The 62,584-nt window shown below is 30.8% G+C and overlaps 2 protein-coding genes across 2 annotated transcripts; both read right to left on the reverse strand.

The window, feature by feature from the left end:
- Positions 1 to 450: 450 nt before the first annotated feature.
- LOC130935925 (GLABROUS1 enhancer-binding protein-like) lies at positions 451 to 3,412 on the reverse strand. The gene is made up of 2 exons (XM_057865852.1): positions 2,118 to 3,412; positions 451 to 1,156 (listed from the first exon to the last, which is right to left on the reverse strand). The coding sequence occupies exon 1, from the start codon at positions 3,330 to 3,332 to the stop codon at positions 2,118 to 2,120; it is 1,215 nt and encodes a 404-aa protein (XP_057721835.1). The 5' UTR covers positions 3,333 to 3,412; the 3' UTR covers positions 451 to 1,156.
- Positions 3,413 to 27,315: 23,903 nt separating this feature from the next.
- LOC130934549 (zinc finger protein 3-like) lies at positions 27,316 to 28,077 on the reverse strand. The gene has a single exon (XM_057864108.1). It carries the CDS (start codon positions 28,075 to 28,077, stop codon positions 27,316 to 27,318), a length of 762 nt encoding a protein of 253 aa, XP_057720091.1.
- Between the last annotated feature and the right edge of the window lie 34,507 nt (positions 28,078 to 62,584).

The raw sequence follows: 62,584 nt of genomic DNA on the forward strand, positions 1-62,584 counted from the left end.
ATTACTTTTACTTATTAAAATTTATTTTCATTTTAATTTATCAAATATAGATACTACAATTTAAAAAAATATCTTTTAATAACTAATTTTTATAAATTACTTTTAAAAATTAGAAGTTTTATTAAACCACGTCTAAATCAGCCTAAACTTTCATCATATGTTAAATTATTAATATTATTATATTATCATCAATTGCATTATTTAAACATAACATAATTAGAGGATTTAATACTATCAGATTTTTTTAACATCTTCAGTAATTAAATTTAGAATTAAAACCTTAATAAATAGGGCATTGCTATGTCAAATCTCTACAAAATAACAAAGTATTTTTCTTCCTGGTAAATGGTAATGAAGAATGAGAGCCTTTTTGTTTTGTTTTTTTAAAATGAAGAATCTGAGAGTTATATCTACGACTACCATCCACACAAAAAGGGCCCAAGTCGAAAATTTGGATGTCAAAGCAGCTAAATGTCCATGGACAGGAAAGCCCAACACCTTGATTATCATCATTGACAATATTCAAATAGTACATATCACAATTTGAAAACGTGAAATTTACAATGTGCTTAACATATAGAACCCCCCCAACCATCACACGTGAAATTAACAATATGCTTAACATATAAACCCCCAACCATCACACGAAGACACGAGATGGGTTGGTAGTAGAGGTGGTTTGTATAAGGGTAAGATTATCATTTTCATAGGATTGTTATTTGTATGTTATGACATATATTTAACTACCAAACAAATTATGTTTCATTACGCGCGCCGTAGGCGGCACGACGGACCAACAGCGTGCACAGGGAACAAAGGCGTAACTGCAACCTCAGTGTAACGCCGCTTTGGGACGTTGCCGTGTCGCACAGCTGCTGGCTACGGAAGAAGTAGAGCCAGACAAGGCTCGAGGCACGGCACCATGGTTTGACACACACACACACAAAGGGGGATAGGGTTTTATTTTAAGTTAAGTATAAATAGAGATATTTTGGTAACTTCAATCATTTCAATCTCTGCTTTTATCTCAAACCAAACAAGATACTAAGACATAACTAAACACAATACTTAAACTTAGTTCAATCTTTGTCTCCTAATCTCAGTCTCAGTCTCATTCCAAAGTCCAAACGCAGCCTTAGATCGTTCAGAGAAAAACCTACAGAACATCAAAGGAACTCAAACAAAAGCTCCAATATTCTCCTCACCAAAAGCCAATTAAGCAATTTTCTACTCATACAATATGCAATAAAATGACTTGTTTCTGAGTTTTTGTTTAAAGAAGTCCTCAACCATCTATTCCTTAAGAGAAATAGAAAGAATATAGAAAAGTGCAGAGTAATCTCCATCAAACAACCATTATTGAACAAAATAAAAGTGGCATATATAACACAAAATCAGGAGGCATATAACAAAATCGCGAGGCATATAACACAGCAACCAATTAGTTTAAATATGAAGTATACTAAAAATGCACTTCATCCCGTTTCAGACAATGTATCATTCTTAGCTATCTGAAAATAATATAGAAACGGTGAAACAAATATTCTTCGTATAAAAAATAATCTATCCATTTAACTATTTTCAGTCATAAAAGGATTATTAAAGTTTATTTGCTTTTAACTTCAAGAGAAACATAATTAGCAGATAATTGTTTGACTTTGCTTAGTATTCTCTTTCATTGTTTTGTTCTGTAATTCTCATAAGTGAGTTATGTTTCTTCTTGAAGTTAATGATCTGCCATGGAAGTACGCCAAATACTTGAAACTTAAAAGTTATATCTATATACAGAATTTTGTTAAAATTGCTCATAATCTTACTATGACAGAATAAGAACAAGCCAAACAAACAATAACGTTGAAACTAAGCTGCAGGGAAATCAAAATTGAAAGATTGTCAAATTGGTCTTTTGTGAACAAGCTCATAATCTTACTATAATCTTTTACTACAAGCCATCCATTTTGCTTCCCTTTCCTCCAACTCCCAAACACAAAATTCTTGAATCAATGGAGATAAATATATATCATAAAATACTAAACTGCCATGAACCTAAACATACCAAAATAAAATCAAAATGCCAGAATCCAAAAAAACAAAAAAGCAACCAAGATATATTATACCTAGGAGGACGACGAGCTATTTGCTTGACATAGTAACTTAGCCTGTTCCGCATAGAATTCAGCTATCTCCGCATACAATTTATTTTCAGCATCTTCGAACTTTCTCCACTTAGCCTCGATCTCTTCCCTCTTTGAGACTCCAAGCAACTCTATTCCCTTTCTAATATAGTCTTCCCCGTAAGGCTTACCAAAAGTCCCATCGTATTTCAACATTGAAGTCAAAGCTAAACTAGTCCCAGACAATTCACTCATCCTTGAATCCAAAGGTTCAGATTTCAGTTTGGACTTCTCATTTGAATGGGGCACTAACGCCTTCTTGGGGGTACTCTTCCCAGCCTTCTCATTATTAACCTTATCCTTTTTCGAAGCTTCGTTGCGCACTGTTTTACCGCCCTGGCCATCGTGGCCCCAAACATTCTTTCCCAACTGAAATGCTTCCAACTCGTGCGGCTTTAAAGTTGTCCCCTTGCCGTTCTTCTCTTTGGCTAGGTTGTTCTCAAACTTCTTCTTCAGCCGGTGGATCTTATCCTTCAATTGGTTGCATGATGCATTTGACCCAATCAAATTCGATCCCTTCAAAAAATCGTAAAATTCTTCAGCGCATTTATAGGGTTCCTTCCCTGTTTTTGCGATGAACTCAGCCAGGCCTTTCAAGATACCTATCTCATCTTTCTCGCTGAAAACCCTCTGAAAGAGGGATTTGGACTTGTCATGTGATTTCTTCGAATCCTCTTCATCAGAGGCCGCGCGATCCTCCTCTGCCTTCTTCCCACGTTTTGTTTGGTTCGATTGATCGATACTGTTCTTGGCTGCGCGCTTCGACCCGGATTTGGCTTGACTCACAGCAGACGAAGGTGGAGACTTCAACTTTGAAGAGGGTTTAGCGTTTTTCGATACAGCCTCGGGCTCAGGCTCAGACTCAGGCTCGGGCTCGGGCTCCGGCTCTGGCTCCGGCTCCGGCTCCGGCTCCGGTTCCGACTCCGAATCGTCTTCAGAAGAAGACGAGGGTTTGGAAACCACTTGCGATTGAGGCTTCCTGGGAAGCAGCACGTGCTTGTCACGTTCATCTTCACCTTCATCGGTGTCTTCGTCTTCCTCAGATGAAGTTGCTTCATCCTCTTCCTCGCTGCTATCTTCTTGTCCGGGTTGAGGCTTTGGAACCTGCAATTCGTCGTCAGAGTCTTCAGGAGGAGCGACATGCTTCGGCTTCCCCATGGAAACTCGGAAATTCAGGAGGGAAAATGTGAATTTGGATTAGGGTTTGTGTTAGGTTCACTCTGTGGACTGCGGCTCCCTGGCTTTATAAATATATAGACAGCATCTCGCGAATTTTAAAAGCATGGTTAGTAAAGTATAATTAAGTATTTTTTAATGTTCAAATAAAAAATTAAAAAAGACAGCAAAAAAAAAAAGAATAAATTATTAAAATAGTAGGTGAAAATTTATATCAATGATAAAAATAATTCAAAAAATATTAACGATAAATAAGTTTTTAAAATATTTAAAAATATGACAAAATGAACTATATATTAAATTTAAATATATATTTTTAAAAAATTAAAATAGGAGTATGATACAATTTTTTGTAAGTAGTACTAAAAGAATAAAATTTTATTCTTAAATTTTAGTAATTTTATGTGAAGTAAATTTTTTTTAAATATTTTATTGTAAATGATCACATTATTTTAAAAAATAAAAAATATATATAGAGATCGAATTTGGTTCCGAAATTTTTTTACATCTTTTAAATATTTACTAAAATTTTATTGAAAAATTTTGGATGAAATAAATAAGTTATTTGCTAAATAGAAATTTTTTTTGGTTATTTATTAAAAATAGAGTAAAGTATCATTTTTGACTTCAACGTTTGGGGTAAGTTTTAAAATTGTCCCTAATGTTTAAATCGTCCTATTTATGTCCACAGCATTTAAAAATTGATTCAATGTTATCCTCCTGTCATCTACACTGATGGAACACTAACAAAACTGCCTACATGGATAATGAACGTTACTAATCCCAAACGTGTGTATTGACACATATGTCCCTTCGCATCTATTATTACTTTTAGCATACGAAATACTCTCATTCAGATGAAAGAAAGAAAAATGTAACACTTCAACTTTTACATTCTTTAAACCTACCATTTTTTTCACTTTTCTTCGAGCTTGATCATAGTGGAAGACAACGGATTGAAAGTAGTTTGGGTTTTGATTTTTCATGCAAAGGAGAAGATTGCTTCGTCTTGGTCTTCACAACTTTTGAAACAGCACAGAGTGAAAAGGTATGTACAATCTATGTTTGAATAGTTCAATGAATAGGATTTTCGTGATTGCAATGTTATCATTGTTAGGGTTCGAGATTCTTGATGGTAGTAGAATATTTTTATTTTTACACTTTCTGTCTTGAACATCGATTACTTGTTTTTTATGATGTTTGAAGCTTGTAATAGGAAAAGTAGCAAAAGAGATTAGTGATTTTAGTGTAAAAATTTAACATCAAGGTAGGTTTCTTCCTAGAGTGGACCATAGATTTTGTGTCAGACATCTATATGCAAATTTCAAAAAGAAATTTTCAGGACTCCAATGGAAGCTAATGATGTGGAATGCTGGTGCGGAAAATCGAATTCCCGCAACTTCACTAGCAAGGGCATCGGGCCATTCAAATAATACCTCAGGTGAGTGAGGGTCGATTTCACGAGGATTGTCGAACTGAGCAAGTAATGGTTATCCTATTGGACTTAGTCAGGCGAATCAGGAAAGAGGTTTGGTGAGTTGTAAATGCATAAACAATAGCAAGGGAAATAAAGAAAGCAATAAATAGTTTGGTGTGAGAACAATGTGAAAAAACAGCTAAGGTTTTAGAGATGTTTACTTTTTCCGGATTAAAACGTCTTACCAACTATTTTAACAATGAATGATTCATTTTATGGTAAACCATAAGTGTCTGTTGTTAGACCTATTCTGATTGGTTCCACCCTGATTATTGTGGAAGCCCTGTTGGGGTCTTTTTGGTTGCTCCCTCTATGAAAAATTAGGGTGATTCCTCCATTCCTGATTGAAAGCATTAGTATAGGGATCATTGTTGGGGTTTCTAAATGAATTTCTCATGTAATTAACTTGCTCAGTACTGGGTTAAGCATAGCCACTAAGAGTGTTCGCGGTGCGGTTTGGTTCAATTTTTTAGAGAAAAGTAATCCGATCCAATTGTTTAATTAAACTGCGGTTCGGTTTGGTTCGCTATTTTAATCAAAACCATCTGAACCAAACCAAACGAATTGAAATCGGTTTGATTTGGTTTGGTTTGTTCAATTTTTTTAATCAATTCAAAGAAAAACCTGTCATACCATTTCACAAAGTCATAACAATAAAATCATAGAACACAAATCCGTAATAACTAACAAAAGTCTTGATCCAATGAAATTCAACGGCAAAAAATTAAAACACGACAATTAAAGAAGTTTAAAAATTCAACAGTCAACACAATAAAAATAAATTTTCAGCACCATTGAGACCCTCTTCCTCATCAGTATTGAATAAAGAATATAATACCTCTCTTCAATCCATGAGCCCTGAGAAATTCCACGAGCAAGTTCTAGTATGACACCTACACATGAACTACAATCTTTAGCCCCGCTTCCCTATAAAAACAATGCTATATATTTAGTGGCAAATGATAAGATTGGAAAAAATATTAAATATATCATATGTCATATACTCAAAACTGACCCTTCACATTATTATTTATTTATTAAAAAACCATATATATATATATATATATATATATATATATATATATATATATATATATATATATATATATATATATACCCCAGGCATAACAAGGTAATTTGTAGCACCAGATGAATTTTTTATGGCAACTACATCAGCATAACAAATACCGCAGTGTGTGATCTAAAAGAAAATGTAACAAATAAGTAATGAATCAGCACAGAGTTCATAAGAGCTAAAATGCTAAAATCAAATTTTAGTAAATCATCTCAACTAGAGAAAACAGCACATGGTTCATAAGGTATTAGTTAATGACAATATATAACACTAATAAGTAACGAAGAAGAACACATGGTTCATGAAATTAATAAACAAACATAGATTACAGCTGACGCAAGTTTGATAATCAAAACCAGAACATTCAATTTTATAGTACACAAATTTCAAATCCAGCATTTAATTATATATAAAAGGCAGTTAAATATACTTTCTCTAACAATCAGAATCTAGAACCCTAACAATCAGAAACATCCCTTCTCTAACAATCAGAACCTAGAACCCTAACAATCAGAAACAATACACATTCAGAAGCCAAAATCACCAAAATTAAAAACCATATAATCGCAGAACCTCCCCAATTCATAGAACCAAATTTAGGAAAAACAAAACATACCTTCTCTATCTCGTTTGGCCATTTTTGTTCATCATCATCATCATAGCCACACGCACCTTCTTCGACATTAAAACGAGAGAGGGAGTGAGGCAATCAACGAGAAAAGAGCAGATAGATAGTGAGCCAGAGAATGATTACCTAGTGAGTGCACGATGGTGGGCGACAACGGGAGGAAAGGGTTCGGCGATGTTGGGAGCCTAGGAGGGGTTTCTTTGAGCGCCATTAGGTTAGAGTTTCTTTGAGTGCATCTAATCTGGGGGTGGGGTAATGCAAAGGGGTTGGTGGTCTAATGGTTTTTTAGGATTTTTAGTTGACCGGTTCGGTTCGGTTTGGTTAAGGTTTCAGTGTCAAAACCAAAAATCGAACCGAACCACATAAAAAACAACAAAACATGAATTTTTTTATTTTTTCAATTTTTGATTTGTCTGATTTTTGGTTTTTTCAATTCGGTTAGTCGGTTTTGTTCGGTCCGGATCGATTTTGAACATCCCTAATAGCCACCAGCATCCCCTTGGATGTAGCTTCCAGTCATATCATAGAATGCATCTTGATGGTTGACTGCTAAAACTTGCATCCCAGTCAAGTGTTGAGAGATCATGCTAATCTGCTGGGATAGAATCTTTTTTAAGGCAAGATGACGTCCAGTGTATCCGCCTCCATGACTCCTCTCTTTTGAGTAGTCCCAATATTCACAGGGTTTCTCTCAAAAGTGTGCAGATACTGGTTGTTGGCAACCATCTCAATAAGCTCATCTGCCTCTTCAGGCGTCTTCTTCATATGTAGACAACCACCTGCAGAGTAATCCAATGACATCTTGGCCATCTTATAGAGGCTATCATAAAAGATTTGCAGCCTGGTCCAATCTAAAACCATGTCAGGAGGGCATCTCCTGATCATCTGCTTGTATCTCTCCCATGCCTCATAGAGAGACTCTCCATGTTTTTGTCTGAAGGTCTGGACATCCACCCTAAACTTAGTCAGCTTCTAGGGTGGAAAGAATTTGGTTAGAAATTCAGTGACCACCTTCTCCTATGTGTCCAAGCTCTCCTTGGACTAAGAATCAAGTCACTGCTTTGCTTTGTCCCTTACAGCAAAAGAGAAGAGCATGAGCTTGTAAACCTCAGGATTCACTCCGTTTGTCTTAACAGTGTCACAGATCTGTAGGAAGTCATATATGAATTTATAGGGGTCCTCCTGTGGGAGTCCATGAAACTGACAGTTCTGTTACACCAGAGTGACCAGTTGAGGTTTAAGCTCGAAATTGTTGGCACCAATGGCAGGTACAGCTATACTGCGCCCATAGAAGTCAGGTATGGGTGTAGTGTATGAGCCAAGCACCTTCCTTTCTTGCTCTTCAGCGTTCGGATTCCCTCCATTAACTGCCATGGTGGGTTCTTCAACTTCCTTCTCAAAAGTTTCCTGGAGATTCTCTTCGGCTTTGTAAGCTTTAGCTTGTTGCAAACACTGCTTCAAGGTTCTTTCAGGTTCAGAATCAAACTCGAAAAGGGGTTCTTTATCCCTGTTCCTACTCATAAACAACAAGAAACAAAGAAAAAATGGGAGTCTCTATGTCAAAGTATAGAGAGCTCCCAATGAAATATCCTATTAAAAAAAAAGAAATTAAGTAAAACAAAGTAAACAATTAACCAAAAAAATTTGAAACAACAAGTGAGAAAATAACTTAAAATTTTTCTAAAAAGACAATAACCCTAAAATTTTCAAAAATAAAAATAAAAGAAAAACCTTAACGAGGCACCAAATTTAAATTTAAAAATTATATGAAGATTAATAAGATAAAATTTGAAAATCAAGAAAAATAAGCAAAATATAAAATCGAAAATTAAGAAGAAATTAAATAAACAAAAACTAACAAAAATACCTAATCTAAACAATAAGAAAACTGGTAGTCGTCAGTTACAAACAATCCTCGACAACGGCGTCAAAAACTTGGTGCGGAAAATCGAATTCTCACAACTTAACCAGCAAGTGCACCGGGTCATCCAAGTAATGCCTCAGGTGAGTGAGGGTCGATCCCACGAGAATCGTCGGACTGAGCAAGCAATGGTTATCCTGTTGGACTTAGTCAGGCGAATCAGAAAAGAGGTTTGGTGAGTTGTAAACGCATAAACAATAGCAAGGGAAATAAAGAAAGCAATAAACAGCTTAGTGTGAGAACAATATGAGAAAATAGTTAAGGTTTTGGAGATGTTTAATTTTTCTGGATTAAAACATCTTACCAACTATTTTAACAATGAATGATTCATTCTATGGCAAACCATAAGTGTCTAATTGATCATGACCAGCCATAAAGTAGATTTGTGCTTCATATTCAGAATCTTTATCCTCATCCGAATCATTCTCTAAATCCTCCTATGAAGCCATAAGCATTTTCTTCTTTTCTTTCTTCGCCCTGTCTTTCTTTTTGAGCTTTGGACAGTTGTATTTGAAGTGACTTGCCTCTTTTCAATGATAACATATGACTTTTCTTAGATCCTTCTTTTGCTCCTTTGAATTTGATCTCTTAAACTTGTCTTTACTCTTCATTAGCCTTCTTAATCTCCTAGCAAAAAAGACAATTTCATCATCTGAAAAACTATAATTGGAGTCATCATTTAATGATTCAACTTTTGATTTTAGGGCCACTCCTTTCTTTTTCATGTCTTGGCTGGTGTGTGTGATTTCATATGCTAGATGTTTACCTCTCAACTTATCATAGGTTAAAAGATTTAGGTTGTTGCTCTCGGCTAGGACAATAGCTTTTGTTTTCCATTCTTCTGTAAGGCTTCTAAGGACTTTTTTCTCAAAATATTTCATGGAAAATATTTCATACTCTTTTCACAGCATATCAATCCTTGTTTCTTTGACTTATTTGATACCTTCAGGTGTAACTTGGAGTTTATCCCAAATCTCCTTTGCTGTCTTGTATCTAGATACCTTCCTATATTCCTCAAAGCTGATAGCACAGTGCATCAAGTTGATAGATTTGGCATTTAACTCGACTTTCTTCTTATCTTCATCATTCCATTCGCCTTCTTTCTTTGGAGTCACCACTCCATTAGCACTTGTCTTGGTTGGCACTTTAGGACCACTCACAATGATTTTTCATATGTTGTAGTCAATGGATTGAACAAAGATCCTTATTCTTTCTTTCCAATAAGCATAATTCTTCCCATTAAAGAAAGCAGGACTATTGTTTGACTGACCCTCTGTTAGAGTGTAGGCCACAGTGTTTGCACTTAAGTTGTTAGTCATTGGACTTTTTCTCCAAGCTGTGAAGCTTGGTTCTTGATATCTAGCTCTTGATACCAATTGAAAGTTCTTGTTGGCTTAGAGAAGGGGGTTGAATCTATGTCCTTCTTTTAAACTTGATTAATTTTGCCTTAAACCAGAAAATATAACTTAACTTCTGTTTTGTCTACGAGATGGATTATGCAGAGACAATTTCATTTTGTCTCATAAATCATGAAAAACAGAATCAGTGTAGGGAAGAAGAAGATGACACAACCATGTATCTTGGTTCAGTTGTCTCGTGTAATGCAACCTATATCTAGTCTTCACCACAACATTAGTGAAATTTTCACTATCATATCAAATATTACATACACCAATTCCCTAAAATTCAACCTGATTCTATCTGGGATAAATCAAGCTTATACCTAAACTTGACTTGACTAGAAAACTTCCTAGGCTCTTAACATTCTAAGTACTTACCCAACTTAGCAAAGGATACACCTCAGACATCAGAAACAAAACAGAGATACAATCAAAGGAGATTTGAAATAAATCTTGGCTTTTCTCTCCAAGTTCCTTTCTTTACCTTTTCTCTCAATGGCTGTTTTTTAATGCCTCTCTTTTATACCTTTTACCATTGAATAGAAACAAAGAAAGACATAACATACAAATAGAATACTTAAAGATAAATTATGAAGGAGATGATGATTTACAGCTCAAAATTTATATGTTGAACCCAAATTCTGAACTCTCAAATATAGCTATTCGTCTTGGCGGAATGTTCCCTTTAGTGTAGGTGTAATGCTTCCAAAACTTCAAACTTAGATTTGTGTGGTTTCTCTCTTCTCTTCTCTCTAGTTTTCTCTCCTTGAACAAAAGTGAAGATTATTTTTATTTTTGTATGAACTCTGTTTTCTCAACTAGGATTTGTTCATAAGGTCAACTTCTTAAATCTTGAGATGTTTAACATTTCTCTTTCTTTTTCTTCCATTAGTCCAAAAAATCAAGGATTTACAAATCAGTGTTAAGCACGATAGCAGAGGAAAGAGTAGCGGCAATTAATTTTCTCAGAGAGCTTGACAAAATCTAAGCCGTTAATCTTGTGCTTTGTCCTCAAATTTCATCATCAACCATTGAGTTACAACAGAGCAAGATAGCCACCACTTTCTTCAACTTACTCAAAATAGTGGTGCAGAGGGAAGGAAAAAATAGCAAACAATTGACTTGCATATAAATGAAAACAAATTACCTTTAACCTTTCTGATTGTGCTTAACTTGCTTTTATTGATCTTAATTTGGCATGGCTTCCTTAATTTGTTTTTTCTTTCTTCCTCTTTGGTGTTAAAATGAAAAAGTAAAACTCCTTTTCTTCTCTGTGATTTATCCGAAGTGAACTTAGCAGAAGCTTAAGGTTGCTTTCCCTTTGGCTTGATTAGCATTGGGCTGGGTTGTGGTTTCAATTTCAATTCAACCATCTTGAGATCACTTTGCTTTTGCATTTGGACTGCATATTTAACATGGGCCTGCAACACTAAGTCATTTCATCAACTCCAATTGGCCTTTTAACCCAAACAACACTATGTTTGTCATCACCTAAATGTTATTATTTGTTTCCTAAACATAATATTTTGTAAATCCTTTCTTTACTATTGTAGAAGCATATTCGTAGCATGAAAGGTTGAAAATATTTTCTCTAACATAATTTTATCAGTAATAATTTTCCCACACAATTTTAATTGTGAGGTTGTTTTGAACATTGTGAAATTATATTCATCGATGGATTTAAAATCTTGTAACCGCAAATATAACCATTCATATCGGGCATTTGAAAGAATCATCGGGTTTTGGTGATAATACCTTTCTATAGGTTCTTTCATAGTTTTGCTGAATTTTTTATAGTAAGATATTCATTTTTCAATCCTTTGTCAAGATGACGACAAAGAAAAATCATTGTCGTAACGCGATCTTTTCACGTTGCATTATTGTTTGTCTTAATGGCATTATGAAGACCCATTGAGTCAAGGTAAATTTCATCATCTACAATATTCGTGTTAATAACGTGTTGTGAAATTAAGATGGATAGATAAAAATAGAGCTAGAAAATTATATGAGAGAATAAGAGAACTTTGTTATTAATTTTCAATGTGTCACTCAATATTGCATAGCACATTCACACAAATGTTGCATACACAATATTCTTCTCAAAGGAATTAAAATACTACTTGAGATAAGTAGTTATGTGTGTTCTCTTCTATGTGTTATTCTTAGTGTGTCGAAACCAATATTCTAAAAACCAGACTGGTCGTTAAACTGTTCTAGTTACTGGTTTACTGGTCTAACCAATTCAACTGTGGTCCAACTAGAAGAACTATTTTATAATAAAATAATAAATAAAATATAAAAATACACTAAAATATAATTATAGCCTAATATAAACGTTAAAATGTCATCCAAATTAAAGCAGTACATCAACCAAAGTCTTATAGTCTCATTAAAATAGTTAATAACAATTGTTTTTTTTATAATTTTAGAACTCACAAAACTCCCAAAGAGGGATGTGAGATCTTACAACAATTATAAACATCCATAACAACTCCAACAACCTTAAAGCTAGAAGACATATCATAACATTTCATCAAGACAACATCAAAACATAAGAATAACAAATAACACCTCCAACTATCAGCCTATATAGGATAAAATACCGTTATCAACTAATAGACAGCCTGCATATCTCATTGCTTGAGATTATCTTTACTAAATAGATGTCTTCTCTCCCTACACTCCTGCCACCAAAGATTTTCAAAGAAATAGGTTTTATTTACGAATGCCTCATAACTCGCTTCCTTCTTCAGGAAAATGCCACTGTTATGAGCTTTCCAAGCACACTAAAATCTAAATAATTGCAAAAAATCATATCATCCATTCCTCTTTCCTCAGCTTATTCATAGTTACCTCCATCCAACATTCAAAGCACTCCTTTGAAGATTGTGGCCATACCAAAGACTTCACACTTTTGAAAAATAGCTCCCCAATTAACACTTAGTTTTCCATTATTCATTTTAATTAGTTTAAAATAAGATACAACTTAACAAAATTCAACTAAAAATTCAGTAAATTAATATATCTCAAAACTCAGCAGAATCATCAAATAAAAATTCAATAAATTAATATATTAAAAATTAGCAAAATCATCAATAATACATCATAAGCATATTCAAAATAAAACAAAGAAAAAATAATGTAATACAAGTACAACAAATTGAACATTAAAGAGGATAAAGGGGAGGCCTTACCTTACCTGAACTGGCAGCAAAGGGGAGGAGAAGAGCAACAATGAGCCAGAGACCAAAGAGGTAAAGATGCAGTCACACTGTCGCAGAGAATTAGAGTGGTAGAGAAACTTGTAGTCGCAGAGCCAGAGAACTAGAGAAGCAGAGAGTCTCGCACTCGTAAAGTCATGGTCACGCTGTCCAACCACCACTAGTCCAATTTGACAACACTGGCGGCAAGCCTCACGACGACACTCCAACTTGAAAATTTTGGTCAAGAAAAATTCAAATTTCAGAGGGATAGAGTCAGAGATTGAGACTTGAGAGAGGGAAAGAACTGAGATAGAGAAGAGAAGAAGGAGGCAGAGAAAGACAGAGAAAAGACAAGAGAATAGCATATATGGCGCAATGATGGCGACGAGTGGAGAGAGAGGTTGCAGTGAGTGACGGGCAGTGAGGGCGACGAATAGAGATGGAGGCAACAACGAATAGTGCAGGCAAGTAACGAGATGATGCAACGACGCAGAGGGATCGGTAGGTGACGAGATGGAGGTGGTGAGAGGTGACGACAGAGAAGGTTAAGGCTTTGAGACCTGCCTCTGCCGTATTTGAGTGTTGTAAGTGTAGAAGACTAGGTTGGGGAGGGGGGCCGAGTGGCGTGGCTCCGAGACGAAGGCCGATGACAGAGAGGGTTGAGAAAAGCTTTGCCTCTGCGATGTGTTGAGTGTTGTGAGTGTGAGAGAGTAAGGTTGGGGAGGGATCTTCGGACATGAGAAAAGAAGACCAACTTGCGTTTGAAAGTTTTCTTTATCTTTAGAGTTAAGCTACCATTTTTATCCATGAAAGTTGAAAATGTTGACATATCTACCTCTAAAAGAAGGAAATTACCATTTGTATCCATGAAATATGGGTTCCGCACAACAAAATTATCCAAATACTAAAAAATCAACTAAAATCCCTAAATTATGCTTATCTTCATCACCACTTTTTTAATCTCAAATCCCACCACCACCCAAATTCTTCTTCACTACCACTCTCATCTCTAACTACCATCATCACTGTCGCCATAAAAAATTCGCAAGCTTCCCAGACGACCTCCCTCCACGCAGTCTCCACTCTCTTGGCTCTCCCTTCCTCCTCCCTCCTTGACGCAATCACCAAATCGCGCACTACCGTTACCGCCGTAGCTGCAGTCGTCACCGTCCCCCCGTTCCTCCAGCTGCGCGTCCTAGAACTCTCCATCGGCGTGTCCCTTGACCGCCTCCCCTCCTCCAAACCCTCATCGCCTCCTCCATTGCCGACGACGACGGACCTCCGGTGTCGAACTCTCTCATAGCGGCCATAAAACGCTCCCAGGAGAACCAACGGATTGGGATCTATTCCCAAATGTGAAAACGGATTGGAATCTGTATCCTATGACCGCCACATCTGCTACCCCTTCAATGGAAGGATTCTACCCTAAATTCAGGTGCGTCTCTTTCTTTTCTTGGAGTTACAACAAGACATGGTTGAAGTTTGTACTTATTTTGTGTTTGGTTGAAATAATCGTTGTTTCTGGAATGTTCGTCGGAGGCATGTGAGGCATTTTGAGTGATGGTGGTAGTTAGGGTTTAGGGTGGTGGTGAGGAAGAATTTCGGTGGTGGGTTTGGGATTTGAAAAGTGGTGGTGGTAGGGTAATTTGGGAATTTCAAATAATTTTTTTAGATTTGGATAGTTTTGTTAGCAAAAGTTTATGTTTCATGGGTACAAATGGTAATTTCCTTCTTCTATGGGTAGATATGTTAGCGTTTTCAACTTTCATGGGTACAAATGGTAGTTTATTCTTATCTTTAAAAAGAACTATGCGACGTCGTTTTTTGAAAATTGACCGAGTCCTGGTTTGATTCGATCAGCCAATTTAGCGGTTCTCAAACAATTTTTAATTTAACAGTTTACTTGTTGGACCAAATCGTAACTACTTCTAGTTCCAGTTGGATCGGTCCAACTGGCCAATCCAATCTAATTTTCAAAATTATGGTAAAAAATTTTTTTTAGAATTTTTATAAATAAAATTTTGAATTAATTAATAATAAAAAATTATTTATTTTTCTAATCCACTTACTAATTAGTTTAAACACATTATAAAAAATTATGTCCCATTAATTGTTAAAGTTTCATACTCTATTATATATGATAATACTTCATTATACGACCACAACAACAATATTAATATTAATAATTTTATAACAACTAAAATCATATTTTAGAATATGATTGTTTTGCAATCGAAACTCACCAATTAGGAGTGAAAATAGAACAAGTCGAAGCAAGTTTTAGCTTTGACGAGTCTGGCCTATGTTATAAATAGATAATTTAAGTCTAGGACATTTACTTCTCATAAGTTTTTTTTTTCGACTAGAGTCTGACCTGTTTAAAACCCGACAAGTTCATAGTCTATTTGAAAAACCTGTTTCATGAATTATAATTCAAAACAATAAATTTAAAATTTCTAAGTTGACATTAAATACATTACAAAATTTATAATTCATAATTTTTAAAGCATAATTTATTTATATAGCAATCATTAGCAACATATTATAACCATACCATTCATAAATTTTTTTTTAAACAAAAAATATAATCTTAACTAAACTTGAGGATTGATTTTTTTGTTTTGTTTTGTATTTAATATAAGTGAATAATTAAAAATCTAAATTAAAAATATTTTATTTTTTTAAAAGAAATTATTTAATAAACTGATCCAGCCAATATCATAGATTTTTTTTAAAGCATATAATCTGACATTTTTAATTAATAGATTTTACCAAAAACACAAAATTTTATCAATTTAATAAAACGAATCAAGGTGAGTCGAACTTAAAACAAGTTAGCCCAGCCCACTCTCACCCTATCGCCAATTAAAGGGGTAGCCTGGTCAAACTCCGTGAGAATGCCGCACCGGTCAGCGAAGATGCCAAACTTTGCCTGCCTTCTGTGCCATTCTCCAATTCTCTAATGAATAGAGTCAGAGATAGACTTACTAGCAGCAAAAAGTAGCATACATAGGAATATTAATGACTACATATAGACTTCCAAGTATTGAAGTTGAAATTTTCTTCTCTCTCTCTCTCAAACTCATTCTTAGATTAATATCCATTTGATTATTGTATTTATGAATGAATAGAGTATTAAATTGTTCTTTTGTAATCTTGTATTTAAAATGTTGTATTTGAATTTAAAAAATTTTATTTAATTTTAATATAATTTTTTTAAGATTAAAATTAAATAATTAATAAAATATTCTACATGACAATAGTATAAGAATAAAGTTAATAATTTAGAGAATAAATACAAACTCTAAAAATATAAAATTAACTGTGGATGTATTAATATATTTATTTATTATTATTTTTAGTTATAGAACTAAAAAAATAATAAATAAATATATTAATGCATTTACAGTTAATTTTATGCTTTTAGAACTTGTATTTATTCTTCATATTATTAATTTTATTTTTGTATTACTACATATAACATATTTCATTAATTATTTAATTTTAATCTCATAATGAAATCATATTAAAATTAAATAAAATTTTTTTAAATTTAAATAAGACATTTTATAAAATTACATCTAAATATAAAGGGCAATTTAATACTTACCGTTTAAGGGGCCAATTATTCACAGATTTATATCCATATCTTAATCGTATTTTCCATTTACAGTTTTCATTCACATATACGAATACTCGCATATTATTTGTTGAACTCTATTTTTTTTTTTTGGGTATAGATTGGACCCTTATTTTTGTTCCGACATTCCATAGGCTTTTTTTTTTATATTGATCCATAGATATGTCAGGCATATAAATGGGTCAACAGTGGTGTAATTCTTGACAATAAAAAAAAGTACAATAAAAAAAATCATTGGGTGTTAACTTATTAGTTGTTATTTATATTCGTTTACATTTAAATTTTTTATTTTTTTTCACACGTTGTCCTAACCATACCTTAAATCATCCTCATCATGCATTAAAATCATTCTAGTAATTTTTGCTTTTTTTTTTTTATCTTTTTACTTTTTCTTTATATAAATCAAGGTTGTGAGAATCGAATTGGTTATCAAACCGATTAAATGACTGATTCAATAATTTAATAGTTCAACTGAAGTTAAATCGTAATTAAACCGATTTAATTAAATATAGAGTAAAATTATAAAAAATTCAATACATAATTTAAAAAAGTTAAATTCTGTAATTTCTAAGATTAAAAATTTAATAATTTCACAAAATGAATAATACATAATTTATCTTTAAAATGTCAAACAATTTCAAATATCAAAGTTTATAACTAAAGAAATCAAAACGTACATAAATGACAAATACAATGTTTTGCAACCAAAAGAAACAATATTCAACAAACAATACTTCAACTAAACAAAGACACTACTCATCAGAAGTCATAATCATCATTAAGTGTTTCGATATCTCCATCATCATAAACAGGTAATCTAAAGCCAGCATCTTCAAAAATACCACCAAAAGAAGTATTTGAGGATTCAATTACAACATCAAGCATATCCACTTTAACTTCCATGTATCCTCCATCTAATAAAATAGAAAAAAAATCTCAATAAGAAATCAATATTAATGACATGTATCTTTATGGAAGGAAACAAAGTTTGCTATGTCACTCACCATTAAGATACGAAGGCATATAATAAACAAAATAAAAATTGAACAAAGCAAAATTCTAAAACTGAACAGAGCAGAATTCTAAAATTGAACATATAACAAATTTATTCAACATTACAGAATGATTAATCATATAATAAACAAAATAAAAAAAATAAAAAATTGAACAAGAGAGTAGAAGAATTCTGCATTTGAAGAACATGAACCTACTTTAAATCTGTCATAAATTCTTCACTGAATAAAAATTTAATTGAAAAAATCACAATACTCAAAACAAAAATAAAAAAGATTGAAAAACTGAAAAATAGAAGAACAGCAGAAGAGCCAAAACTAACCGCAGAAGGGTACAGAAGGCCAGAGCCAGACGACGACGCTTCGGTGACGGTGACACAACAAGCTGACGACCCACGACGGTGAAGTTTCGACCCGTGACGGTGAGGCGACAACCTGCGACGGTGAGGCTTCGACCCACGACAGTGGCGCTTGGCTCCGGCGTCTGTTTCGTTTGACGGTGGCGGTTGTCCTTCGTAGGCAGAAGGTCAAAGAGATTAGGGTTGGGAGTGGGAGGTGACCAGGAGTCTTTTTAGAAGAGATTAGAGTTGGAAAGTGGCTGCAATGCATTCAGACTTCACTTCAGCCTTTTTTTTAGTGCCAAACGACGCCGTTTTGTGACCTTGGAAGGAGAATCGGTGCTTGCTGAAACCTCGCCGGTTTGTCCGGTTCACCGATTAATCACCGGTTCAGCCGGTTTTTTGTAGGACAGTTTTATAGGTGGACCGGACCTGCTAGGTGATCGGTTTCTGGTTAACCCGGTTGAACCGGTCAGTCCGGTCCGATTTTCAAAACATTGATATAAATTGTAGAGAACAATTTCTTCAATTTAAGACAGTCTCTAATATATTTAGGGTTGGAAGTGAGTCAAACCAGCTCATGAGCTAGCTCGAACTCGACTTATTTATAGATCGATAAGCTGAACTTGTGAACTGGTGAGCCGAGCTTGAGCTTGGATTTGATCTTATAAATAAAATGAGTCGAGCTTAAATTTGGATAAGCTTAGCTCATTAGCTCATGAGCTGGCTCGATTATATATATAATATTAAAAATATAGATTAAATGCATATAGAATATGCGTATTAATATATATATATATATATAGAGAGAGAGAGAGATAGTAATATATAATTTTACATATATATTAATGTTCTTAATTGTTTAAAAATTTATAGTTATTTTTTATATGTAAATTTGATGTACATAAATAAAAAATTTATAATTGATAGATAGACAATATATTAAATTTATTTTTTTAATATTTTTTAATATATATAAGTTGTAATTTATTAATATAGAATTATAGATTATATTCCTATTATTTGAGCTCGTGAGGTTCCGTTAAGCCAAATTTGAGCTTATGAAATGGGTTCGATTGTTAATGAGTCGAGCCATGAGTCAAGCTTAATTTTCATGAGTCAAACTTAAACTTGATCTAACTCTACTCAGCTCAACCCACTTCTAATCCTAAATATATTAGTAAATATATAGCCACATCATAATTATCTATTATACCAATTTTTACTCAACATTTAAAAAAATTACCCTACTACTCATTACAATACGCACAACTTTTCTTGTTTATTATAGCTGTCATACTTTATTTGTTAGTTACCAAAAAAAAAGTAGAGCACGCTTATTAAGATATTCATCTCTTATTATTGTAGTAACTATTGTATTTAAAATTTTATGATTGTAATTACTTCATTTTCTGATTTACTATTATAATTACTTCTAAAATCATGTATTAAATATGTTTTAGAAGTAATCTTGCATTGCTAAATTTATGTCATAAAGGAATCATAACAAGAGATAAAGAGAAACGCTTGGCCAATAATTTTTATTATTATTTAATCAGTACAAATATTAAACTGTCTTTAACAAATAAAATTTACTAATTTACGTATACAAATTCTAAAAAATATGAATATAAACTATATTTATTCATATGTGCAAATTCTAATAAATATAGGTGCAAATTATATATTTTTTCTATGTAAAATCCTGTAAATAAAGTACATATTATTGCCGGCTAAGTGTTGATAAAAAATGATAATAATATTTGTTAGTCGAATAACATTGTTCAAAGATAAACACAAAATATTTCTTTTAAATAATGAACAAAATATTTTTAAAATTTTATTTTAAAAGAATAACATATTGCTTGTTTGAAATAAAAGATATTTTATTATTTTTAATGAAGTAATTTTTTAAAATTATAGTCAAACACCTTGGTACTAATATAAAAGTATTTTTTAAATGAAAATTATACATTTTTCCTTAAAAAAAAAATCCAAACAAGCGACGTTATTTTAGTCTCAAAATATAAAAAGCAACGTATCTTGAAACATTTGTTTTGAAAAGAAAAATAGAACAAAAATAGTAGTTTAAATAATAACAATTATATATATATATATATATATATATATATATATATATATATATATATATATATATATATATATATATATATATATATATAAAACTATAAATCGTTTTCTGCTGGATTATGTCCATGTCCATCTTATAAAGGATTAAGGCTAATTTTGTCAAACTTAATTTAAATCCCAAACCAAAATAAATTGCAAACTTAATCTCACAATAGTTGCTCATATACCACAAAATACTTACTTATTATATATAGGATTAACTTAACGATGTCAGGATTTTCACAAAGAATGTTTATTTCTATACATTAATCATATAATGTTATGCCCACTACTTATTTTATATGCACATTCTTTTAATGTTAAAAGAAAATAATAAAAAATGAAAAATACAAATTTGTTGTGACAACAAAGCGGAATTTGATTGTGTTTTAAGGGATGACATTGGAAACTAGATCAAAAGATGTTGTGAAAAGGTTTCTGCCGTGCGTTGTTTAAAATTAAAGCTTTTCATGAGGGATTGATGCTGACTTGAGAAATGAAATTCAGAAAAGTTGAGTGTAAATCAGATTGTACAGAAGCAATAATCATGACTAAGAATTGGAAAGTATCATTAAATCATGTAGAGAGTGATATAATCACGAGGACTTTTAACATGAAACTTCCACAATCTTAGATAGTTGGATTTAATATGATACAAAGAGAAAGAGAAATGTTCGAGCTAATTTTCTTACAAAATGAGATATCTAGACAGATTCAAACTATGGTGGAATGGCTGGTTCTAGACGATCTTTCTCTAATTCTTTGAATTGATACGGTTTGTCAAGATTCAAGAAGAGTTAATATTTTTTTTCTTTCCTTTGTCAGTTGTTTACCAGAATTGAATGAAGGTCCACCTAATTTGTTGTCGAAATAAATTACCATTTATACCCATAAAAAGATAGGCCGATGGGCAAGCCTCATTTTGCCGCAATGGTGTGGGGCTTCAGAGGCTGTTGCCCCATGGCCAACTCGAAGGGGCTCAAGTTTGATGCAGAATTTTTTAGTTGTTAATTTATAGCAGCACTGAGCAACATTCAATAGCTCACAAATGTACCATATAAAAATAAAACGACGAGATTGTAACCATGGAAGATGACCTCATGTGCCAAGAATACTCAGACGCTCGTTAAGCAATTGGTCTTGGTCCGTTAGTTTTCGAACCTACGTAGCAACAAAAACCTCCCAAACTAATGAATCAATTGCGTAGCCAACTTCCGGGGTACTCTTGACACGCAGAAGCCATTTTTTGTGGTTACAATCGTCGTTTCATTTTTATATGAGTACATTTGTCAAGCGTTTGTATCTTTTATGAGTATAAATGGTAATTTATTCTTTTTTCTCTGAAAAAATAAATCTTAGTATTTAACGTGTGTTGTTTTTGTGAAATAATGATTTTTTTATATTTATTTTAATTAAAAATTTGGTCTATTTGATTTTTTATTTTTTACTTCTCTCCAATCACCTAACATCTTATTCATAAAATCACATATATGCACTTTTTTTTGGTTATTTTTTTGGTTATTTGAAGATTACTCATTTTGTTGATAACCATAATGAAAGAGTTGGAACAAAATAATTTAAAAATATTGAAATTTACATTTAGTATATAAAAAAAATAAGATACTAATGATATTTGTTTTGTTAGCAATCTCCGATATTTTGGTGAGGGGTGTCGTCAAAGTTGGAGTACGAATTCCATAATGTTTTCCCCACAGGCCACAGCGAATATACTGAAAGCAAAGTCGTTGAATATGATAATAAATATTCCTCAAAAGTTATACTACTTTTCATTAAATTCTTTCAATTAAAGACATTTATTAACAGAAGTAGCTCTAATAAAAATATTTTCCATGACTTGATTGATAGCAACAAGTTGGCATGACTGCATGAGCTGAGTTATCGATAAAGTTGAGTCCCATGAAAAGCCAGGGTGTGTCGTTTCAAATGCCTTCAGCAAACCATCATCATCTACCTATATATATTATAAGAAACACTTAAGTGTAAATAATGTGTTTTCGTCGTTCATCCCAATCATAAAAGTATAGGGAAACCACTCTAAATCAATAATTTTAAATAATTGTAATTAATAATGATTACTTTTATATTTTAAAATAAATAAAATTTAAATAATTACTAATTAATAATAATTAATTAGTATAAAAAACAATTTAAAGATATTTATTAGTTTATTATTGACTAAACTTCTATTAATTTAACAGGATTGATATACTTTATATATATATAATAGTCAAAACTACGGAAACATCTGATTTCATAATACATTTAAAATGCTTCCTATATTCTATAGCTTCACAATTTCACTACAACACGAACTAATTACCTTGATACTAAGGTGCCTCTTAGTCTTTAATAATAATAATAATAATAATAATAATAATAATAATAATAATACAACGAACCACGACCTAAAAATTATATTGTAATTAAAAATTAAGGTTATAATTTTTTTTTGGTTAATTACTCTGTTGGTCCTATAATTTCACAAAATTTTCAATTAAGTCTTTATACTTTTTTTTTCTTTTCAATTGAGTCCTTATAAGTTTTTTTTTTCAATTAAATCCCTATCGTGACAAAAACGTCTAAAATAACAGAATATTCTCTTAAAAAAATAAATATTCTCTCTTTTAGGATAGCAGAACACTCTTATATTTTTAAAATTCCAAAAAATCCTTCTCACTTCCACACTCACATCTCCTCAGCCCTGACTTCTTCATCGAGCTCTCTCCAGATTTGCCGCACGGTGCCCTCTCGCCGCGCCTCCTCCTCTCGGCATCCCTGTCGTGCCCCCATCGAGTGTTCCCCTCTCATCCCCAGTTCTTGAGATCCATACTCCTTTATTCAAGGTGTGTGAAATCCCTCACCTCTACGTTACCCTGCTCCTCCAAGTGGATTGTCGAGTCGCGCCGCTGCCATCCGTGGTGTTCTCACCGGTGTCGAAGTTGAGCATCTCCTCGATCACGTGCGAAACCGTCACACCGTCCTCCACCGTGAGCCAATCTGACCTATCGCCCCAATCTGACCTATCGCGGCATCTCCCCTTTCACTGGTTCGCTCTTCCACACTGATCTTTCCTTCTTGTTTTCAATCTTGGTTCAGAATTTTGAGTAAGAATTTAGATTTATCTTTTATTAGTTGGGTTTAATTGCTGCTGTTTAGAGTTAGGGATTTGATCATGTGACTTGATCCACTATGGGCAAGCTCAGCTGGCTAATCCTTATTCCGTTTCATTCATTACTTTAACTATTTGGACTGGTGAGAGTTGATGATCTAGATTGCTAACAGATTGTAATTTTTTTAATTATTATTTTAATTAGAGTAATCATACATCTGTGTATGATCAGCAAGAATGAATTGCTCAAGGTTGACTGGTTCTCAATAAAGCATGTCTTAATCGCATCCAATTGAAATAATTTTTAAAGATCCTGTGATTTTCAATCGAATGTTTATTTTTTCCTGTTTTCTCCCATTGTTCTTGCTGCTTAGTTCCTAGGAAGGCTGCATTATCAGAGTAAATGTTCTTGTGAGTGTAATGTTCTTGTGAGTCATCAAGAGGAGTTTTTTCCATATCACCATATGTAATGGATCTTAGTTCATCTGCTCCTCCAACGAGTGGAGTAAAAAAATTGAATTGTTCACTCCAACCATATGTAATGGATCTTAGTTTATCTGCTGTGTTCATTCCAGCCGGTTGTCCTCACAAGTCAGAAATCTGAAGGTAAGAACATACATGATGTATTAGTCACATCTTTAGTGTACTGAGTTATTTTTTTATATATCTGTAATATTTTAATTCAATAAAAATGTAAAGAATTTTCTTTTATGAAGTGAGCCGGATGAAATTGCTAATCATATTCAATGTTTGCGGTTCGTGTTTGTGATCTTTACTCCTATCTGGTTTGCATTGTGATGCATGCATGATTTGATTACAATGTTCACTTTGATAAGGCATTGTTAGATTATTGTTTCTAGGTTCATGAATCATGACTATGAATTTAAGTTTATTATTTGATTTACTAAATTGGTGATTTTTATACAGGTCTGAAAAAAGTGAGGTTGGGGATTGTTGCATATAGTTACTGATGAACTGAAGTCTGCTCTCTCAGAATTTTTTTCGGCTCAAAACCGTCTGTTATCAATGTTATTATTGATCTCTATGCTAGTTTAGGGAGTGGGAGACTGCAACACAAGAACTGATTTTCAGATTTCAAATTTCAATAACACAAATTACATATCCTTGTGATTTTTTATTGTGTACCATGATATGATAAAGACACAAATTATATTCTATAAATCCACACAAATGTAAAATATTACATTATCATAATAAATACTTGAAGGATGAAAACTGAATTTTATATATGCTTATTACTATTATTTCTATTTCATTTTATCCATTCTTTTTTTTAGGTTCTTAAGATAAGGTATTTTAAAAGTCAAAAAAAAAAGAGAAAGTATTTTTGGTACAATTTGTATATAAATAAGCAAAAGAATGATAGTGACAAAATAAAATGGATTATAAAAATATTTTTCATGTCTTAGAATCATTGAATAGGGATTATAGGAATGTCTTTCATTGAATATTTATAGTTTCACCGAATTTTCAATTAAGTCCCTATATTTTTTTTAATTAGGTCTCTAAGGGTATAAAAGTAATTTTACAATTCACTAACATTTTTTTACGTTTAACGTTAATAGAGACTAAATTGAAAAAAAATTAACATATAGGGACCAATTAAAAGAAAAAAAGTATAGAGACCTAATTGAAAATTTCATGAAACTATAGGGACCAACAGAGTAATTAAACTTTTTTTTTCTATTTGATAATAGAATTATGCTACGTGTACATTAAAATTAACAATCAAAATCAGCCATCAATATAAAATACATATTAGAATACAAATATACATTGAAAATAAATTAAATCACATGTATTTATACACAAATACATTAGTAACTGATTTTAGTGACCAATTTTAGTGTATAAATAACTTTTTTTATAATATTATCTTTTAATTCGGTCTTTTGCAATTTGATAACATTATCTTTTAATTCGCTCACAAGTTTTATTTTTTACCTTTTTAAATTAAAAAATGTTATTAAATATCAAAAGAATGCAACTTACTTTTAACTATATTTTTTAAATATTATCAAAATTTTATAACTACCATAATTATCATAGTCATAATAACCACTATAAAATATATCTGATAATAATTTTGTTAACGAAAATTCTATGAATTTTGTTAATTGTATCGTAAACTTAACTTTTTTATATAATAAAATAGTCTATTTTTTATTCTTTCAAAACTGTCATAAGGGTACACTAACAAAACCATAACGATGATAATACTAAGTAACTAAGACCCAATTTAGTAAATTTTTTAATTTTTAAAAATAGTTTATTAAATAAATTTCCTAAAAATACATTTTTCCAAAAGTTATTGCAATTATGTTCGAAATTAAAATAAATTTGACTTTCAATAAATACAAGCTATAAAAATTATGTTTGATAAAATTACTTTATATGTAAAAGGTGTTACAAGATATTAATGTAATAAAAAATAAGAATAAATGTATTAATATATAAAGTTGTATTAGAGTTTTTAAATTTAAAAAATATAAGTTAATTTTTAAATATCTTTATAAATATTTTTAAAATTATTTTTAAATTTTCAAAACTAAATATATAATCGCATAGTTTTTTAATTTATTTAATGCAAAATAAGATACTCATACTCTTTAAACAAACAAACAAACACCTATAGAAAAGGAAAAAATTGCTTTTAGTAATTTTAATAAGTATAAATAATAAATTCTTTTTAATAAATAAATTTTACTAATTTATATGTACAAAATTTGATAATATGAGTATAAATTATATTATTTATTATATATAAATTTTAATAAATATAGCTGTAAATTATGTTTTATGTGTGCAAGTTATTACTGATGAAATAATATTTTGATAATTTAGAATTGCTTATAAAAAAATTTACTAAACTGAACCAACTGAACCTCACCACTAGCAACAATAATGAATTGCATTGCATAAAGAAAACACCAAGGTCGCATCACACACGTACTTTTTTAAAATAAGATTTTTTTTTTTTTTTTTTGAGTAGGAATCCACTTTGACTTGATTTGAAACGAGTGGGCTTCATGCTCTCATATGATGCGTTTTCTTAACTTCCTATTTGAGCAAATCAACAAACATTTAAACAAAAATTCTGTGAGCTATATTAGCCAAAGGGGAAAATCATAGGACTGATGACGACTACCGTAACACTACAACACTCGACTAGTTTTGAATATCCTTTCATTTCATCACTTCTAATTCAACTTCTCAGTCCATCATTTCAAAAATCAATCAGATAACAAAAGAAAAAAAGATGATGGACGTGCATTATATAACATGTCTACTAAAAGGAACTGATGGTTCATCAAACTAGAATAATATCAACTCTCCATCACGAAAACTCCCCAAACACCATTTCATATTATATATATGATATGATGATGATTCCAAATATTAAATAAATCAACCGGAACGTCTAGTTAAATTTTACTTTCAGCTAATTTAACAGGATGATATGTAATAAACTTTCTATTTATGGACAGGTTACTTTTACTCAATTAAAAAATAATATATTGTAAACATTATTCAATCTTCGCCATTATCAGAATCTTTAATTCGTACATTATTAAATCAGAGGAACTTAAAAAACAAAAAATAAAAAAAAAGAAAGCGAGAAAGAGAAGATGAATATAATAAACATACATGATGAACAAGAGAAAGTTAAAGGAAGGCAAAATGACATTAATCTAGCTAAGAGTTCAGAATAACAGTAGGTGCTTCAGATTTGGACTAAAAATCTAAGCTCTGCAGCAAATACTACTACTAATACGAATTAATTTAAAGCAGTTTCTTTCTCTCTCTTTTTCTCACATCACTCTCATAAAGCAAAAATAATAGAGAGAAAAAGAAGACTGTTCCACTTCCATAACACTCTATACTATATACTAACAACAAAAAGTCAAGAACAAGAACAAGAAATGATCGATACTGAAAATAATGGAACCCTAAAAGTAATAATAATAATTAAAAAGAAAAAGGAAAGTTCATAAGCGAAGTGTGAGGTCGAGGTTAACGTTATCGGAAGCATCAGAAGAAGAAGCTGGAGCAGCAGAACCAGAAGCGTTATTGTTATGTGAAACAACATGATACTGATACTGAGGGGGATTGGTAGTAGTAGAAGTGGAAGATGAAGATCCGGAAGAACCACCTTCACCACCGCCATGGAAGAATCCCAGTGAAGAAGAAGGAGCATGATGATGATGATGATGATGATGATTCATTTGCTGATGCTGCTGCTGAAACTGCTGCAATGGTGGCGGAGGATCCATTTCAAGCCAGTAAGGGTTTCCAAAGAAACGGCCACCGCCAGCGCCGCCGTGATGATCAGCGACTTCCATTTCATGTTGAGGCATAGCCATGGCAGCGGCAACCATAGCCGCCTTGTTGTTGTTGAGATCGTTGCTGTTTCTGAGAAAGAACGGAGGAGAAGACTCCATGGACGGAAAGAGCGAGTGTTGTGGCGGCGGCGGAGGTGGTGGTGGTGGTTGGAGAGTGACCGTTACGGCGGTTCTTCTAGCAGCAGCTCGTTCGAGCTTGTGAGCGTTCTGATGGCCGCCGAGGGCTTGTGATGTGTAGAACTTGCGGTTACAGAAATGGCATTGGAATGTTCTAGAAGGTGGTTGTTGGTGAAACGGTTGATTTAGTTGCTGTTGTTGTGGTCTCTTTGAAGAAGGAGGAGATGATTCTTTTGAAGAAGAATCACAAGTTGGGTTCAAGAACTCGTATACGGCTGTTGGGTCTCCCATTTACAAATCAATTCAAAACAACAAAACCAAGAGAGTGTGTGTGTATGTGTTTTTAATTTCCAAGAAGTGGGTTATGCCTTCGTTATTAATACACACCATGGGGTTATGTCCGTACAGTATGCGCCTTTAATTTGCTTCTTTTCTCTCTTTTTTATTTTTATTTTATATTTATTTTGTCATGAGTTTATCCCGTCTCTCTTTAACATTTTCGTTCCATTCCCATTCTCATTGATAATTCACCAATCAAATTATAAAATTAAAATATAAGTGATTAAGGAAGAACTATCATTGTTTAGTTTGATGAGTGGCTAATTATAATTTTTATTAATAATATTAGACAAGACAATAATTTAAAATTATTTTATTTAATTTTATATATGTAGTATTTATAATTATATATTTATTATTAAAATTACTCAATGATTCTAATAATAATTAAAAATATAAAATAAAATAATTAACGATAATATAAAATAAGATAATTTTATTGTTTTGAAGTATTTTTTGTTAAGAATTGGCTATGTGTTGCTCAATTCAGTTTCTTCAAATAGGAGGGGTAAGTAATATAGTGAGTTAGAACAGTCATTATGTATAGTATATATATGTTTTTAATTAATATCGAACAATAATAATTAAAAAGAAAGGGTTTATCTGATTTTATTTTGGTTCATAGTATTTTGGTGGGGAATGGGGATAGATGAGAGTACAAAGACAGTACAATTATGCATCATATATATAATTGACATGAAGGGAGAAGGGGGAGCACATTCCCACATATGATACATATCCACAGCTTTTGAATTGAGACACACAAATCAAAATTAAACAAGTAGAGGAATAAAAAGCCACTTTTTCTTTTCTTTTGTAATATTATTTCAACTTCGTAATGCATTGATCCTACATATATATATATATATCCTATCCTATACTACAAATAAAACAAAACTCTTCCAAAAGCTATACTAACCATAGTGTTATTTTGCAAACTCAAACATATAGTTAATTACTCAAATATGAAGTCCTTAATTGAACTAACATACATAGTTGAAACTGAACTGCAACAACAACAACAATAATCAATTTAATTTTATATATTAGATGAAACTGAACTTATGAGTAACACATAGCTAGCTAGCCCTTTATATCAATTGATGAACTTAATTTAACTGCTATAATAACAAACGTATTAATTCAGATGTATATATAAAAAAAACTCTCAAGTGTGTCAAGTTGAAAGTTGAAACTAGAGTCGAATTTGATTTATCATGAATTGCAGTGCATGAATAAAGAGGGGGCAGAATGGGAATTAGAGGAAGAATGGAATAGAAGAGGGACGATGTAATTAGTAATGAGCAGATAAGGACAAAGAAGTTGCATTGAGGCATCTCTGTGTGAAAAGAGTGTAATGCAGTTAGGCGTTAGCATAGCAGAGAGAGTGGGAGTGGGAGTGGGAGTGTGTAGTGAATGTTTGTTTGTCCCTCACACACACACACTCTTTCTGCTGACACCACTACTCTCTCTCTCTCTCTCCTCTCATAAATCGACAGCGAGGCAATACGGTTACACAGAAAATGAAAAGAGATACCTGAAGCCCTACTTAGCCCGCCTTTTAGGCACAGCCACTACAAGAGTTTTCATTGGAGCAATTCACAAAGATTAGCATGCACATTGCATATTGCATATTGCATAGTGCCACCCATATCAAACGCAATCATCCTCTCAGTAAATAAAGCACCTAACCACATACAAACTAGACTCATTATATCATATATCATCTCTCTCATCGCAATAATTCCCTCCTTTTTCTTGGTGACATAATTCCCTCCAATTATATATTATACATACTTTCCATTCTTATTTTATTTTTATTTTAGGATAAAGTATATTTGTTTTTCTGTGATTTTTTATAAAAATATATTAGTATTTAATTTATTTAGTTTTAAGCTTGATGTTTTTTATTTTTTATCAAAATTACTTTAAATATTAACTCCATCTAAAACGTTAAAAAAATAAAAAATATTTAAGAATAATTTTAATATGAATAAAAATATTAGAGATAAAATTATATAAATTGAAAACATTAAGAATAAATTGAACGAAATTAAACCTCAAAAATATTTTTAAAAAAATTACAAAGTCTACTTTTTATTTTAACTTAATATATAACAACATTATTATATATTGCTACAGAACAAAAGTATCTAATTTCACGTGTTTTTAATTTTCATATAATAATAATATTATAGTGATATGAAAGGACATTTGATCAGAAGGAGAGAGAGAATAAGGGGGAGAGAGAGAGAATAGTAGTAGACTGTGATGGCATCTAGCATATGGCACTCACGCACTCACACTCACACTCACGCTACTACTTAGCTTCATTCTTCTTCAGGTTTTCTTTTCTCTTCTCTTATCCTCTCCCACTTCCCCTACTGCTAAGTTATATATTTAAATAATAATTTCTTTTCACTAACTAATAAAATATCTAAAAATTCAAATGCTAACAAAAATAATAATTATAGAAGATAAAAATGACAAAAGCTCAAAAATGGCTCTTAATAAGTGAAATGTCTATGGTTGAAATCCCAAGCCTCAAGTTGGTTTTGATGTAAGATAAAATGGGTGTTGTTTTGCAATTTTTATTTTTGATATTAGATTTATAATGCTATTTTTTTGAATGATAGATGACAAAAATATTAATTTTAAATGACATCGATTGATTTAAAATGCAGAAATCGTAGCCTCTAATTTTTGTTTTAAAAAAATTAAAATACAAAAATCAAATATTTTAATTTAAAAAAAAAACCAAAAATTATAATGTTAAAATATATGAGTCATCTCACTTTCATCTACAAAGGAAATTGCTGTTATTTTGGGGTATGTGCTTCATTAATTTCATCATGTTCTATGGCTTTCCTTAGTGGGATTGTTCTATGTTGTTAATAAAAACGACGTCATGTTGCAGTATTTACCACTTTAGTCATATGATGAAATATATATCTGGAATTATTTTTGGTGAAAAGACCAATAAGGCACACAAGATAATAATTAATTCATGTTAATTATTTATTAATATTTGTTATATTGTCTCATACTATAATTAATGTTAAAATTTCTTCAATAATGATTAATTACTTTGAATTCAAAAGTAATTAATTTGAAGTCACTACTATCAACTATGTAATGAAATTGAATTTCGTATATAACAATCTTTTATCTTAGCATCTCCTCTTCCTCTTCTTATAAGCTAAACATGAGTTTTTATCCAAGTTATTTGAGGTGAGATGTCATATTCTCATCAATTTTTTTCCTTCAAAATACTCATTCTTATCTCACTAATATTCCTTAATTACTTATTTTAATCAAACAACTTTAATTCTTATTTTTTTAGTTTAACAAATCTACAGTTATTACAAGAATTTACAATTGTGGTCACTAACTTATGGAATAAATTTAGAAATAATAATAGAAGGCACATGCAAAGAATAAAAATTAAACAAATATACTAAACATGACGTGTATGGGTTTTTGTAGATAATACACAATTTTTAATTATTTCTGTTAAAAAAAATTCTTCCGATATATGTACAAATTAACAATTTGTCCAAATTAACAATTTGCCAAAATTAAGTTGTTTTTTTTGGTACTTAAAATTAAGTTGTTATTGTGCAAGCACTCAGACAGTAGTTCACTTGGGCTTATCTGAACAAATAAAAAAAAATTGCAACTATAAAACATTTTAATTAATAAATAAATAAAATCTTAAACAAACTTTTCCTATAAAATATCTGATTTTTTGTTTTAGTTCCTGTAAAATATTGATTTTAATTTTGATCGAATAAAATTCTAAAGTTGTATATTTTAATTTTCAGCATTAGATTACTCTATTACATATTGATGTGGATTAAAAACTTATTTAAGTTAATTAAATTAATTCATTTCGTGACACAGAAAAAAAATGAAGTAGGTTGTACGATGTACGAAACATAGTATGCATACGGGGTCGATTCTTTCTTGCTGTCACCAAATTAAAGTTCTAAAGCAGAGTAGTCTCTACACCTTCCATGTTCTTTTTCTTCATATTTATTATTTCTTTTTTATGTATGTGTTTTTTATGGGAAAAAGTCTGTTGTTAAGTTGTTTAAAATGGAAATGGGCCAAAAAAATTTAAATATGGATACCAAAAACAAGAATCTCCTCATAGCAGCCCATAGAGTCCATGCAGGTTGCAAAAATCTTTTTTATATTTTATAGGTTAAGAAAAACAATTTGTTTTTTTATTTGTTTTACATTTCGCAGTTTATGAAAAGCATTTTTTTTATATATTTCAAGGGTTACAAAAAGTTTGTTTTTAAAATTTTGCAGGTTGTGACTTTTTTTACGATTTTAAAAAATAAAAAATTGAATATAAAAACAAATTAAACGCTGATACTTCCCTGGCCTCAAGTCTTACTGTGGCTGTTAAAAAGGTAGTTTTAAAAAAAGAAGAGGTAGTGGATTTGTAAGGTGAAACAAAGAAGAAATGGTAGCTAGTATGAGTTTACAAGTGTATTATAATGGTGAAATTTGTACGTGAAATGTTTAGATTCTTTTGTTATTTTTTACACTCAAAAATTGTAGAATACAAAGTGGTCTTCATTAAAATATACAAATTTCAGAATTTAAAGAAAATGAGCCGTGTTTTATACATGGAGCTGGATATAATATTTAGTGGGTAATTGTTATGGACTAGGGTCCCAGAATGGCGGCCCAATAAAGAGCCAATCTTTAGGCCTACCTCACCTTGTTCGACCTAGGATCCCAAATCGATTATGAGTTTATAGGGGAGTCTTCAACTCCCCCAAAGTATGCGACAGATAATCCTAAACTCAACCTTTTAGGCCCATTCTGATTTGGGTGTCGAAGTATTTTTGCATATCTCATCCTCATTTGTTTAACGACCTGAACATCTGCCACAACCAGCCAAATGCAGCCAAGTCACAGATCCCATCATTCCAAGTCAGTCCTGAACATTGGCGCCTTTTGTAGGAATTTTCTGTCGAAAGAAGCCAATGGCTTTTGGGCCGATGGGCAACTAGAACCCATTGGAAATCTTTGAGGAGAGTACAACCCCCTAGAGAATCTTGCGCCGACCTAGGCCCAAATACCAAACGTAGCCCATACGGCGGTGACATCAAGTCACCAACCACAAAATAGCCCAAACTCAAACCTGAAGATCGACTCATGCCCCTTTAAAGGGCCGGGTCCGATAATTATCCAATTATCCAGAAACTACGAATAGTAGCAAAGAACGGTGAGCCATGGGAGCAACGATGACCGGCAAGGGAACGAAGAAGAGGAGTAGGAATGGCGACACAACGGACGTCCTCCCTCACCGATCTGCTGGTGTCGACGTCGAACACTGACACAGGAGCAGAAACGGTGACGCGGCGTGCGACGACCGTCCTCCCTCGCCGGCGTCGTCGCCACCTTCCTCTTCCCCCTTCTTCTTTTTTCCTCTCTCCTTCTTCTTCTTCCCTTCCTCGTAGTTCTCTTTTTCTCTCTCAATGTCCCTTCTCTTTCTTTTTTTTTCCCTTTTTTTTAATTTTATAATTTTTTAAGGATAATTTAGTCTAGAATTTTAGGATTTAGGTAAAAGGACAATTTTAAAACTACATTGAATATTAGAGATAATTTTATATTAAGGTTGGAGACAAAAAAAATTCGGCCCATAGCTTATAAACCAATATCGTAATTAACCTTAATTATAATTAAATAGAGATCAAGATGATAAAGACTCTGATTATCGGAGAGTCCTTTGTCCAGTGGGTTTTAAGGGAGTCAATGCAATCTCACAGCAATCCCAAAACCATCATTTAGCGAAAGAAAACGGAATGCTAGCTTCTAAAGCAGAACTCTCTGAGTGCGATCTTTCTTTTCAAATTAGGGTTTGAACACCAAATTTTGAGCGCAATTTTTTCATTAAAAATTACACCGAAGATGTTCCTCAAGGTCTTTTCCTTTACAATTTTTGTTTAATTTTTGTTTTAATTTAGCTTTTGAGGAATTTATTATTAGCATTATTAATTTTTTGTTGTTGTGGATTCAGATACGATGGGGATGATGGCAGAAGTCGTGACGATGCTGACTAATTTTTTTAAGTTTTAATTTTTTAAAATAACTATTTTTTTTCTCTCAAGGTCTTTTTCCTCACTTGATAATTTTTATTTTCTTTTCTTCAATTACAAAAGCAGAAGAAAGATTTAGTCTTTTCTATTTAAAAATAACTATTGCATGACTATAATTCAAGTGATAGATTACTAACTAAAATTAGATGAGAAAATACCTTTATCTTGACCATAGCAGTTAGTTGTTCATTGGAGCTCTTTTTTTCTTCTTTTTCATATTGGTTTATAGATTTATTGGATCAGTAATTAAAATTGGCCAAAACTTATAACATATATTACTATCTGCTTTTTTAATATAATTTGACTTCACCAATTTAGTTAGTGTTTAGTTTTGAATTTAGTTGCTTCTTCAATTGTAGGTCTTCTTGTAGAAAAAAAAATATTCAGTCAAGGCAGAAGAAGAAGGGAGAAACAGTTGGAAGTTGGCTGGTGACTCTTGAAATGTTAGTCCAAATTTAAATCTTCAATATATGATTATTTTGCGCACCCCTGATTTCAAATTTTAAAACTTTTCTACACCCAATCATTGAGGATTTTATTCTTCTATCTTTCCTTCTTCAATTAAATTATTTATTTCATGTTTGAATCCTTTTGTGTCAAATAGATAAATTCTAATCAAAGAAATACTAATTCAATATGGTAGTTTCAAGAAGGAAGATGACACTGAGTTCTCTTCTGAAGATAATGTTGTTTCAAAATTCACTCTCAAAGCTACATTAACTTTAACTATTGAGATTCTTACATTCAAGGTACTTACTACTAGTATTACACTTACTAAATTGGTATATTGGAAAATTAATCTATTGCATGAAATTTTTTAATGAGTTTCCACTTATTTTGAAAGTGTGTTTTATGAAAAAAAAAAATTTAAAATGACTTATAAAAATTCCATTTGTTGTATATTTATTTGACTTTTGAGTTCTTTTGATAGTGCAAGTTTTTCAAGAAAATTGTTCTAGAATAGGGCTTTTGTTATGGTGACTAGTAAATTTATTATTGTTGTCATTTTTTTTGTGGGATTGATTTTTTCGAAGTCAAAGCTCCATATCTCTTTTCATTTTTTTTTCATCCGATGACGATAAAATTAAGCCTATGTAAAGACGTGATAATAGCAGTCTTTTTAGAGATTGTTTAAAGATTCTGTGAACAAATTTTAAAATATTAAAACTCAAAGCTCATTTAAAAGGGATGTTTTCTCTGTTTTCTTACTATATTTTCGAATCAAATATATCTTTGATTTCTTTATGGAATTGAATCTATTTTTACTTTTCAAAAGTTTAGTTGTACATGTATATTTTTCTAACAAATTTATATAAATTAACAGCTACAATACAAATCGTAAAATCTTTGAATATGTATGAGTTTTATAAGTGATGAAAAGGAAAGGTGGTTATAATTAGAAAATACAAAAATAAAGAAGATTATATTTCATTTTATTTGTTTAAAAAATTATTAAATTATTACATGTCATTGAGGATTTTATTTTTGTTTTTCATTCTTTACTTAAATTATTAATTTCAAGTTTAAATATTTGTGGTTTTTTTAGTGGCTGAAACATAATCAAACACAAAAAAGGGGAGAAGATGGGAGAGGTGAAGGTGTTGAACAAGTATACTACCCACTGGACTTCAATTCAGTGAAGCTTTCAAGGGCTCAAAGGCCAAAGAACCAGCAGATCAAGGGGTGCGTGATGCTTCCGATAAGCTTTAGATGCAAACACTGGCAGCATGGAAGATGTCATTGGCGAGTTACCCTTATTAAATACTCTTCTCCAATTTCAGTGTTTTTTGTTCGTTAGGTTTATTTGATTTTGTAATTTTAAAATGTATCTTAGACGGTGATGCTAAAGGATGTATCTTTTAGGGACGAGTAATTAATTTCTATGCAATCAAACTCACCGCAAACAAAAGGACGATACCTTATAAGGGTGATTAATGATCATCTTTATAGTCTCGTTTTTAGGATAGAAAATGATATAATTCTTTGATGGGTGGTCACAGGGAAAAAGAAAAAACACAAACCAGGGTGGTTAGAAATTGAATCATTCTCTTCAGTTGTTCAAAACCGACCCTATGAGATGGAAGTTTCTCTGATAAGAGTAAAATTTTTTAAAGTTGTTCGTTATATTGTAAATTTGTAATTGAATTTTTGTTTACTGCCTCTACTTTTTTATGTTCATAATCAAACTATATGGTTCTAGTATTTCATATGATGAAAATATTTATACTTTCTTAAAGGCTCTTTCAAAGTTTAAATTTTCTCTTGGTTTTTAATTTTCTTTTTTAGCCCAATGTTTGTTTGTGATAGTGAAAGTACTATGTGATAGTTTCATTTAATTTTCTTAGTTTTTTCCGTACTACTTAAATAATTTCATTTAATTTACCATTTAAATTTGATTTTACATTCTTTTATGACTACATCTACTTTTTAATTGTTTAATACCATAATTAATAAAATTTTTAAAAGTATATATAGAAAATACAAACAAAATAAAATTATTTTTCCACCGTGTGTACGTAATATTTTCGACAATTATAGTGATAATTTTATATGTTAAAGAAGTAAAATTATATAAGACTAACAAGTAAATTACTTTTTATTAGTATGTAAAATAAACATATTTAAAAAAATATCATTGATTAATATCTATTTTTTGTTATTATAATAGCAATGTATATTCTAAACTGTTTTTGTCTTAATTCAAAAGTATTTAGGAAAAAAATTTACCAACCTCATCACGTTCACTCCAAATTCTATAAATAAATAAAAAAAATCAATGAATCGCCACAAAATTAGAATGACGTATATTTGATTGGAAAAAAATATTGAAGTCCTAATTAAATCTAGTATTAATTATTCGTTTCTAAAATAGTTTGATTTAAATTGGGAAAGAAATAGCAATTTTATAAGCAAAGTTTACACAATAAAAATAAGAAGCAACAAGAGAAATATATGAAAAATGAAAAACCCTCTCCACCTTCTTAAGGTATTAACTCATCTACAATTGCAAACTTTGAATTTTGATTGGCTTCACTGAATCCTCGTATTAGAATATCATACTTAGGGAACAAAATTAGAAAAATATTAAAGAGGATTAGAAAAAAAAATCAATGTAATTTATTAGGAATAACGAGTGTTCTTAGCGTACTCTTGGTCTATATATTAGTAAGAACCTTGTAATTCCAGATGAAAAAATATGGATAATAAAAATAGTACTTTTCTAAATAATTATTCATTTCTTTCCTAATTTCAGTATTAATTTCTAAAATTACAAAAATTAAACTCCAATCTCAATTACATTAAAAATGATTGTGATTATTATAAACCGTTATGTTAGATACCGAAATTCATATTTCGCTGCTAGTTATAATTAAAATCAAGCAATTCATGAATCAACTATATATGTTGCGATAAAAGTGAAGTTCTTTCTTTTAATTAACTCACAATTTGAAGGCAAACATTAAAATAGTTGGGAAAGAAATAACAATTCCATAAGCAAAGTTTTAGACAGTAGAAATAAGAAGCAACAAGAGAAATATATGAAAAGTGAAAATCCCTCTCCACGCTCTTAAGGCATTAATTCATCTACAGCTACGAACCTTGAATTTTGATTGGCTTCACTGAATGCTCGTATTAGAATATCATAATTAGAAAAAAAATTAGGAAAATATCAAAGAGGATTAGAAAAAATCAATGTAATTTATTAGTATATTATTCAATAACGAGCGTACTCTTAACGTACTCTTAGTCTATATATTGGTAAGAACCTTGTAACTCTAGATGAAAAAATATGAATAATAAAAATAATACTTTTTTAAATAATTATTTGTTTCTTTTTAATAGAGTATGCTCGTTATGGAATAATATCCTAATAAATTACATTGATTTTTTTCTAATCTTTGATATTTTCCTGATTAAGGCATACTCATTGGTCCTAAATATGAAAAGGCACTAAATTGAGAGCATCAACTACACAATCATCATACTTGAGATATGCATCTTCTAAAAATGTAAGATTTAGTGATCTGAAATGATATGAATAAGATACAAGAAAATAAAATTACAACTAAAAAATAAAATAATGCTACATGTCTATGTTATTATTTTCTATTTATGATACTATTACATTAACTTTGACCGAATAGCCTCCGATTCAATTCACAGTAATTGCACCTGTCTCACAATGTTAGCGTTGAAAATGAAATCTTGCAGGTTCATTTTTAAGATTATCAACCTCGTTAACTTGGTCCGTAACAAATGTACTACCATACTTACATCCAATAACGCATTTTCCGTCACCAAGATTTCTAACATAAAGTAAGTTTCTATATATTAAAACAATCAAGCAACATGATCCAACAGTGGTAAACTTTTGGGTTATATTGAGTTTAACTATAGACCCACAATAAGCGGGAGTACGTACTCCTCATCTAGCGCCCCATGAGTTCCTTCACGCTGGTTTCACTGCGCCGCCTCCATGGTTACACATTTCTTTGTCTTTTCTTCGTTAAAGTCTTTTCCATCTTCTTCTACTTTCTTTTCTTAATTTCTTTTCCAATTAGCTCCCTAATTTTCGTTTTCTCTCCCAATTCATTCCTCTTTTAATTTATTCCGTTTTCTAATTCGCTTATTCCATATATCTTATTTCTCCTTGGAATCATTAAATACCAATTCTATTTTTCTCTACACCATGAGCAACAAACCAGAGACTCAGAACCTAATATAATTGATAGTGATTAGAGGATGATTTGATCGTTTTAGCTTATCACTATAAGGGAGGCGGAAATTGGCGGCGGTTTTTTTATGAATTAGCGGCGATTTTAAACCGCTGCAAAATCAAAATGCTGGCGGTTTACCGGACCGCCATGGATATGGATGCCGGGATTGGATTTGGCAGCGGTTTTCAGCAACCGCGGACATAATTGTCGCTAAATCAAAATTTTGCGGCACAACAACAGAAAATCGCCGCTAAATTCTACTAACACGATTTGTCTCATATTTACCGGCGGTTTCCAAACCGCCGCAATCTTTATCGAAATGTCCAAGTGGCTGCACATTTAGAAGTTCTTTCTCCTAATTAACTCACAATTTGAAGGCAAATATTAAAATAGTCTGATTTAAACTGGGAAAGAAATAGCAATTCCATAAACAAAGTTTAGACAGTAGAAATAAAGAAGCAACAAGAGAAATATATGAAAAGTGAAAATCCCTCTTCACCCTTTAAGGCATTAACTCATCTACAACTGCGAATCTTGAATTTTGATTGGCTTCATTGAATGTATTAGAATATCATAATTAGGAAAAAAATTAGGAAAATATCAAACATGATTAGAAAAAAATCAATGTAATTTATTAGTATATTATCCAATAACGAGCGTACTCTTAACGTACTCTTGGTCTATATATTGGTAAGAACCTTGTAAACCAGATGAAAAAATATGAATAATAGAAATAATACTTTTCTAAATAATTATTCGTTTTTTTCTAATAGAGTACGCTCGTTATGGAATAATATCCTAATAAATTACATTAATTTTTTTCTAATCTTCTTTGATATTTTCCTGATTAAGGCATACTCATTGGTTTTGGAATATGAAAAGGCACTAAATCGAGAGCATCAACTGCACAATCATCATAGTTGAGATATGCATTCCTAAAGATTTAAGATTTAGTGATCTGAAATGATATGAATAAGATACAAGAAAATAAAATTGCAACTAAAAAATAAAATAATGCTACATGTCTATGTTATTATTTTCTATTTATGATACTATTACATTAACTTTGCCTTTGACCGAATAGCCTCCAATTCAATTCATAGTAATTGCACCTGCCTTACGATGATGTTGGCGTTAAAAATGAAATCTTGCAGGTTCATTTTTAAGATTATCAACTTCGTTAACTTGGTCCGTAACAAATGTACTACCATACTTATATCCAATAACGCATTTTCTGTCGCCAAGATTTCTAACCCAAAGTAGGTTCCTGTATATTAAAACAATCAAGCAACATGATCCAACAGTGGCAAATTTTTTGGTTATATCGAGTTTAACAATAGACCCACAATAAGCGGGAGTACGTACTCCTCATCTAGCGCCCCATGAGTTCCTTCACGCTCTGTTACGATTTCACTGTGCCGCCTCCATGGTTACACCTTTCTTTGTCTTTTCTTCGTAAAGTCTTTTCCATCTTCTTCTACTTTCTTCTCTTAATTTCTTTTCCAATTAGTTCCCTAATTTTCGTTTTCTCTCCCAATTCATTCCTCTTTTAATTCATTCCATTTTCTAATTTGCTCATTCCATATATCTTATTTTTCTCTGAAATTATTAAATATCAATTCTGTTTTTCTCTACACAATGAGCAACAAACCAGAGACTCAGAACCTCATATAATTGATAGTAATCAGAGGATGATTTGATCGTTTTAGCTTATCACTACAAGGGAGGCAGGAATTGGCCGCGGTTTTTTTTATGAATTAGCGGCGGTTTTAAACCTCCGCAAAATCAAAATGCTGGCGGTTTACCGGACCGCCATGGATATTGATGTCGGGATTGGATTTGGCAGCGATTTCCAGCAACCGCTGGCATAATCGCCACTAAATCAAAATTTTGCAGCACAATAACAGAAAACCGCCGCTGAATTCTACTAACACGATTTGTCTCATATTTACCGGCGGTTTCCAAACCGCCGCAATCTTTATCAATATGTCCAAGTGGCCGCACATTTAGTGGTGGTTTTAACCCGCCGCTAAACGCTAGTATAGTTTCTGTAAGAGATACCGACGGTTACAAACCGCCGCCAAATATAATAATTTTTATAACCATCAAACCAAATCAAAGGCGGTTTAAAACCGCCGCTAATTTACGAGAAATTAAAAAAAATTTGGGTCTTTCAAAAAAACATGCATAATTGGTTTAAAATATTATTCAATTATTTTTTATTTTTTTTTAAAAATTTAAGATTGAATATTTTCAACCTTAGAATCTAAACTTGTAGCAGAAACAAAATTGAAATATAAGCAAAGCAGGAAATATATATATCCATCAAATACTAACAAAAAGAAACCTCTTTCAAAGAGTTGCTCAATCTAATTCAATAAAATGTTTGCTTCAATGAAAAATATCTCCAATCCTAATATTCTATTTTTCACCCTATCCTTCCACGAAACTCATCCCTGCAGCGATGTCTGGTGGCAGTTCCTCACCCTACCGTTGAAACAGATAAACCAAAACACTCTCCATTGCCTTCATCTTTTTCTTTCTACCTCAATTGATATGGATAATATTTCCTGAAAAGGAGATAAACTAGAAAATTTGGACTTAAGAATCTGAATTATAAGAAATAAAACTAAAAAAGGCATGGTTATGAATGCATGAAACCAGAAGCTATGACAAATGTACATAGTACAGCCGAATTATTGGGGTACCCTTATTTGGATTTGAGCGATGGAAGGAAGATGCTATGCCATTAATAATTATAGTAATAATAATAAAGCATATAATTGAGTTCTTTTGTATACCAATTTCTCTCCCGACAACTAATATTTAAACCAACCAAGCTAGGTAGCTGCTCAAACTAGTTAAGTACTATTTTCAAATTTCCCATAAATAATAATACAAAAGCAATTTTTATATTCTGTAGCATTTTGTCGAACATAACAGTTACCAATCAGACAAATAAAAGGAGGGATAAAGACCCTTGTGTCTATATGTTTGTTAGGACTAAGAAACCCCTCTTGATTTCAAGATATCATTCATCAATCAGAGTTTATCAAAATTAGACTGTCACCCAATATACTGTATTATCAATTATCCAACAATATCCAAAACAACCAGAATATAACTTATAACACTTTGATAGTACTGATAATAGGCAAAAGTTATAGTGTTGAGAAGTTTCCAATGTTGAGTGTTGCTTATAACATATTCAAAATATTATCGTATACATCAGTCTCAATTCCTTCTTATTATTTTCCTTTTCCTAACTAGGAGACTGATCAATTAAACTACTCACATAGGCAAAAGATGAATAGAACAATATTAATAAATCAAAATTGTCATACTCATAACAATTAACAATGCTGAAAGGAAAATAATCTTGATTAGCTTGTCCTCTAGAAGGCTCTCTGCTGCAAGTAATTTTGCAATTCTTACCAACAGCGAAAACAGACACACACTTGGGTTACGACGTTGCTTCCTGCACCAGAACCTTCTTTGTGGAAGAGCCTCTGTGCAATCTCACCTTCAAATCAATCTGCATTAAAAGAGCACAATTTCAGTTTCCAAGAGCTTTCTCTACATTTATTCTTGAACAAAATAGATAAATTCCAAGAGCAGAGATATTGAGACATCAAATTAAAATCCAAAAGAAACTGGAAGAACAACTAGATGTATTTATCATTTATACAATTCAGATAATAGTACAGTTGGTATTTTTATGCATAAATTTTTGGTATTTTTATCAAACCTTGAAAAAAAATATTATAATTTGGCATAGTTTAATTGAAAAAATTGAAAAATAAAAAATAAAACATGCATCATAACCAATAGGTACAGAAAAAATTGCAGATGAGAATAGAGGCTCAAGGAAAGTATTTGCAAGATGTGTTAGAGAAAGCTCAGAGGACACTTTCCATGGATAGTTCAGACAGTAATCTAGAACCATCTCCAATGCTCAATTGACCGAATTCAACTCTGTCTTGTCCAATTTCATGGAAAACATGAACAACAAAGATAGCAAAATAAAGTCTTAATTAAACTATTGCAGTCTTAATTTCATATAAGATACTAGCATCTAAAGTCTAAACTATTAGTTATTTATTATGTTTATCTAAATTGAGATACTGAAAGTTTAGTTCTTATTATTTAAAATTTAATTAAACTAATCCAATTTAGTTGATGTTTTATGAAAGAAATAAGATGGTTATAACAAAGTCTTTGATTTTTATTCCATAATTCAAATCAAAAACTTCAAAAATCAATAGATCAAAGTAACTACCAAATGGATGATGAACCTGTGCTCCTTAAACTGCTCTACATCAAAATTACCTAAGTCAACCAAGATTAATTAAACTTTACTATTATTTAATTAATTGAATGCCAAGTAAATAAAAAGAAAAAAAAGAATCTACTCGTCTCAAGATCCTAATCTGTGAACATTAAGGTATCTAACAAGGTAAAATCTTACAATTCCTAGCACAGAATCAGAATCTTTCTTTCCATATGATGAAGCAAGAGTTAAACTGGAAATAAATACTATTTTTGTGAATGAATGATTAAAGATTCGGTCCTTTATGTTGGAAGTACTTAACAAGAATCACATGGCATATACACATCTTCACAAGTTAATTGGTGTTTTTATGGGAATTTATAGCTAACAAATAAAATGTGTAACTCTTCTAAATCATGAGTATGGTTCAACAACCCTAACTCTTCTAAATCATGATGTTAAGTACAAATATGTATGGATTGAAATGGCTTAATCTAGATCCCAAAAAATATTCTGTCAACAGTGAATAGTTGTTATTGACAGTAATTTTGTGAGAGAGATCAATTTTAATGTAAAAGACTTGTAAAATATTTTACACAACATACATTATTTTTGCTGAAATGGTAATTTTTAAATTTTAAGGTATCAAATTAAATTGGCGAAAGACATGCTGTATAAAGGAAAACCGAATCAAGAAGATTAAGAGTTTGAAAGGGAATTTGATTAAAAAGGAAGTAGTAAAAAAAAAATAAAGCAGAAGAAAAAGCTCACTTAGCCAAACATCTCAACATTATAGTCACAACTGAAGAAGCTCCATGTTCATAGACATGATTTATGCTTTTTCTCTAATGTCAACAACATTAATTCCAAAGCAAAAATCTTTGACACCAAATATTCCCTCAATTCTCCTAAATCCTCTTACATAGTCTCAAAACAGAGAAATTCCAATAGCAGAGGCATTGAGACATCAAACTGAAGTCCAAAAGAGATTGGAAGAACAGCTAGATGTATTTATCACTTATAAGATTTAGACAATAGTACACTTGGTATTTTTATGCATTTATTTTTGGTATTTTTATCAAACCTTGAAAAAAAATGGTATAATTTGGCATAGTTTAACCGAAAAAAATGAAAAATAAAAATAAAACATGCTTCCTAAGCAATAGGTACAGAAGAAATTTCAGATGAGAACAGAGGCTCAAGGGAAGTATTTGCACGCTATTAGAGAAAGCTCAGATGTCACTTTCCATGAAAGGTTCAGGCAATAATCTAGAAGCATCAAGAGCTCAGTTGACCAAACACAACTATACCTTGTCCAATTTCATGGAAAACATGAACAACAAAGATAGCAAACAAAGCAATCAGACGTGAATGATTTTTATAGTTAAGTCTATGGTTCAGGTTTCCATAATTACCATGAAGTAATAAGGGGAGAAGAAAATATTGATCAAAAGCCTAAGATTGAAGAGGGTTCAATTCAATTTGACTTAGACAGCAGAGGTAGCTATGATATTATATCTGCAAGTGGTGGTGGATCTGAAATTGAAGCCAAAATACTTTCATATAGGCTATGATCATTTTGAACAAATCATATGTTTCTTTTTTCATATTGTTTAACTAAGGTTACATATTAAGAATAAAGTTTATCTGATTCACTATGCAATATCTTTAATGATCTTAACGTCATGATGAAATCTTCATGACATTCTACATTTATCTTCACGATTCTACATGAGAGATAGATGAGATTAATTAAAACCAATCAAGTCTCATTACTTAAGAGAATCAAAATAACAGAGCAATTTATTCTTGCTGATCAACACACACGTTTCAAGTAGTTAAAGTTATGACAGAAACAGAATAATGATTAGCCAACTGAGCTTGCTCATATGGAACCAAGTCACATGAATTAAATTCCTAACCCTAAACAGCAGTAGTTAGCGATAATTAATAGAAGATATGGACAAATTCTTGTTCAAAATTGTGAACAAGGGGTGAAAGCACGAATGAAAGCTCAAAGTGTTAGAACTAACCAGGGACAGGAAGAGGCCGCGAAAGCTCAGGATGGCGAACGGTGGTGGGTGGCTCAACAGTTCCGTGCACGGCGAGCAGAGGACCCAGGATTGGCAGCACCTTCACAGTGGAGCAGCGACGACAAAGTTTGCGCGCTTCCAAGGACTCTTCGCAAGGTTCTGCTTAATTTGGGAAAGAATGAATTAGTATTTGTAGGATAAATTAAAAGGGGTAAAGGAGAAATTGAGTTAACAAATCTTTACCTGGTGGCGTTTTGCGATGCAATCGCCGCTGATTCATGGCACGAGGAGTCCGCGCTTCAGAAGCTTGTTTTGTAGCGGCTCTGCGTGATGCCCCCAATTTTTCACCACGATGCTCCGCCTCTACTGTAGTGTATGAAGATGTTTCTGAAGGAATTCAAGCATGTACACAGAGCCTGTCCAGAAGAATTTTCTCAGATCGGATCTTTTTCGTATGTACCATGGAAGGAGCTCTCTATGCAATATAGAATAAATCAGAAGAATTCAGAGTAGTCGAAAAATCTAGGAATCAATTTCAATTTTTCTTTGAAAATGACTCTGATATGACTCGAATTGGAAGGGGTTCGCCTTGGTTATTCAAGAGTTTTGTTATTCATGTTGGCAGATGGAAGCAATCAATAAATATGGAGGATAATCACATCTCTTCTTTTCTTGTATGGGCACAATTTTGGGTATTGCTTGAACAATACAAAATGCTTGAGGTTGGCCAAAAATTGGGTGGCAGACTTGGTCAAATTGAAGATGTTGCTCTATATGAAGTTAGAGGCAAAGATACACGCATAGTGAAGGCTAAAGTGGAACTGAATGGTGATAAAAGAGTGAGGGATACACTGAAATTGCTTGATTCTAATAAAAAATGCTGGAAATTGGAATATGCTATGAACGTATAGGTGTGTTCTGTACTTATTGTACAAAATTGGGACATAAATCTAAGAAGTGCCAATTTTTTATTGATGACTCTGCCCAAAACAATATCAAGGAAGATAGAGTTGGTGAATGGCTTAAGGTAGATCAAGTCGGTTGGCGTTTAACTGAAAAGAGAGCTTCCTTCAATCCTAACTAACCTTGGGATGGTTCTATTCCAGCTCAATCGAAGAAAAAATCTCCACCTACTTGGCTTTTTGATAATTTCTCAAAAATGAGTGTGCAAGATGATCAGGAAAAATAGAATAATGAAAAAATTGCTGCCAATTCGAGTTCTAGAGCAGAAAATGAGGGTGAATCAGAAAACATAGGTACGACTACTGATATTAATTCTTCTTCTAATGCTTTATTGGAGATATCTTACCCCATGAATAATGTCCAACACAATAACAGTATCGTATCCAAGCTTAAAAAGTAGAACAAAAAGCCAAACCTGAAACAACTTGCCAGAAAGTCTGTGATATGTTTCAAACGGAGGAGTGGAGGTAATGGTATTGAAGATATTTCAAAGAAAATTTGTCTCAATGATATTGTCTCTGATGCTATGATGGTGGAGGGTGCCAGCCTTCAAGTGGCACCCAAAGAAATATGAAACTACTCTTGTGGAATTGTCGGGGTTTGGGGAGACCCATGACAATCCACAATCTTAAAAGGATTTGTAAATCCTACTCCCCCGAGATTGGTTTTATCTGTGAAACAAAAAATCAATCTCAACAAGTTGAAGAAAAACTAAGATCTTGTGGTTTCAAGGAATGGTTTATTGTGGATCCAGATGGATTATCAGGGAGTTTGGCAATGACATGGAGGGATGGTTGCACTGTTCAGATACTACATCATGGTGGATTCTTCATTGCGGTATCAGTTCTAACAGCTGGTTCTAATTATCCCTATGGTGTTTTAGGTAGTTATCTCAGTTCATATGATCAACATAGAATGGCTCAGTTTGCTGAATTAACTTCAGTCACCCAATAGTTCGATGGTAAGGTTGTGTTAATGGGTGATTTTAATGTCATTTCTAATCAATTGGAGAAAGCAGGTGGGGGTGCTAAATCTCATTCTTCTATTGAAACCTTTAACAGTTTTATTGATGATAATTTTCTGATTGATATTGGTATGGTTGGAAGACCATTTACTTGGTCGAATAGACGGATGGGTGATGAGTTGATACAGGAAAGACTGGACCGATTCCTGGTAAGAGTTGATTGACATCAATTCTATCCCGATGCAACGGTTATTAGACTGCCAGAATTAGGCTCGGATCACTCCCCTCTTCTCTTAGACTCTAATCCGAGGACTGAGAGATCTAAACGCCGATTCAAATTCCAAGAAAGATGGTGTTCCAATGATGAAATAAGGCAGATTGTTAGAGAGGTTTGGCACGAACAAATTGATGGTTCAGCCATGTATATCTTAACTCAAAAAATAAAGCGTTGTCGGCATAAGATTGTCAGATGGCAGCAAGAACACAAATCTAATTCGAAGGTAGAGATTGATTTATTACAGTCTGAATTAGAGGAACTTTGTTTAGCAGGAATTCATGGAGGCGACATTATTTCAGAAATAGAGGACAAACTTGAAAAAACATTGCAAAATGAGGAATCTTATTGGAAAGATAAGTCTAGAGTCAAATGGCTCAAATCCGGTGATCAGAATACAGCTTTCTTCCATCAGAAATTTAGAAATCGAACCCGAAGGAATAGAATTTGACAACTAACTAGTTGTGATGGTGAAGTGGCTACTTCAAATGCTGGTATTGCTTCTGTGGCTGAATCTTATTTCAAGGACATCTTTTCCTCCACTTGTCATGAGAACCTTGAACCTCTGTTTACTGATTTTGAACCTAAGGTTACAGCTCACATGAACCGTAGGCTTCAAAGACCAGTGACTATAGAGGAAGTGAAACGTGCAACATTTAGCATTCATCCTCAAAGTGCTCCAAGAGATGAGGTATGACAGCAAAATTTTTTCAAAGCTTCTGGAACATACTTAGTGGTGATGTGTTTCGAGCAGTTAAGAGTTTCTTTTCAGGGGGCAGAATTTTGAAGGATTTTAACCACACTCAAATCTGTCTTATTCCCAAGATTTCTGATACTAAAGATATGACTCAGGTAAGACCAATAAGCCTATCTTCAGTCTTGTACAAGATTATCTCCAAAGCATTTGTACATAGACTTCAGGGTATGATGAATAGACTAATTAGCCCTACGCAGAGTGCTTTTATTAAAGGCAGATTAATCTCTGATAATATCCTAATTGCTCACGAGTGTATGCATTACTTGAAGAACAAAAAAAGAGGACTCAAAAATGAAATGATGCTAAAATTATATATGAGTAAGGCATATGATAGGGTGGAATGACACTTTCTTTGGTTTATATTGGAGAATTTTGGTTTTGACTCTCGGTGGATCATGTGGATTCGAGAATTAGTGACAACTGTTTCTTATTCTGTTATTGTGGAAGGAAAACCTTATGATTTCTTCAAACCAAATAGAGGTATTCGACAAGGAGATCCTCTATCTCCCTATCTTTTTCTTTTTTGTGCAGAAGGTCTCTCCTTCTTGCTACACAAGGCAGAACAAAATTGACTAATTTAGGGTCTTCAGATACATAGGCGATGTCCCAAGGTCAAGCACCTCCTCTTTGCTGATGATTCCATCTTATTCTGTAAGGCTAATCCTGAAGCATGTTCAAATATCCTGCATTTATTGAATTCTTATGAAAGCATCAGTGGCCAGAGGGTAAATCTTAATAAATCTGCTGTATTCTTTAGCCACAATACTCCCTCTACTACTCGTACTCTACTGGCTAACTCTATGAATATTAATCGTATTGGGGCTCAGGATAAATACCTTGGTTTGCCTTCTACAGTCTCTAAATCGAAAAAGGCTTCTTTTAGTATGATCAAAGAAAATGTTTGAAAAAGAATCCAAGGGTGGAGGCACAATCTTCTATCATCAGGTGGTAGACACGTATTGCTTAAGGCAGTGGGAGAAGCTATTCCTATTTATACATTGTCTTGCTTCAAGTTGCCTGATTGTTTAATTTCAAAAATTCACTCTCTACTTTCTCAGTTCTGGTGGGGACAAAAAGGTTCTGAAAGGCGGATGGCTTGGATTAGCTGGGACACTAAGACTCGCCCATGAAAAAAAGGAGGCCGTGGATTTAAAGATCTCAGAATACAAAATCTGGTGCTTTTAGGCAAACAGTTTTGGTGACTCGTAACACAGCCTACTTCCTTGTTATCCAAAATCCTAAGAGGTAAATACTTTAGCAATGATAATGCTATAACGGCAGAAATTGGAGTCTTACCTTCTTGGGGATGGAGGAGCATACTAGAAGGCCAAAAGATTGTTGAAAAAGGTCTTAATTGGGCTGTGGGTACTGGAGAGAATATCCAAACCTTTGAGGATCCTTGGCTGCCTCCTCTGTATCATTTAATGATTTCTGACATGTTAAATAGACAGGCTATTTCTGAGTTAGTTCCAAGAGTTAAAGATCTAATTACTGAAGATAGAAATTAGAATCAGAATCTCATTCAAGAATTATTTTCCCAAGACGTGGCAAACATGATTTTGTTAGTTAAAATTCAGCAGAGTAGGGACAAATTGCAATGGAATTTGAACAAATCCAAGCAATATGATACAGCTTCAGGTTACAGAATTGGCTATTTATTTTACCATCCACCTTTGGAGCTTTGCGCTAATTATATGCAGTAGAAAAAGCCGTGGATTGATTTATGGAAGTTGAATTTGCCTCACAAAATTAAGCTATTTATCTGGAAAACTCTCCATAGCCGACTTCCGGTGCTTGCTTAGATTCATCACTGTATCCCATCTATATCACCAATATGCCCCTGCTGTCATGAAGCAACAGAAACAGTCACTCATTGTTTGATCGATTGCTCTAGAATTAAAGACGTATAGTCTCATAGTTATCTTCGTGACTGTCTTCCCCCTTAGAGTCCTAACGACTTTTGGACATGGTGGACTGCATCAACAGAGATACTTAACCCGTTGAAGAATGCTGACCGTAATCCTCAATTGCTTGCCATCATTTGCTAGAACTGCTGGAAAGCTCGCAACCAGTTGATTTTTGAAGGTTCTACTTCTATGCCGTCTGCCATTCTAGCAAGCTCTGTCAAGTTGCTACGTGAAATCCAAATGACTCCCTGTTTAGGTCGTCATCTCCATGAGGCAAGCTTTTAGTTGATTTCAATTTGATTTATCATTTTTTTTCTTTAAGATTTTTCTTCGTTTTTCGACCACGCATCGTTGGATGAATACCTTTAGTGTAGTATTTTTGGAAAATCTCCACTTTTTATTATGCTGTCCTGCTTTTGGACATCTTTGTATTTCATTTTTTAATAATTAATGAAATATAACCTACTATCTTTGGAAAAAAAAACTTTTGGGTTATATCCTCCCTTGAAAGCGCTATAACTTGGTTCTCCGTGGCATCTACTGCTTGAGTCATCTTCTCTTGGTGGATTATTCATTCCGCTAAAATGTTATATGCTCATAAAATAAAATCACCCCAAAAACAAGATAGAAAACACAAGAACAACAACCAAATAAAAATAAAGAATCACTTATTTACCAATTAAATGATCAAAAAGGTTTTCATAAGCATGCAAAGCCACCTCGGGACCATTGTGACCATCATAAATCCCTACAAAAATTATTCTGGAGCCAAGCTCTACATGACTGAACTCAAGTTGGGGTCCAGGTCAAGCTCTCACGCAAGCATAGGAGTACGACCCACGGAAATGTCGTTCCAACTCTCTACTCCATATAAGTGGGTCGTTCCGCTTCGTAAAAATGCCTTCGACTCTCATGAATAACTTTCTAATAAACATTTCGAAAGGAGCAGGTTTTTTCAAGAGAGTATGAGAATGAGAGTGTAGTTTGAAGCTGTGAGAGTATGAGACTTGGATATTGCCTTCTTGAATCTTGACAGTTGACACAGTATACATCTTTTCTTTCCTTCCAAAAATGCATGACACCTGTGTCACTCCCTGGACTCCCTGCAATCATTATATTTTTTTTCTTTCAAGTTAAATATAAATATAAATATAAAAATAATAATATTTATGAGTTAATGTTAGCTATCTTAATAAATAAATGATAATATTAACATTATGTAGATGATTATTAGTTTTATATGCATATATATGTTTATAACGTTAGCTAGTTTACATTAATAATAATAATAATTTGGTGGTGAATAATAATTAGTATTATATTTGTTATGACATAATTGGATTTATTTTATAGATTTACTAATTGTATTTATTAGTAGAATACATAATTGGAATTTAGTTTGTTAGTTGAAATTTTTGATAACAACTGATTTTGGATTTTTCGATAGTTTTTATTTAGTGTTAATGTCATAATGAATTAATTAAGCAATGTTAATAAATAAATTAATAGAGATTAATTTGTGGATAATTTGATTAATTGTTTTAAATTATATGCAAATATAAATTAAAATTTTTGGTTTAATGTATAAACTATATTTATAATAGAATAGATAATAATTTGAACTAATTATTACCATAATTTAAATAATTAATTTATTAGAGATAGTTATTAATTAGTGTCGCCTGTGTTAAAATATAATTAATTATGGCTGTTTTGTTTATGCATATGTGTAGGATAAAGACTCATTTATTAATTATATTTATAAATTAGGTATTGTTATAAATAAGATGAATATTTTGTCTGGATATTATTAATAAGAAACTCAGTAATAATGACAATTAAGTAAAAATTGATTTAGTGAATAATTTTGTTACTTATGAATGCAAGTTTAATAGAGAGGTTAAATTATTTTTTTGTTAACAAAGCACCCTAACAGATCTTGAAAAACTAACAGAGTTTCCTAAACCTGTTTGTGTATTCTACCACTGTCATCGAGTCATGTTTCAGCGGTTATAGTTCTAACTCTTTCACTGCTGCTCTAACCAAATTGAAAAAGTATTTTTTATAATTTTTTAAATGTTTTAAATAAAATTAATGTTTAGAGTAATTTTGATAAAAATAAAAAATGTCAAACATAAAATTAAATACTAATATGCCTTTGTAAAAAATCACAGAAAAATAAATATATTTTACCCTAAAATAAAAGTAAAATAAGAATGCAAAGTATGTATAATATATATAATATATAATTGGAGGGAATTATGTCACCAAGAAAAAGGAGGGAATTATTGCGATGAGAGATATGATATATGATATATGATATAATGAGTATAGTTTTAGTTTGTATGTGGGGCACGGATTCGGTACGCAGGAGACGTTTGAGTATCGAAACGCCAAAAATTTGTTTGGCACACCGGTCAGCTAGAAAGTGTTAAATAAAAATATTTGTCTTTTGTGAGTCTTTTTTGCAATTCTTTATAAAATAAAGGGGTCAATTTTTTAATTTTTTAAGTGAATATATTTAACTTAATTATTAAAGTTAGTTATTCTCAGTATTTAATTGACTATTAGTATTGCTTCTCTCTTCTTCTAGGTTCTCTTTCTCTCTTTTCACCGCCGTTGCAAGCACCGCCCCTTCCATTATTTTTCCGTTCGTTGACAAATCCCCGTTCGCTGACAACTGACTGAAACCTCTCCACCGCCTTTCCTACTCGCTCTGTCATCGCGCTGCCAACTCCTTCTCCCCACTCAGTCATGGTGGCTTCAGCATCTTATCCGGCACGTCCGAAGTCCACTGCCCCCACTCCGTCGAAGTCCACTGCTTTACCAAATGTAGCAAGTGTTTCTTCATCTAAACCCCTTGGTTTTGTTTTAACAACCTTCTGCCGCGAAGGGCTAGTGTTCCTCGAGCTAACGCGAACAATAGGATTAGAATTCCTTGACCCACCACCACATCTTAGAGGTAAAGCTTGCTTATAGCGCATCTCACATTTCCATAAAAACCTTTATTTTCTGCTAATTGACCACTATACTCACTAAAATCTGTTTTAGAAAAATGCTCAATACGATCCATGTTATTCCAATTTTTTGAAATCCCTAAAAGCCCCAATACCCCAAATCAAATAAGATTCTAGATTCAGATTACTGTTCCAGCATCACAATAACCAAAATATATATAGATACGGTTTCAATTTCAAATCACTGCTAATCTCAGAGTTCAAAATTTTGAAGCAATCCCAGCGATAACCATGAAATGCGCTGCGTGATTCCACTGTGTTTCACTTTTTTGCACTTGACTTGTGGACAGTTGACAGGAAGATTTAAAGTTTAAGTGAAATTTATGTAATTCCATTTTGAAATGAAAGAATTATACCCAGCTTCAACTCTTCGGCGAACATTGCGGAATAGGGGAGAATGTGGTGGGCGCAACGGAACCAGCCAAAATGCCTCTCACCCTTCCTGTGGGCAAATTCTATTTGTTATATTAATTTTATTAACTATGGTCATATGCTTTGGAAAATTAGTTTTTTTAGATTAATTTTATTAATTATAGTTAAAGAGTGTTCGGATTAAAGTTTGTAGACCGAAATTTGTATAGAATTAATTTTGTAAAATTAATTTTAATCAAAACTTAGTTAGTATTAATGTAGTTTATTTTTGACAATTTTTATATTAAAATAGATTATAATAAACTAAATGTTGTTTGAATTATACTATTCAAAATCACTTATAGATAAAAATTACTGAAAAGAGCATAAATTTAAATAATTATTTTATATTATCTTATAATTTTTCTTTAGATATTAAAATAAATTTTAATAGTCTATTTTCTAGTATTTACAGTACTCTTTAGTATTCTAATAGAATTAATAAAATCATAATACAAATAAAAAAAAATTCATACAAAAGAAACAACAAATAAAAAATTCATATTAAACAAAAAATAATAAGAATTTTATAAAAAATAATAATATGCATGAGAGAGCATTAAAAAAATATTATGAAAGCAACAACAAAATTAATCATATAAATAATGAAAAACAAAATTGATAGATAGAAAATAAATTTTAATCTAACGTGAACAAATAAAATTTTTAAGAAAATTAAATGTAGGTGGCTCCAAGTGCTGAATCAAATATGATTCGAATTATTTTGACAGGGACTAATTCAAATTTAAGAGATTAAAATTACTCTTTTTTTAGCTAATTCGAACTAATCTCATTCGAATTACATTAAAATATATTTTTGGGTGATCCATGTTACTATTTTTTGCTTTGATAGAATCACGTAATCTTTTCTTCCATTTGGTTTAATATGGCATTTTTATAACTTACAGTAATATAATCTAAGAAATTAATTATTATTTTAGATAATTTTATTAATGAGAAATTAATAATTATGTTAGATTAATTTATTAATTATAGTAATATGTCATGAAAAATTATTAGTTGTTTAGAATGTTAATCACAGTAAGATGTTGTAAAAAATTAATATTTTTTATTAATTAAAAAGCTATAAAAAATTAATATTTTATTAATTAAACTTTAAAATTTACTACATATATATTTTTTTATTTTTAATTTATTTTTCAAGTCAACGATAACACCTATTAATTTAATAAAATTAATCTAAAAAATACTAATTTTTCATAGCATCTTATTATAATTAATACTGTAAATAATTAATAAATTCTTTTGATATATTACTATAATTAATAAAATAAATCTAACAATGATTAATTTCTCATATCATATTATTGTAATTAATAAAATTATTTTATAAATTTACTAATTCTTTGAATTATATTAGTATAATTAATAAAATTACAAAAAAAACAAATTTCCTAAATCATATTATTATATCCTATAAAGTTACTCTAAAAAATTACTAATTTTATTTAAAATCTTACTATATAATTAATAAAACTATTCTATATATTATTTAACTATAATTAACAAAATTAATGTAACAAAATTACTAATTTTCAATATATATTACTATAATTAATCAAATTATTCTAAAAATTATTAATTTAAGATTTAGTGTTTAGGTTTAGGATTTAGAATTTATGGTATAGGATTTAGGATTTAGAATTCAGAGTTTAGGATTTAGAATTTTAGGATTTCTTTTTCTTCTTCTTATCCTTGATATACGCCTATTCTTTCATTTGAACCCTAGAACTTACTACATATAATTTTTTTATTTTTGATTCATTCCCCAAGTCAACCCTTTCAATTTAATAAAATTAATCTAAAAAATACTATTTTTTTATAACATCTTACTATAATTAATACTCTAAATAATTAATATTTTTTATGACATGTTACTATAATTAACAAAATTAATCTAATAATAAATATAATTAATATTTTTAAATCATGCACGTATAGAAATAAATTGGCTACGCCCTACGCTTGCACATACTTAATCTAATAACGCCGTCTTCTACATTGATATGATAAGATATTATCCATACAGTATAAAATTAATATAATAATATCACACAATAATATCTAAAAAACAATAATTTTATTAAACATAGTATTCTTTTAAAATAATCATAAATAATACTTATAACAATTCATCCTATATATGGAAACATTTTAAATTAATATGAAAACGTTTTAATTAATAAAATTACTTTAAAAATTTACTTATTTTTCGGATCATATTACTTTAATTAATAAAATTACTAAAAAATAACTAATTTCTTAAATTATATTATAGTCCATAAAATTACTCTAAAAAATACTAGTTTCCATAACATCTTACTATAATTAATAAAATTATTCTCGATATTATTTATCTATAATTAATAAAATTAACGTAACAAAATCACTAATTTTTAATATATATATATATATTATAATTAATTAAGTTACTCAAAATATTGTTAATTTTTCAGAACATTTTACTTTAAAAAAAAGATATGTTTTATATATCTAAATATTACACTTATATTATATATACAAATATCACTCTTAATTTTTTATTTTTTTTATTAGATTTTGTAAAAAAAATAATTTTAAAAAATATTAAAAATATTTTAATTGATAAAATTAAAATATTATATGAATATTTATAAAAATTTTCAAATGTTAGTTTGAATATAACAAAATATATTTATCTTATTTAATAAAAATAAAACACTACTTACCAGAGTTTAGGGTTTAGGATTTGAAAATTGAGAGTTAGAGATTGGGGGTTGAACTTGGAGGTTTGGTAGGACTGAGCACGTATTGTGGATTTGTGGGTATCCGATTATCCGTCCGAACCAAACCAAACCTGTTAAATTGGTTCTGAAATGAATGGGTAATCAGGTCCAACCCAAATTAAATCAATGACTCTCTCTAGTAATTAGTTTGGGTAACGATTTTGGAGTATAGAATCCAAATCAACCCGTAGATCCGACCATATATTAATTAAATAAATAATAAAAATTTAAAGTATATATATATATGCATTTTAATAGAAAATTTAAAGTGAATTTAATTTTTTTATTTTAAAACACGTTATCATTTACACAAACATAATAATATCTTTTTATAAATTAATTGCTCTTTTTTTACAATTAAATTTACTATAATTTTTATTTTTGGAGGAAACGTTAATTCATTCCCTCTTTTCTTTTTCTTATCTTTTTTGTTTTAATAAATCAAATAAAATATAAGTATTCTCTAAATTAGAAATAGCCAAAGTTCAATCAAAAAATAATTAATCAAGTTACTTTAAAAATTACTAATTTATAATTTAGAATGTAGTGTTTAGGATTTATGGCCTAAAATCTAAGGTTTAGGACGTAGAATTTAGAATTTAGAATTTTAGGATTTTTTTTTCTTCTTCTCCTTAATATACGTACATCCTTTCATTTGAACTTTAGAATTTACTACCTATATTTTTTTTTTATTTATTCTCCAAGTCAATTCTATCAATTTAATAAATTAGTCTAAAAAATACTAATTTTTCATAGCATCTTATTATAATTAATACTCTAAGTAATTAATAATTTTTTATAATATATTGCTAATAATTAATAAAATTACTTTATAAATTTACTAATTTCTCATATTATATTATTATAATTAATAAAATAACAAATTTTCTAAATTATATTACCATAACCTATAAAGTTATTTTAAAAAATTACTAATTTCACGTAACATCTTACCATATAATTAATAAAATTATTCTCTATATCATTTAACTATAGTTAATAAAATTAATATAACAAAATTACTAATTTTTAATATATATTACTATAATTAATTAAGTTATTCTAAAAATTACTAATTTAGAATTTAGGGTACAGGTTTAGAGTTTAAGATTTTTGAATTTCTTTCTTAAGAGTCTGCTGTTGGCCAATGAGTTGCTGCATGCACAAGGCGGGGTTCAAACTCCCGACACTTACTTAAGCGGACGAGTAAGTAAACTGACCACTCGACCAACTCAAGTTTGTTAGGTCCATTCTTTCATTTGAACTTTAGAACTTACTATATATATATATATATATATATTATTTTTAATTTATTTTCCAAATCAACGGTAACCCTTATTAATTTAATAAAATTAATCTAAAAAATACTAATTTTTCATAGCATCTTATTATAATTAATATCCTAAATAATTAGTAAATTTTTATGACATATTACTATAATTACTAAATTTAATTTAATATAATAATTAATTTTTCATATCATATTAACATAATTAATAAGATTATTTTAAAAATTTTTTAATTTCTTAGATTATATTACTATAATTAATAAAATTATTAAAAAAATAACTAATTTTCTAAATTATATTAGTGATAAAATAATTATGAATTTATGATATGATAAAATACTTTTCAAAAAGCTATTCTAATGTTTGACTTCTAAACACCAAATTATTTATTTAAATAGTTTAATTTTTATCTAACCTAATATAATAAAGTATGTTTAAACCTTATTATTATTATTATTACTATTATTATTATTTTATAAAATGTGAAAATATTTTGAAAGATTTTATGAGTACTATAAAGATTTTTAAGTCAATTTATGTAAATCGATTCAAGATACTTTTTATATACTCATGGCATCTTTTAAGGAAATTTTATAAAAAAAAACAATTATTGTAATTATTTATTTTGGGTATGTCTAAAACGAGCACAACAATTACGTACTTATTAGATGTGCCACATTTATATAGACCATTAGATTTGATTAGATGAAAATCAAAGGCTAATATGAAAGAAAAACATTGATTGACTCTAATAAATACAGAATATCCTAGTACATAAATAAATATTTTAAATGACAATACTTTAATACACACTACTTAAATGGTAACAGAATCTTTCATTCTTAAATAATTAAATACAAAACATATAGATACAAAAATATGAGTATTTTTTATTCAATATGATTAATTATTATGCAAGAAATATTTATGATATTAAAAAATTATATTAAAATAAAATTTAAACTGTAACATAAAAATATAAAATAGTTAAAATTTTATTTTATATTATTTGATAAATAATTAGATTATTATATTCAAAATTTATTAACTAAATGATTTTATTAAAGATATTATTATATAATATAATTTTTCATCAAAATATTTTAAAAATATAATTTATTTAAATTATTATATATAATACATGAAAATATTAACCTTTTTATTTTTCTCAAATTTTGTAAAAAAACGGAATAAATAATATAATTCTAAAAACATGCCTATCATATTACATATTTACTTATATTAGTAAAACCTAAACTAATCAAGCTTACGTAATTAAAAGTATAAAACATATAAATAAAAAAATAAAAATATTTTGAAAATATTATGACATTTACACTAATTTTTCATATATATATATATATATATATATATATATATATAAATTTGGTCAAGTTAAAGAATAAAAAATTTAACTAAAAAATAAAAAGGTACTTGGAAATAATAAAAATAAAAAATAATTTTATTATAAATATATAATTTTAAATATTATATATATGAAACTTTAAATGTTAATTTTAATAAAAAAAAATTATTTTTTGTATTTATATATTTTATATTTTTAATTAAGTAAGTTTGATTAGTTTAGATCTTATTAGTATAAGTAAATATATAATGTGATAGGCATGTATTTAGAATTATGTTATGTTTATTCTGTTTTTTTTTTAAATTGAAAAAAAATAAAAAAGGTTAATATTTTCATGTATTATATATAAATGTGGCGCATCCAATAAGCACATAATTATTGTACTCGTTTTAAACATAGTACTCTCTAAAAATAATCATAACTAATACTTATAACAATTCATTCTTATATATGGGAACATTTTAAATTAATATGAGAACGTTTCAATTAATATGGGTGATAGACGGTTTTAATTCAATTCACGTAATTTGAAAAAGAATAAAACCATAATAAATTTAAAAATTTTGATAAACAAAATTTAAACGATATATAATTTAAGTTTTAAACCATATATAAATATAGTACTCTTTTAAAATAATCATAAATAATACTTATAACAATTCATTTATGTATATAAGAACGTTTTAAATTAATATGAGAACGTTTCAATTAATATGGGTGATAAACGATTTTAATTCGATTAACGTAATTTAAAAAAAAAATAAAACCATGATAAATTTAAAAATTTTGATAAACAAAATTTAAACGATATATAATTTAAGTTTAAAAAATTTAATATAATTTAAACGATATAATTTGAACATTTTAAATAATAGAGTAGATGAAAAACTTTATATCAAATTTGTTATATTAAATTAACAATTTTAAATGACGTGCTTAAATAAGTAGTTTTAAATTATGTGATTTGAGTTAAAATTGTCCATTAAATCTGTCTATCACCTATATTAATTAAAACGTTCCGATTAAAATGATTATATCTATATCTATAGGTACTGAACCACTAATTTGCGTATTGTACATATCATATATTTATGTAATTTAAATAAAAAATCCTTAATAAAATTATTTTATAAATTTACTAATTTCTCAGATTATATTACTATAATTGATAAAAATTACTAAACCCCAAATTACTAAATCTTGTTCCTCATGACTCATGAGTTATGAGCCTGGCAACACCTAAATTCCCAATTTCCAAATTTTTTACAGCTTCGTATTTGTCCATAATGATCACAATTAACCATCGAAATCCTCAACTTGATCTTCAAGACCAACAGAGACAGAATAGAATTGAAATAAAATCGTAGGGTCATTCTGTCCATTAATTCGATCAAAAGAGTACATAAAGCTGGTCATTTTTCATTGAATAAAAACTTGTTTCTTAATCTGTTCTGATTTTGTATAAAATTAGGGAGAGAGAGAAAGGGAATACAGTTAGAAAAATGGTGGAGAAGAAGAAAGAAGAATGGAATTGAAATCCATAGCTGCCGGCACCCTCAATCTCTCCCTCTCTCTCAACCATCTGATGGATTCGATCTTTGACGCCATCAACGCCCGAGATCTCTCTCCAATGGCGCCGTTTCCGGTCACAGCTTTTTTTCGACGATTTTGTCGGAGTCCTCAAGCTCTTCTCTGACCATATGGTTGATGCTGGGTGCTCGAGCTTGTGGCGGAGATTAGGAAGAAGAGGGAGGAGTTGATGGTGAAGAGGGAGCTGTTGAAGTTGTGAGGATAATTTTTGCGGCGAATAAGATGTTGGAGAGTGTTAAGAAAGCGTTGAAGAATGGACGGTTTGGTTTCCCTGGAGAAAGGTTGAAGGAGCTGAAAGTGACATTAACATAACAGGAGATACTTAATTCTAATTAATTTAAGCTAATATATTTCTAATCTTTTGATATAAATCTACATATATTTTTGATATAACAACAATAACCATAAAAAGAATAATATTTTTAAAGTAACCCCACTGACATAAAAGCTGCAAAAAAAACTAACTAGCCAATCACATCAAATTACATTTAGAATGATCATAACCGTTGGACTAAAAAAATATAAAAGATCTAATGGCTCCTCAATAAAAAGGCACACCAATAAGCCAAACAAACTTTTGGCATTTCGGTACCCAAAAGAAGGGCGGCGTACCGAATCCGTGCCCTTGTATGTGGTTAGGCTTTCAGGTTTCTCTTTTCATTTTCTGTGTAACCGTATTGCCAGAGAGAGAGAGAGAGGGATGCCTCAATGCAACTTCTTTGTCCTTATCTGCTCATTACTAATTACATCGTCCCTCTTCTATTCCATTCTTCCTCTGATTCCCATTCTGCCCCTCTTTGTTCATGCACTGCAATTCATGATAAATCAAATTCCACTCTAGTTTCAACTTTCAACTTAATATAGCAGTTAAATAAAGTTCATCAATTGATATAAAGGGCTAGCTAGCTATGTTTTACTCATAAATTCAGTTTCATCTAATATATAAAATTAAATTGATTAATGTTGTTGTTGTAGTTCAGTTTCAACTATGTATGCTAGTTCAATTAAGGACTTCATATTTGAGGAATTAACTATATGTTTGAGTTTGCAAAATAACACTATAGTTAGTATAGCTTTTGGAAGAGTTTTGTTTTATTTGTAGTATAGGATAGGATATATATATGTAGGATCAATGCATTACGAAGTTGAAATAATATTACAAAAGAAAAGAAAAAGTAGCTTTTTATTCCTCTACTTGTTTAATTTTGATTTGTGTTGTTAGAATATAATTAGGATCAATTAGAATCAATTAGTATTATTTAGTATATTTAAGTTGTTTATTCAAGTTGTTTTGAATGATACAATATAAAAGGATATTTATAGATACTAAGAGAATCGTAATAATAAAGACGTAATCTCCTATAATAAATATTCAGATATATTAAATAATACTAATTGATCCTGATACGTCACCCTTATCCTCGGTCAACTGCAAAGCTCGGCACGTGGGCAACTAAGCTCGGTCCCGCATCAGACGCCCGGAATACTCGGCACGTAAGCAGACAAGCTCGCTCTCACCCATTCGAAAAATAAGAAACGTGCTCAACAAACTGAATCACATAAAAACAGAATATCATAACCAACCTACAAACTAGGACTTATCTACATGAAAATGGTAAAACAATCCCTATAAAGACGAATTAACATTCTCGACTAAAACCAGGTTCCACTATCAGTCTTCATACTCACTTAATTACTCTCTCTCTCGTTTCTGAGAATATTGCTAACTTGAGCGTCAGAGTATCTTTTGCAGGTATTCCCGCCGCGGTGTTTGACCTTGGCCGACGTAAAGCTCTTCCTCTCGGTTGACGACTTGCTCGGAAGTGCTTAAACTCGGCTTACCCAGTGTTCGGACGAATCAGATCCTAATTGACCCTAATTATATTCTAACATACCCGTGTCTCAATTCAAAAGCTGTGGATATGTATCATATGTGGGAATGTGCTCCCCCTTCTCCCTTCCTCCACGTTTTTTCTGGTATTGGTACGTAACAAA

Source organism: Arachis stenosperma, chromosome 6 (genome assembly GCF_014773155.1).
Source record: "Arachis stenosperma cultivar V10309 chromosome 6, arast.V10309.gnm1.PFL2, whole genome shotgun sequence".
In the NCBI taxonomy this organism is placed as follows: Eukaryota; Viridiplantae; Streptophyta; class Magnoliopsida; order Fabales; family Fabaceae; genus Arachis; species Arachis stenosperma.

Excerpts from the sequence above, each read along its gene's own strand:
- LOC130934549 (XM_057864108.1), bottom strand. The coding sequence starts at position 28,077 with ATGGGAGACCCAACAGCCGTATACGAGTTCTTGAACCCAACTTGTGAT.
- LOC130935925 (XM_057865852.1), bottom strand. The coding sequence starts at position 3,332 with ATGGGGAAGCCGAAGCATGTCGCTCCTCCTGAAGACTCTGACGACGAA.